The following is a 72,089-nucleotide window of genomic DNA, read 5'->3' as shown; positions in this document are numbered from 1 at the left end:
GGTGACTCCCAATTGCGTTTGGAGAGAATGGTGTTTGGCCGGCGGGGGGGGGGGTGTTGAGTGCGTCTGCCTCTCCGTAACGGAGTTCTCAGAGGCCTGTCATGATGCCCGCTCAGCTGGACATTTTGGCTTTCTCAAAACTCTACACATTTTGGCCCGCCGTCCAATTTTGAGTGGCAGTGCGCAATGCGCGGGACATTGAGACATATATTAAAGGTTGCTCGTGTTTGTGCGGAAGCCATGCGCGTTCAAGTATGGCCTATTGAAACCTCTCTCCCGGTGGCCTCCCGCCCGCCAGGAGTGTCTCCATGGATTTTTTATTACAGATTTGCCAGAGAGTCGTGGCAACACGGTCTTGTGGGTGGTGGTGGACTTATTTTCTAAACAAGCCCATTTCATCCCTTGTACTTTTAGCATCCCCTCCGCTCCTAAGTTAGCGCGTCTGTTCATTCAGCATGTTTATCGTCTATGCTCCGCCCCCGTTAAGGGTGGGTCTCGGAGCCCTTGGGCCCCAATTCCTTTCTAAGTTCTGGAAAGCTTTTCTAGGGTTGTGGGGGCCGCCCTGGCGTTAGCCGCCCCATGCGACGTGCAAAGTGGCGGTGGAGTCAGAGAGAACGAACAGAACCCTGGAGCAATTATTTCACGTTGTTACACCAATTACCATAAGACAATTAGTGCGAGCTGATCCCATTTGCAGAATACGCCTGTAACAATGCGGTTCACAGCAGCGCAAAAAAGACCCCCTTCAGAAATTGTGTCTGGTGGCTCCTTCCCTCCGTTGCCGCCCAACTACCTCGCGGAAGCATTGGATACCGGAGTTTCAGCAATGGATTTCATCTCTGGCCGAGGGGTGGAAAATGGTCCAGACTGGGCATGGCGACTGAGACTCCCAAAAGCTTCAAGCAGATAGAAAGCACCTTTCAGATTTCCCTCCTAACGTGTGAGAGCCTGGGTGTATTTGTCTACCAAGAATCTCAAGAGACGTGTATAAATTTTCAAAATTGGGCAAAAGATTTGTGGGACCTTTTGAGATTACCAAAGTAATTAATGATGTCACTGCCCGATTGGACTTGCCTAATTCTCTGTGTTAACATCCATCCTGTCTTCCTTTAGGCAGTTTACTCAAGGAGGCTCCCGTTTCCGATGCCTAATACGACCACGCCCGGAGGAGACCCCCACCGACAATTATTGATGGCCGCAAGCATTCTGAAATTGATGCCATCCCTGGACTCATTTAATCATGGCAAACGCTTACAATGTTTGGTCTACGTGGGTGGGGTATTCCTCTGGGTATAATCAATGGGTCTATTCCGAAAATGTGGCGCCCCCGCCCTCATTTCTGCTTTCCATGGCGCCTTTCCACACAAACCCGGAGGGGGGGAGTCTACTTGCAAGGAGGCAGAGTGTAAAGGATTCAGTGGTGTTGATGATGGCCGGACACCCTGGCCGAGATTTTTCATCTTGCAGCGGCCTTGAGGACCAGATTCCACAGCCGAGATGACTTGGGCCAGGCTTTCCTGACTCACAGGTTAGCTCCACCCAAAAAAAATCTCCTCTGTCTTCCATTCTTTCCCATCCTATGTTTCCTCCCGATAGATATGCAATCACTGAGACCTTTGCCACCGTCATTTTAGATTAGATTTTAAATTGTATTGGTTTTGCATTGTAGTGTATTTAACATGAAAAGACTGGAAAGACCACCGTTAAGCCTGCAAAGGAAGCGGGTGGCACCGGACGCATAGAGGTTATAACCAATAATGAATAATAAAAATAGAAGCCATTCCAGTGCCACCACTTTAAAAGGGAGAAACTTTCTACAGATTTATGGAGGAGAAGTCGATTTATGGCTACCAATCTTGATCCTCTTTGATTTGAGATTGCAAATGCCTTAACAGTCCAAGTGCTCGGGAGCAACAGCCGCAGAAGGCCATTGCTTTCACCTCCTGCATGTGAGCTCCCAAAGGCACCTGGTGGGCCACTGCGAGTAGCAGAGAGCTGGACTAGATGGACTCTGGTCTGATCCAGCTGGCTTGTTCTTATGTTCTTATGTTCTTAAAATCTGCAAAAGAACAGAGAACTTCCTCTAACCCATGTAATTTCCCTAACTGAAAATGCTTCTTGTTATTAGAAATGCTTGGAATACACTTAAAAACTCTGTTCTCATATGCACTGCTAGATTTCTGTGTCATGAGATCTTTGTTCTTGAAACAAAAGCAATCTTGGGCTGTATCTCAAGGAGAAGTTTAGAACAGTAGTGAGGGAAACAGTACTGAAATATCAATCTTTACTGAATAAGTACAATTCAGAAAAGGGAAGGTGAAAAATGTAGGCAGACTGAGAAAACAATACAATATCCTAAATTTGGGGGATTAATGGACTTCAAATAACTAGGTGGCACATAAAATAACCCAATCTGGGCAGGCTAGGCAGGTGAGCAGGGTGGGCGAGCAGCATACAGGGTGAGCTGGGTAAGCAAATAGGGCAAGCAAGCAGAGTTGGTGGCCAAATGCACCACCCTCCATGTGACCCAGGTGAGTGGTGCCTGGGTCTCAAGCCCTTTCATGCCCCACCTAGGTACACCATTGTCTGGAGATCAGTTGTAATTCTGGGAGATCTCCATGCCCTGCCTGGAGGATGGCATCCGAAATCTAAAGTCAGAATCCACCCTTGATATTGCTGAGAATATAGTATCTGGGGGTGGGGGGGTTGTGTTAGGAGGACAGGAGTTGCAGCCTCTCTCAAACAATTTGAATAATGGGATGGGACTCTGGAAGAAGGAAGAGGGTGAGGTTTAAAAAAAAACAGAGCAGAAAGTTGTGTATGTCACCTGGTCCAGAAATTCTAAGGCAGTTGAAGAAGTTTCAGAGTAGTGAGATGAAGGGGCCCAAATTGAATGAGGGGAAATTTGGCCTTGATTTTAGTGGAGGAGGAGCAACTTTGTGAATAAGATTAAACTTAATTGTTCCCTTGTTGGAAGACTATTTTTATCCAATTTTTCCCTTGGAATTTGTTACTGGAGCCAAATTTTATTGCTAGCTTTTTTCCTTACCCTTTATGTCTTTGGGCCCCGTTTCCAGAATTATGTCCATGACTGGGGAGTATTGAAGTGCTTTCTGATTGGAGGGATATCAGAATTCTTGCTCTGATTGAGGAAATGTCAGACTCCTGGCTGTTCTTGATGAGTTTTGACTTTGGGAAAGGAACTCAGGTGAAGGAGGATGAAATATACCCAGGGGACGTGAAAGTCTAAATATGGTCATGACTGACAGGGTGGCAGAGGAAACATAAATGATCTAGGCAGAATATCCAAGTTACCTGATTAGTGTCTGGCTTCTCTTTTGATTAGGTTTCCCAGAGCAGTCTGGTACTGTAAGGCAAATTCCTCGATGGTGCTAGAAGGTTGATTATATTTTACAAACCTTGCAGTTAATCATAGCCTGAACTCTGAACTCTGATGAACTCAGCAAACCAAAGACTACAGCCATCATTAAGGAAGTGTCCAGGCTTCCAGGGAAACCTGGATGTTTCCTTGTGAGCCAATCTTTCAATTGCCTGAAACCAAATCTTAATTTCTCAGTTTTAATATTAAACATGGAGTCCTTATCACAATCAGAAGAGTCTTGGAGGGGCTAAAAAGCATGGTTCACAGTTTAAGGTTGGTTTAGGGATTACGGTAGGAGGAATGGAAACAAGTACTTTCCCCCTGATGGTTCATAAAGTGAGATGGAAAAACCAGTTTCAGCCTGGGATCTCAGCACCATTGTTGTGTCCCATATCTTTTCCCAAAACTACTTTTGAAGGATAAACAATATATCAGGAGGCCTAATTACAAAGGCCCAACATTGTGCACAATTTGGCTTTGCCCATCGTTCTCACAAAACAAAAAACCCATCTAAGCAGCTTCCATGCTGAGAGCGGCATCTCATGCTCAAAGCGAATGTAATTGTGGCAGAATATTTAAACAACACCATTAATCTGATTTTACAAAATGAATAATTGGTCAGACATTTGGAATTCCAAAAATGTAAACTTTCCACATCTTACATGGTGTTGGATGTGAGGTGGAAGCACCACACAGGATACTTTGTCTTGCAGTTTTGCCAGTTGCCCACAGATGGTGAGTATACTCCTGCCAGCACTCTGCAGCTCCCTGCATTTCCTCAGTGCAGCTTTTTTTTTGGGGGGGGGGGGGGAATGGGAAAAATAATTTCACAGTGGCATCACCTCAAGTTGAAGATCTAGAACAGGGGTAGGGAACCTGCGGCTCTCCAGATGTTCAGGAACTACAATTCCCATCAGCCCCTACCAGCATGGCCAATTGGCCATGCTGACAGAGGCTGATGGGAATTGTAGTTCCTGAACATCTGGAGAGCCGCAGGTTCCCTACCCCTGATCTAGAAGTAACATCACCATATTCAGTGTCCCTCTAGGCATTCCCCCAATCTTTATGGTTCCTATCACAGAGTTTTGGAGAATTCTCAAAGCACTGCACAACATGATGACATCATTTCTGGAAAGGACATTGCTGCATTGTATAATGTCCCCTTCCTCATGTTCTATTCCCTCAAAGCTCCTGGGATTACCAGGCTCAGGCCTAGCAAGCCAGCTGGAAAGGAGATGAACAATTACTACCACTCCTCTTCAGATTTTCAGGGGAAACAAGATTCTACACAATGCAGACATCTCTCCTTTTTCTCTTATCCTCTCCTCTAAAGATTAATGCAAACATGCATGTAGATTTTCTTTTTGTATGTAAGGGCGAATTCTGAGACTACCACACATTGCACCTGGTGGGCCACCGCGAGTAGCAGAGTGCTTGACTAGATAGACTCTGGTCTGATCCAGCAGGCTAGTTCTTATGTTCTTACATTGTATGCATGTGATTCCCATCATAGGCAGCAAGAGAGATGAGGCTGAGTTTTATAGAGTACTCTATGTATTTGCAATGTTGTACATTATATGTCATAGATTTGTTCTTACTGAAATGGTCCCATGTGCTCCATGTTCCTTTCCATCCTTTTCGCTGCAATAGCTCTTGCTAGCATATTCACAATTCTGCTAGAATTTTAACAGAATAAAGGAAGCAAATTGTATTTGCCTGAACATCTGACTTTGAACAGAGCATTTTTCTTTTGTTTTCTTTTTTCTCACATGTATGCACATAGCTCCATTTTGATCCACAGGAAAAGCTGGTCCCCTGAGATCCTGTAAAACTAGGTAGCCAGTCTATTGAGGAGATTCGGCTGTTGACAGGAATGGAAGGCTCCTCTATAACTCTGTATTCTTTAAAACTCTTTTAATATCTTGGTGCACTTAACTGAGATAGTTTCTGTGAGACTCAGGTTTTTTGTGGGGGAGAAGAGGATTCATATTAATTTCATGGGAGTTTGGCCTCCTCAGTAAGATTTCCTCATATTCTCTAGACAGAATCTTGGCAGATTGTCAGGAGACAGAAAAAGAAACTTTCAGTCAAAGCCATGAGTGCTAGTAAGGTTATCGCTGGGATATATTCTTAATAAAAGGATAGGCTCCTGGCCTAACCCTCACTTCTTACTTATCAGCAAATAACTGCTGGACACATGGGAAGGAAAATTGACCTTAGTCTTCACAGGTGGCGAATGCAAAGCCTTCATACCCCCTCTGGGGGTGGGTGGTATAGAAGTCGAATAAACAAACAAACAAACAAACAAACAAACAAACAAACAAACAAACAAACAAACAAACAAACCATACATACATACATACATACATACATACATACATACATACATACATACATACTCATATTTTTTTTAAAAAATGATCTGGAATAACTGAAGTTGTACATTCCAACATAGTATTTGAACATAGTAATATTTGAACAAATATGAAAAGCTGATCCTTTACAACTGTGAAATATATATGAAGATGAGCCAATATCTGAGGTGAAAGGGCATCTACTTAACACATTAGGACTGCTGAGAAAGAAGCTTGAGGTCAGTGAGGTATATGAGGCTTACTCATTTATTTATTTATCCATTTACTTAATGCACTTATATGCTGCCTCTCTGTTAAAATATCCACAGTGGTTTATAATCTAATATATGAAAAGACTAAACAACGAACAGTAGAATCTGTCTCAGGCCATTGGTTGTCTTCTCAGGAGTTGATGGTGTGAACTCCCTGGTCAGGGTAGATCCTTTGCTTCAGGGCATGCTCTTTCATAAATGCTGGGAAATATGTGGGAAGGGCTGTTTCAGCTGTTTTGACTCAGGTCCTTAGTGGTTTCTTCCAGGGCTGATGTTATGAGCTATTAATTAGAGTGTCAGAATAGGTCCGGGGCTCAAGCCTAGATGCTGGTATGAAGTTCACTCTTTTATCTCATAGGATTGTTGTAAAAATAAAATAGAGAGCAAAACAATTTATTATAATTCACACCATTCCTCTGAGTAGCTCAGAGAAACATAGAAATATACACATAATCCACTAGCCTCCAGCACACACTATCCAATACACTTTGGAGAAAGAGTGGGATATGAATGTAATAAGGAGGTAGAAGGTCTGCAGACACTTTCTAGCATCATGATTTCTGGCAACATTACAGCAGTTGTGCAGCAGAAATGTCAGTATTAAAAAAAATGAGTTGATATTATCGGGAAGTTGAATTCTGTGCCCAAAACCTTGCATTTGCAAAACCTTGCATTTTTGCTGTCTCCCAGAGAATAACAGCATACACATAATTCTGAGTGTCAATTACAATTGTACCAGTTACCTCATTTTGGGTAGTCTTCATGATTTGATTCTTTTCCGCAGTACTTTTAATTGCAAAGTTCTCTAACTTTGCCCTCATGACATTTTGATTTGTTTCCATTTTACAGCTGAGAAACTGTAACTGCGAAACAGAAACTTGAACCCAAGCTCCATATATGATACAATGGGGAAGGGAAGAGGAGGAAATCACACACTCTACCAGGGCCCAGAAGTCCATACTATCAAATTGCTTATCTATGGTATTTCAGAAATAAAATATACACTTATGCATTGGGAATGGAACTGGCAGGTAGGGTTTACAAGGCTGTACTGGATCTAGAAAAATGCTACTTGGCCCCTGCCTGAGTTACATAGTAAACCTATTGTAGACATAAAATTTATAAACATTCTATTATATTTTACTATGTTAAGAAATGAGTAATTTGTGGACTTTCCCTAAGATTACATGTTCTTAGTTTGTTCTAGAACAAGGCTTAGAGATAATGCTTTACCAGTTGCTTTTAGTTGCTCTTTATACACAAGTTGTTTTAAGCCATTCTTCATTCTTATCTGTGGACCCTGTAAATGTATCCATGATACAGCTGAGACCATCTCCCTTTGTTAGAATCCTCACTCCCTGACTACATTGCTGTGACTCACTCCACTGTCCAGCAAACATGCAAGAAATTGGGTTTAGGTGTGTCTTTACCAAAGTGACTCACCAAGTTACAATCACATAAAAGGTTTGTCATTACAGGTAATTCAGAACTGGACCATATCAAAAGATCCACAGAATGGGGGCAGGGGCAGACAGAGGTTTCTACAAACATAAAGGAAGTCCTAAGTTTGCATAAATATCTGAAATTAGAAGGAAGGGAGGGAGGGAGGGATTGAAACTCTTTAAAATAATAATTTAAAAAATTGTAAATTTAATAAAATTGTACCTTTAATAAAAGAATGCCCTTAGAGCTCTCTCTGGCCATTTTGCAGGTTGCTTGGCAACTACAACAATATTGCAATGCATTGGAAGTCATGGCTTCTCTAAAGCAGAGTCACTTTAGTGTCTGTGTGTGGGGTGGGGACACGGGTCAACTGGATGGTCAAAAAAATTGTGAAAAAAAATCTCAATTTCCTCCACTGTCATGTCCACTTATTGAGAATGATTTCTTTCTTTCTTTAATGGAAAAAAATATGAGAAGGATTTGCTGGGTTCAGGCCTGGGAGTGACTCATAAGCCACACAACTGGGCTGGGTGAAGTGGCCAGCATGTGATTTTTGCCACCTGGCCAGATGTTTCCTAGGGAGAGGATGCCAGGGGAAGAAACAGAAACCTGAAGACCTTGGGGGTAGGTTGGCTGATGGTTGGGAAGCAGAAAAACCTATGGGAGTTTCCAGGGAAGGGAAAGAAGAAATAGTGGAGAAAAGGATACAGGGAAAATGAGATGCCTCTTGCAAGCCCTAGTGGGCCTCCCACTTTTCATTATAATTGTTACATTCAAATAACTGACCTGCAAATTCCAAGTCATTAAATGGGCTTCCCATCTCCCCACGTACAGCATTTCCAAAAATCCAAAATGCTTCTCACGCACTACCAATAGTTTGCTTTTAGCAAAATGTAGTAAGGAAGAGGGGAGGCATGCCATAAGCAATCTGTGTATTTACTTGATCCATGGAAGCCATAAGGGTAAACGTCTCCCAAGAGCACTTCTAGGAAAGACAAAACAGGCAGTTTGCCCAGAGTTGCCTTTGGGATTGTGACAAAGCTAATAGAAGCGAGATTTTTGCAAAGAAAAGGAAAACGAATGCATAAAATACACTGTATAAATTAATAGTCAAGCTATATAACTGCATATGCGCCTCTATCATCTCTGCTACATGTACAGGAAACTGCTGAACCTGCAATACAGCTGCTTAATCAGTACCTGGCTGGTGAACAAGTGCTTGATGGTGCCAGGGAATTAAAACTGCTTGCCAGCCGAAGAAACAAGACCCTTGAAATCAAGCTCATGTTTTAGAACTCATGTTGTGATTTGACAGGAACAATGATTCATGTAGCATCACAATCGCTCTTTTAACAGGAGATCTTCTAAATAACAACAACATGTGCTGAAGGGCTACTTTCCTCTGACCTTACCCCTGTAGTAATGCTCTGGTTATAATTTTATATTATTTTAAGTGTAACAGTAGCTAGGCTGTATTTTGAACTAGTTGCAGTTTCGGGTTGTCTTCAACAGCACCACACACATCACTTTGCAGTAGTCCACCCACAGAGTTATAGAAATATGGATCAGCACAGCCATGTTTGCTGGATTCATAGGCACACTGACCACTTAATGTACTCCACTCCATCAGAAAGACAGGCAACGAACACTACCACTGCATCTCCCCACCTGCCTTTTCCTTCCAGCACTCCTCCTATCACCATACTTCCTCCCCAAGAACCACCTGAATCATTAAAGGGCCAAACCCCATTACAAATAATCCTGCCCCACCCAGCTTACTGGAATTCTCATTTCCTCCCTCCACCTCTTTCCCCAAGAACAACCCCTTTTGCTAAAAATGTACAGGAGGGCTGAGTTTAAAGCCAACTGGCCAAAAATAGCTGCCTGACAGAGGAGGATGCATCAGCAGTTTTTACTCTTTCCAACAAGGAGGTGGCTGAGACAGGGCTGCCAAGAGCCATGATGGGCCCTGGACAAAGACATCTGCCCCCGCCCCCCCACACACACTTATGACTCTGATCAAAACCAAGCATAATAACAAAACAAATTGCTTGGCTTGCTGTTACCATGCATCTATAATAATAAAAGGAGCTGCATGTCCATTTGTGACAGGCATACCTCATCAAAAAAATAAAACTAGAAATCTCAAAATTGACCACCACCTTTAGGATGATCATGGGAGTTCCGGGGCCAAAAACAAAAGGAATCAGAGTACCCTGGCCCAGGTCATCTCCACACACACCCATGCTGTTTGCTAAGACAGACAGACAGACAGACAGACAGACAGACAGACAGACGCCTTTATTGACATATAAAACATTCCAGGCAGCCATGATCAAATCAAAATAAGAGTGAGCCATAACCACTAATCACAAATTGGAAAAGCAAATGACGATTTATCTCCCAGTCCTATTTTGGAACAGCTTTATGACATCTTGCAAAATTTTTGCTACTTTCTCATTTATTTCAAGATTGGCATTATTCAAGAGAGAGAGCAACTTAGAATCAGAAAGTTCTGTCCTATTTGCTGAAATAGGGCTTAGATACTGTGCTCAAATTTCCAAGTAAAAGGGATAATAGAATAGAGAATGCTGAATAGTTTCAATCTTACAGGGGCAATGCCTATCTGGATATGCTATATTTTGATATCTTCCATAGGGAACATGGCCCAATATTTCAGATGGCCTAATATTGAATCTGGCCAAAGAGAAAGCTCTCTGTTGGTTTAGATTTTGGAGATGGTAAAAATATGTAGTGGTATGGCCTGCATTGAATGGAATCCCCAGTCTCAGAAGGAAGCAAGCCTTATTGGTTGAGCTATTAAGATTTTGTGCATCGATCTCCAAAAGTCTATATTTTATTTTGCGAAAGGACTTGTTTGCTGAAAGGTTAAAAAGAGAGTCCACGGATATTCTGAGGGATCTGATTTTTTTCTCAATCGCCAAAAGTCAGTTTGAAACATTGGATTCTAACAGCAGTTGATAAACAAGGCTAGTGGGATTGGAATTAGTGTATTCTCAGCCAATACCTAATGGTAGTAAGCCATGCCTTTGATTCCAACAGACCCTGCCCAGTTTCCTGACATTGAGCTGCATTGAGTTACGGTACATATCTCAGCATCCCCAACATCTTCTGCAGGAATTTAGATTGAATAAATTCTAGGGAATGCTTGGAAGTGCCCAATCCATAACAGAATTCCATACAACAATTGTGCATCTATTTTAGCAGTAAAAACTTTTAATGCAGCAGGCACATATTGGTTTCTGGTATGAAAAAAGAAACGTGCAATGACCAAGGCACTAGTTTTGGCCATGTTTATTACTGTCTAATGATGAGTTTTATTTATCAATGTGAAAAGGGTGGCGAGCAAAGGTGCCCACCAGTCTGGATCTACTTTTAAGATTTCTGATATTAATACATTGGGGCCTGGAGCTTTCCCCATTTTAAGTTGGCCAATTAGTTTTATTATTTCAGTGAATGTTACAAAGGACCACTCTGGTAGATCATCTATAGGGAGATTGGAATTATTCATTCCATGCATCGCCTCCTCATAAAATAGATTTGAAAAATGTTGTAACCATGTGTGAGGTTGGAACCATGTAGAAGGGGCATTAGCATGAAAAGTACCAGTTACTACAGGCCAGAATTGCTGTCAATTATTTGATGAAGTAGCATAGAAGAGTTTTTCCAGTTTTTTAAATTTATAAACTCATTATTTTTCCTTTAATGTGTTGTAACTGGTTTTTAGGATCAAAACATTCAACTGAAAGATCTGCAGCCTTAGATCTGTGATAGTGACTAAAATGCAAATACGACTTTTAAGGTCCTTACATTTTTTGTCAAACCAGCTGTTAGCATATCCTCTCTTTATGTTCCCCACTGCATGCTCCTGGCTCAGGTGTGTCAGTAATGTGTGTTATTCATTTTTCATAGGTTTTTTATAACTTCTAAAGGGTCCTTTGAACTAATTAAGGAGGATCTATATTTTAAACTAGCTGAAGATTCAATAAGTTGTTTGGTCTTTTGTGCTGAGGCAGTAGTCCCCAGGATATGCAGTGGCTGATTCAGAAAACTGATTCATGATTCTGGGTTGGTAAAGAGTTGGATTTTGAGTAGATTGCCAATTTTAGAGGAAGGTGATTGCTAATGATTTGACTCCCCTCCCCATTCAGAAGTCAGTGAGCAAATCCCAGAAAGAGAGATCAAGGCATAATAAATCACGCTACAACCTCTGGATGATATAATGGTGAATTCATCTGAGTTCTCAAAATTTATTAGACCATTTAGCCAAAATTTATTACATTGAAAGCAAAAATTGGTGAAAATGATACCAGCAAGGTTCAAGATGATATCCTTTGATCATCTCAAAGATGGTGAAAAAAGTATTAGTAACCACTCCTGTCGAGTCCTGATCTCCTAATAAGAGATATTATTACCCACACTCAATTTAACAAAATGTGGCATATAGACAGACACCTTTGCATCTGAGCAGCCTGTTCCGTTGGGTTTTGGGCTCAGGACCCTGTATAATCTAGTATCTCTATTCCTGGCTGGTCTCTTATCAACTGGTAAGCACCAACCCTCACCTCTGAGAAACAAATCTATTATATATCATCTAACTGATATGTCTCAAGTAAGGTACTTGAACTTGCCCTATATGTGACAAAATAGCTCTCCCCTCCCCCTTGAGCTTTGAAGGGAACATTTTAACTATTTTTTTTATCTCAGGGCAGGAGACTTCCACTGCTTCCCAGCCACATTTAAAAATGGTAACACAGGTAGTGAGAGACAATGTGATGGGTTAAGGCCCTCCCTCCCTTCTCCAAGCAGGTTTCAGAGATTTGGAGGACATCAGGAAGAGGACTCCAGGAGGTAACAGGAAAAGCTTCCTTGACCCAGACTGATGAGGTCAAGGGGCTGGGGACTGGGGTCTTGGAACTGATAAAACTCTTGGGAGCAGAGATAAAGGAGCTCTTCTGGCTAAGACCAGAGAAGGGGACAGTGCTCTGGCCTGGAGTTTGGGAGGAGGAGCCATTTTGACCATGTGTTTGCCCAAGAAGCTGAAGGATATCTTCCAGGTAATGGAGAATCTATAGACAGCTAAAATATCCTCAGCTTAAGAGCCTACCCTATTTAACAAGTGATAAGGTATTTATAGAGAAAGGGACAAATGAACTGTGTTTATCCCTCATTTCTTTTGAATTCCTTGCTCAATCTGGTGCTATGCTAAAAGTATGCTTCTAAAAATTTTCTTTTTCATTAATACTGTAAAGAAAGTGTATTTTTCTAACTTATTGTTATATCGAGTTGACATAACTGTAGCCATCTTTGAAGGCTTTTAGTATCTAAAATTCTCTGTCGCAGTTGTAATGATGTGCCTCATCTACCTGAGGTCATCAGGACCTCTGAGCAAACTTAATTGGGAAAAACGTTCTTCTGGTGTTAGAAAATCATTCCACCTGCAAAGCCATTGAGATAACGACTAGTGTTTTAGCCTAATTGGGGGAGCAATCCCATTGGTTGGATTGTATCACATGGGTTAGAGCTTAGCTATAATGTTATCGAGAAAGGCTATCTCGCTTGCTATTTTTTTTTTGGCTAGCTAAGCTGATATTCTATATCACTGTTTTGCTTTGAACTTTGCATTCCTGAACTCTAGCTTGTCTTTGAATGTACAGCTTGCTACATGAAACAAACGCAAAAGCAAAGATGAATTTTCCAAACTTTACATTATTGGGACTGGCTATGATTCTGTTTTTGATTGCAATTTGTCAACTGTTATTCTGCTCCATCTGCAGTTGCAGATACCAATACGCATGAATTGCTTTGTTTTCTTTTTAAATAAAGCTAAACAATATTTTAAGTCTTTTCGTGTGAGGTGTTTCGTTCAGGACTAGAGCCCATGCACTATTGGCCGCTGGGTGAGCATTCAGGGGATCTTTGTCAAATTCCTTTTTACATTGGATGCTGGTAGCAGTTCTCTGTACCACACAGACCTCCACCATTTTGGACATACTATTTTACCGAGGTGGTGCAAGGAATGGGGAAGGCTTGCAGTTGGCAAAACAGCCATTCCTCTAGGGGTGCAGCAAGCCATAAACCATTCCTGTGGTACCTAGGAGAGAGGAAGCAAGAGTCCCAGAGGCAAGGCCTCAGAGTTAGAAAGGAAGCTGGTTGCTGACTCTCTCCAGAGGGAAATTCCTACAAAGGTCAGGTGTTGGCAGCAGTTACCCTAGCCTAGAGAGAGAGAGAAGCCCCTCCAGGAGGAGTTGGCAATTCCTGAGAGAGAGCTGGATGGAATAGGGCCTATAGGCCTGTTCCACCACATAGAATAGAATTAACATATTTTGAGATTTGTATAGGAGACACCCATCCCTTGGAGCTTCTGCTTACAAGGACATTTTTAGCGGTAATGCTCTGTTTCTGGAATATACTTCCCATACAGATACTGAAGATAACTGTGTTGTTAGCTTATCACCACTAGGTAAGATCGTCCCCTTTAAAATGTTTTAAAAGACTGGGATGTGCCCTGTTGTTTGCTCTTTTAATTGGGTCTTCTTTTGCTGTGTATCATAGTTTTATTGTAATTTCATTGCAATAGTTTTTAAATTAATCAAGGACAGATGAAGATTGAAGAGACTCCTATAGCCTTAATAGTTTATTTTGACATATGCAGGTGTAGTGATATAACAAAAATAATTCCTTCCCCATGTATGACAAGCTCCATCTTTTGACTCACCCTGTTCTTAACATTTTCAAAAGTAGTAGGAACCCCTGCCTCCTTTGGATCAAGCTATCCTTCCATAGCAAAACGTTTTAGCACCTGATTCCTCAGGTGACAGGGTTCATACCTCAGACTACACTAATCATAATAATATGACATTTAGTGATATAAATTATGACAACATCAAGTAAGTCATTTCTTGGCAGCAATTACTCATAAATTCACATGAGCAGAGGGCTGGAATGTAACCAGACAGCTCTTCTAGTTGTGCCCAAAGACATCAATAAAATAAGCACAGTGTAACATCCATTTGAACCAACTCTTCCATAGGCACTGAGTCCTTTATGGCCTGGACCATTCTGCGTACAATTTTCCATAGTTCCTGAAACACCACACTTGAGTCTAGCTACCGTGTTTCCCCGAATATAAGACAGTGTCTTATATTAATTTTTGCTCCCAAAGATGCGCTATGTCTTATTTTCAGGGGATGTCTTATTTTTCTGTGTCCTGGTCGACGGGCATACTTCCAAACAAAAAATTTGCTATGTCTTACTTTCGGGGGATGCCTTATATTTTGCACTTCAGCAAAACCTCTACTACGTCTTATTTTTTGGGGATGTCTTATATTCGGGGAAACAGGGTATGTGGCGGCAATCTGTTCTTTGGAAGAGAACAAGTAATTCCTCCCTAAAATGTAGTCTGTCTTTATAGCATAAAGTACAATTCTACAATGGGAGCAAGGGGCAACCAGAAACCATTTCTCCTGTACGATACATCTCACAAACCCAACCTGGGTTATCTGAGAATAATAGGAGTCTGAAGATCACTTGGGCTGTGTGCCATCAAGTCGCAGTCAACTCCTAGCAACTCCTGATGGGGTTTTCAAGGTAAATGATTATGAAAAGGTGGTTAGCCATTGCCTTCCTCTGCAGAGTCTTTCTTGGAGGTCACCCTTCCAGTCCTATAGAGGTGTAGCTAGGCCATATTCCACCCAGTGCGCACTCTGCATTCCCCCCCTCCCCCCCACACACACTTATCTTAGTTCAGCCTGAAAGTGCAGGCTGGAAAAAGTGACCTGTTCACTTGATGCTGAAAACAGCCTGGTGGGAACTACACTTCCCAAGAGACCTTGGTCTCGCAAGGTCTCCTGGAAAGTGTAGATCCCACCAGGCTGTTTTCAGCCTCAAGTGAACAGGCTGCTTTTCCAGCCTTCATTTGTCCAGAGCTATTGAACTAAAGGTAGAAGATGTGTGTGGGGGCTGAAATTCCTTTTAAACCTTCCTGAAGCCCCACTCCCGGCGTGCGCCCGGTGCAATACGCACCCACCCCCACCCCTGGTAGCTTTGCCTCCTGTGAGGCAGGATTCCCCATTCATTACCCCACCATAGCATGCTTTCCTTTTAGATACTAGATTGTAGTGGCTCTAGAAAGTGATTGTGATGGACTGCGCAATAAAATAGAGAAAAAGTGCAAGTTAGTCAGTGGAACATGGTGCTATCACAACAGAGTGGAGGAAAAACTTCCTAGGAATGGGAAAGTGCCCTGACTGGATAAGCTGACCTATGCTGTGATTGGTGGAGCAACCAGCTAACTCAGAGAGGGAAGAGGTATCTCTCTGAGAGGAAAGGTTTTAGATGCTTTTGGATTTGGATTCCTGCAGTTTAACACCAAGTCCTTTAACCATGCATGTTAAACATCTACTCTGAGGGGATTTCAGTCAGGGAGTGGATCTGACATGAAATAGACTGAGTGTCAGCAGGTGCTGAAAGCAGAAAATACTTAGACAGGAAAACTGGGAAGTTTATTTAGTGGTCAAAGCTGAGGGTGGAATAGTAGTGAGACTATCCACAGGTGATCATAAATAAAAGGGAAGGGAATATGTCTTTTCTGGATGTAGAAGAAGAATTCCTAAGCCAATTAGAACAGGAATTATACACACAAGTGTATTCTTAGTCTGATATGTAAGTGTTCTGCTATAGTTAGACCTCAGGAGGGAGATTTATGTGACGTTCGTAACTAACAGTGTCAAGGCTATATGTATACTGTGTGAAAGGGTACCAGTCTGTTAGAACTTAAAGTTATCGTGAATCCATTAGTAACATCTACTATACTATCTTAAAGTAAAGAACCTCTAATAGCATCAAAGCAACTAAAGAAATTTATAAAGCATAAGAACTGTTTCTGTGCCAAAACTGATGTTTGTATATAGTTAATATCTGCCTGATATCCATCCACTGAAATGTCCCCTGATTCCTTCTGGTTTTGTTCAATATATTTTAGTTTTGTTTGTTGAACTTATTTCAGTTCTCTGGTGTCTTGAGAAGGGTGGATTTTCCATATGGGAAAAAGGCTCCCTTCACCTTTCTGGAGTTCCTAAGTCTGAGCAGACAAGCATAAAAAACCTGATATGCTACCATCAAGACAGCTCAGTCATAGAAAAGGCAGAAAACCCTGCCCAGGATAGCTGGGGGCTGCCTGAGCCTACCACAAATAGTTTGAAGGGTGAAGGGTCCATGACAGTGTCTGCCTCTAGCATGTCCTTGCCCTTAAGGTAAATTATCAGGATATCATGTTTTTGAAGCTATATGAGAATCCTTTTTAGACACACTAGAGTTTTCTCAAGAGTCTCCATCTAAGACTCTTTTATAGTCCAACTGAACTAACACTTGAGTACTAAACCCATATGAATTTAGCCATAACAAGCACAATTGCCACATTTTTTACCCAAACATAGGCTCATTCCGCACATGCAGAATAATGCACTTTCAAACTGCTTTCAGTGCTCTTTGAAGCTGTGCGGAATAGCAAAATCCACTTGCAAACAGTTGTGAAAGTGATTTGAAAACACATTATTTTGTGTGTGCGGAAGGGGCCATAGTTTTGCTGAGTGTTCCAGAAGCATAGACAATAGATTGTTCGTGCTGAAACACACATGCTCCTAAGTCATGTTTGGATGCATCCACCTGTATTTCTGTCTGTTTTCTTTTATCAAAATACCAGAGTACAGGAGCAATTGTTTCCGTGTAAGTACAGAAGCCTATTTCAGGATGCATGAGGATTTTTACTGAACATATTCCCATTGTCCTGCTCCCTGCAGCAGGCTGCCTTTGCAGGGATACTAGATCCTAGGACTGGCAGAGCTTGGAGAATAGGTGCTGGATCTGGAGACACAGTTGATCCAGCAGTTTTCCAGGCATCAGAGCAATTGAGCAGCATGACTTCGAGCCTTCATTCTAGATTTTCTAGCATCTATGGGTAAAACTGAACAGGAAGGCACCACACCCTCTCTGTGTGCTTCAACAAAATACAAAAAGCTTTGATTTCTTTGAAGATTGTTGTGCTAACTTTGTCTATTTAGGATTTATAACAAAATGTAAACACTCTTCTTTTACATTCAAAAAATGTAAACACTCTTCTATACTGTTTCTTCACAGAAGTCAAAATGCCTCAAATTGGTCCATAGAAAATAGCTTTTGTGAAATCCCTCTATTTTCCAATACTTGACAGCAAACAACAGGGACCCAATTGTAATTTCTCCATGTTCACAGCAAGGAAAATTGTCACAGTACACAAATCACCCTGCTCCCTCTTTTAAACCTCTTACCTTCAGATTATGCTGTTAACTCTTCCATTCTAACTCCTCATATTTTCCCTTCAACAAACCCAGTCTTGCTTTATCATCTATTTGTTTCCTTCAACTTTTTATTGTCTTCTCTCACAATGCCTGCATTCCCACAAAGACAAAAATAGAGACAATACAGGAGCTGTGACTTAATATAAGTAAGGTTGCCAACAGGCCTGGAGAAAAAATGTCCTGTACTTTAAAAAAAGTTTCATGTGTGGAAATCGACAGGTGAAACTTCTTAGTGGCATGGAACCAAATTACATCATCTGGTAAATAACACACTCTTAAACTTCTTTTAAAAAGGCATGGGACATTTTCCCCAAGCCTTTGGCAACTCCTGGAGGAAGGGAAGTTCTCCTGAAATCACAGCTAATCTCCAGGGATCAGTTCCCCTAGAGGAAATGACAGCTTCAGAGAACAGACTCTGTGACATCACATCCTTGCTGAGATCCCTCTCATTTCCAATTCTTCTCTTCCCAGGCACTACCCTCAAATATTCAGGAATTTCCAAAGCTGGCAACCCTCCCTGGAAAACAGGGACTATCTTTGGTCAAAATCAGGATAGTTGGAATGCATAATTGCTTCTCTCTGGTTGAAATTAAAACCTGCAGAAGGCATATGCAAAAATCAAAATATATTGCCTATTTATTGTAATCCTCCCTCCCCCGATGAGTTATCTTGTTCTTGATGCATGCAGCCCTCCATTTCTACTTGGCCTGGCCCCTGAAAGCTAATTGTCTTAACCCAGTCTAAGCTGTTTTTCACAAGTGCTATTTGAGTCTGAGTGTCATGCAATAGAAAAGTGGTATTTAGTTTTGAACCTTAAGGTTGAAGTGAAAGCATGTGACAGCGAGGGGCAGCAGACACAGAAGGCTTTGTATACATCAAGAATCCTGAGGCAAAATAGAGTAACAGAGAATACAGACAACACTCAGTTGGTGAACAAGGGCATTTTTTTTCCGGAGTGCTGAAACTTGTTTCAGAAAATTCAGAGATTTATAGCCTTTCATTTGAGAGACCTACATTAAACCTTACCTATCTTTATGTGTATGACATTTAAACAGAAAGATATTGTTTTTCTGTTTGGTAGGTGAAGGTGGATGTATTTATAAGTGTTTAGTCAGAAGGGGCAATCAGAAAACCTATATTAAAAATGTTTTTCAGCTAGTAAAAAATTGCAGAGATTTCAAAGTAACTTCCAGAAACTAGGACCCAGGTTGCCAGGCCTGCCACTATGTCAGGAGACAACCTACTAACATCCTTTGTTGCCCACTGTGAGCGGTAGCAGGAGAGGTTTTTTTTAGAAGGGTGGCATCTTGCATAGCATGACTTCACTTCCAGGGAAAACGTGGACAAGCTGTCACATTGCTGTAGAAATCACCGGAAGCTTTGGTGCCCCCCAGTGCCCCCCAGGCTCCTACCTGTTGCCACTAACCCACTAGTCATTCCTTGCAGCCATATTTTGTTAGGCCGTTTCCGCACGGGCAATGAATGGCGGCCTGGAGACGGTAAAAACGCCGTCTCCAGGCCGCCATTCGCACAGGGGGCGCAGCTGCATTGCAGCCGCGCTGCCCTCGCGCCGCCCGCCCGTCGTGGAGCCAGCGTTTCCCCAGAGCGCTTGGAAGCGCTCTTTTTGGGGAAACGCCGCCTCGAAGCCGCTGCCGAGCGGCCCAGCGGCCTCCACCCGGCGCACCTTGTCCCTGGGCCGCCGGTCGCCCGAGGCGGGGACCGCCCCGCTGCTTTCGAGGCAGGTGCGCCCAGGGCCAGAGGCGTGTCCCCGGGCCTCGGCGACGCCGGAGCGCCAGGAGCCGGGTTGGCTGGGTGCTGGCGCTCCGCGGCGCCGGCTGCCCTGCTGTTTCCAGGAACGTCCGTGCGGACGGTCCCAGCGTCGTCGGGTCGGCGTCGTAAACTCCGACCCGGCTGCTTCCGCCTTCTTGCGGAAACGGCCTTAACTTTATATCTAAGGTGTAGATACTATAAAGTGACAACTTTATTTGGCTAAGTGACAGATGTTAAAATTTGAACTCACTAGGTAGCTCCAGGTAAGTCACTCTCTCTGAGTCTATGGATACCGCTACCATGTGTTTGTTCAAGGAAGGATGGTATGGAAATTATCAAAACCCACTGCCTGAATATGTAGCTAAAGTAATTTTTAAACAGGGAGTGCACATGTATGATACCTTATTACCAAGTCAAACCATAGGTCAATCTAACCATGCATTTTCTTCTCTACCCGGAAGTTGTTCTCTAGGGTTTCCTGTAGATAAACATCTTTCACACCTTTAGCTGATATTACTCTAACTGAAAACATCAGAAACTGAATGTGGGACTTTCTGCATGCATCCTATTATTGAGACATGATTCCTTTTAATTGTTGTTCGACTATTCTAAACATCTCTTGTAAACTTCCACTTGTTAGTCAGGCAATCCTATAATACATGCCATTGACAAACAGAAGAAATAGGTGCACTGTTCTTAATAGGAACTTGCTGGGAGATTTAGGGCTATAGTTTTTTACCCTAAATTGTAATTGAAAGAAAAGGGGTGACAGTCTGATTGCACTACATTTTGACAGCGTTGAGGTTTTAATTTCATCCACAGGTGATCAGGACACTGGAAAAACTTCTATGTGCTGTTTTAAAAGATCATTTCAAAATAGAAGACTGCACAGTTGACATTTTCCCTGGTGATAGTTTTTCAGCACCTTAAGAAAATTCAGGTTGTGGTTTTGCTGCCTTATCTGATCATCTCAAATTCTACTGAATACTTTTTTTAAAAAAAAAACGCCTGTCTGAATTCATAAGCGTGATCCGTGATAACATCTGATCCTTTTGCCTGAGCAAGGATGGGCTTGACCTTTTATGGAAACATTGTTTATTATTACAAGGTTAGCTAAATATGAAAATAACTTTTCTGGATCCAGTGTGTCTACTCCCATCAATTTTAATTGTATTTCTCTCCACAAACACCTGCATAGACAGTCATTTTTTTTAAAAAAGGATTTTGTTACATATGATTCAATAAAATGCATTTCACTACCTTGTGCAAGTTAAAATTCTATTACAGAGCCATCTGAAAACTCATACTGAATATCTTACGATTTCAATAATTTCTACGACAATCAGGAATACAACTGAATCTTTTCACAGGATATAAGAAGAACCCCTCTTCAGCAACTGCAATAGAATTCTCCTCCTTCTGTGAATCGGCAGGAACTTATTGAAGGGGGTGGTTATTATCATTCTCATTCATACACATTGATGCAATTTCTGGTGTAAGCCAGATGCAGCAACTTTCCACCAGGACGATGCTCTAGCACTTACCTAAAAACAATGGTTTCCATAGAGTTTTGGGCTGAGTTCTAGAGCATCACCCCAGCATGATGTAGTCGTTTCCAGGTCATGCTGAAAGTTGCAGCATCACATGTGGATGTTGATTGTGCCTCCCCCCTGGTCTGGCCAACCTGTTTTTGCCTGCTGACCAGCTGGGCAATGAAGGGCAATGAGAAGAATTCCCTGGAGGTCTCCTGCCGTAGGTGAGCAAACAGTAAGCCTAGTGATTTGACACAATAAATTATCCAAAATTAAGTCTTATTCAGACACATGGATTTCAGAATGAGAAAGTTCAGTACATTTAAATTCTCCTATTGAAACAGAAAGAACTTTATAAAATGTTTACCATTTGACAGTTTTGTGCTTTGATTTGTCTTTTGCTTCATGAGTTTGGGGAATGTTCCATGCTATGCTGATTTCACTTATTTCTTGTTGGTGGGAAACAGAGTTAGCATTGGAGAGGCTCAGTCAACTAGTTGGAACCTGATGTGTGGAATGTATGGAATATTTAATGTCTTATTTTATCCTCTGTATGTAAGACCATTCATTGGCGGCAATTATTTGGAACTTTGGACCATGTTGTCACCAATATGCTGCTGACACACAGCTTTACATCTCATTATCTGAACTTGAAAGAGGCCAGGTTTCCAAAGCTGTGCTAAAGAGGCTGAGGGAAAACAAACTGAAGCTTCATCTAGACAAGACTACAGTGATGCTAATTGGGAAGGTTGACTGTTTGGCTGGAGTTGATTTACCAGAATTACCGTGCAATTCGAAGAACATTTCCCTTGGAGAAATCCCATGGACTCAACCTGAGTAGGACTTCTCTGTCAGATGGACTTGTTTTCTCCCCTAAGAGCTTTGGGGTACTGCTGGATCTGGCCTTGTTGATGAATAAACAAGTTAATGCTGTTGCTAGGAGTTCCTTGTTTCAACAGCATTTAACTCAATACACTAATCTTAGCTACCATAATCTCCAGAGTGAACTACTAGAACACCCTCTACTTGGGTCTGCCTTTGAAGATGGCTTGGAAACTCCAGTTGGTATTAAATGCAGCAACAAGGCTTTAGCAAGGCTAAAGCAGCACTGAGATCAGCCACTTGGAACACAGAACTCCAGCACTGCCTGATTGATTTGGATACCTATTTGCTTTTGGGCCCAGTTCAAAAGTGCTGGTTATTTCCTTTAAAACCCTTCACAACCTAGGGCTCTAATATGTATATTAAGCCACAGCTCCCAGAGTACTCTTTGTGACAGTTTTGTTCTACGGATAGTCTGTTCTTTAAGATGGCCTCCCTAAGAATTGTCTACACAGCTATAGTGAGATCACATGCTTTTACTATGGTGGTCCCAATGCTTTAGAATGGCCCGCAAAACTAGATGAGGAGAGCAACTTCATTTTTTATTCAAGACAGCATTGTGTGGAAGCAATTCCTCCCCCCCCCCCCCGATTTAGCTGTACTAGTTTTATTTCTCTGTGTTTTAAATACTGAGTGTTCTTACATTTGTAATGTGTATTTCAATGTGTTTTAATGTTGTCTGTTGGATTATTATAATTTGTGTCCTAACAACCTAACTGCTGCATTTTTCGCCACTTGTATCTGAGGAAACAATGAAACAAAAAGAAGATAGTATGATTTAACCCTTTTATTAAAAATTGTACCAATTATGAAAAAAAGCAAGATGAATTTCAAATATATTTAAAAGCACCAAAGAAAGCTAGTGGCAAATATACTGTACAGATACAAAAAAAAGAGAATCTCCAAATCAGCAAAGAAAGGTAGAGGAGTCCTGAAGCACACAACCAGAATGGAAAAAAAACCGCTACATTCTCACTGGGTCTCAGTCCATGGGAAAGGAGGTATGTGCACTTCAGGACCACGTCTGTCAGAGATTTCATATGACAGCATCAGCTGAAAAAAAGCCTAAAAATATATACAACATAAATGCATTACATTTTCAATCTTTTTAAAATACCTGGAGAGCTTTCTGTATCATCTGTCTGCTTTCCCAGTGCAATTAGCTAGTCCACAGTTAAATTTCTTCTATAAAAAGGTGAAGAATCAAAACAGCAACACACCCATCAGATTATTATGCTTTCTATGGTACTTGGGACAGAACAGAAGATTAGATCTGAATATACCTTTTTAAAATGACAGGATTACAAATAGGGGCATCATCAATCTGTTAAAATAAAAATGTAGCTAAACCTTTAAGTTGCTACAGTATAGTGATAGGGTTTTCCAAAGCACCTAGGGAAAGCAGATATACAGCTTCTGCAGGTTTTTTGACTAGGAACCTAACTTCAAGTATTCCCCCCATACACACACACAAAAAAAACATTTTGACTAAACAGTTGTCTTCAAAATATGTGTACCAGAATATTTATCTAAAGAAGGAAGAAGAAAGTTTTAGGCCTTTCCTATAGTCAGATTCCCATCAAGTGAAACAACGCAAGCCAAATATTATCTAATGGAGTTTTGATCAAAGCAGTAAATAAGGGGTTGGAAGTGGAGAGGGGGGGCTCTTTTCAAATTCCATCAGGTATACAGGGTGACTAGCTACAAAAGAGAGTCTGCCCTACCTATTTCATGCATCTGACAGAACGATAAACAAAGTAATAAGAATTGAAAAACACTCTGTACATTGAAAAATAAAAACAGACACTGATGTAATAGTCATAGTTGCCTCCTAGGTTGTGTTCTTTTATCATTGGCTCCCTGAAATGGTATCATTGTACTTCAGAATAAAAACCCATAGGTAATGAAGAGACCATTAGAGTTTTAAGAACAGTATACAAGCAACAATTTTCACAATAGCACTTTATACAACGTACATGATTGAAATAGTCTTCTCACATATAATCCCCCTCCTGTTGCCCCACAAGTTACAAATGCTCTCAAGACACTGGGGTAGTGGTGGCTTTCACATCCTGAATCCCCTTCCCTTTCCCAAGGTACAAGCACCAACCTACAACAGATTAGTTGCCCTTAAGGACCCAGAAATTAATGGAACAAGTTTCTAGCTTAAATGACAACTCCAACCAATTCAAATGGAACTTAAGCACAACTAACACAGACTCACAGACTTTTCTTTTTAGAAACCAGCTTCCAAAATGAGTTTCAAAGGAACAGCTCTTCTTATACTGAAGCAAGTATATTTGAGGCTACAACTGCTTATGTTTGAGCCAGCCAGCCATAGTCTGCAAGCCATGATGCTGTTGAAGGCACTCAGTAACCGTCTGGCTGAAACACTGGCAACGCTAAGCCCATGAGAAAACAGGAACCATGTTTCATTTAGATACACACAAAAATTACATTCCAGTGCATTTGATTTGTTTCATCTATTTTCTCCTTATATATAAGAACCAAAACAGTGTACCAAAATGATCAGAAACTCTTTCTTTTGATGTTCTAAGAGTTATTGAATAGTTCATATAGAAATTATTTTGAGGTATTTTTTTCTGCTCAACAAGTAAAAAATCACAGACAACCATTTCATTTCTTTATATATGATCACATCAGAACTTTTTTTTCAGTTTGCAAAGTCACACCTAAGAATGCATCCATGTCATCAGAAGAAATTTTCTAAGGCTTCACTGTTCACAGAAGATTCCACACAAATAAGTAACATACAGCCTAATTTTGGAAGTAAGTCATTTGGAAGTAAGTCACTCTGATTTCAGCGGGATTACTTTCAAGTGATCATGGGGCTGCATCTTTGGTTTACCCGAACTTCTTACTCTAGCCAGCCATTTGAAGAATACATGTTTAAACAGATCCAAAAAGGTTCCTAACAAAGCATTAATGTTTCATGATGTTAAAATAACAGGCCACTGGCTGATACCTTCATCAGAACTATTTCCAGCACTGATTTCTATTTACTAGTTCCAGTACCTAGATCACTACCCAAACTGCAACCAAATACCCATTCCCCAAAACATGTAAACTGTGAAAATAAACCAATCAATATGATCAATCAATATGGAACCTTTATTGGCATATAAATTTAAACAAGGTTATTCTTGAAAACTTAGGCACAGCAGATATAAGGCAGTTGAATATTAAAATAACCGCAGTGCTAATATTATATAGTTAAGAACGTTTAAGGATTACAAGGCAAAGAGATTTAGCTGTCTGTTCAAGGACTTCATTATTGAGAAGAAATACAGTCTTTTCTTGCTCAGTAAGTTCACCGATACCCAATAATAAAGGTTTTAGCAACATAGACCTAGCAATACTGTACGGGGTGGGGGGGGGGGAGATGATGTAGTACATGAATAGGAATACTGGTTTGGTTGAGGGTAGGGCAGGAGGCATCTACTTCCTTTTCTGTAGGGGCTAACTCATTTATAGAAAGATTGCATAAAGCTGGGGCAAGAACGCAGCCCTACTTAACTCCTTTATTCGTTGGTATTTTTGAGTGAGTGAGCCTTCATTGGTACACTTCACTTGACAGGTAGTATTACAATGGAGAGCCATTATTATAAAGAGGAGTCTTATTGTCCATACCCAGTCCAGCCAACTTTCTCTAAAGGAGGTCACTGGAAACAGAGTCAAAAGCCTCCTTTCAATTAAGAAAGGCAACATTTTAGCTGGTAGCATTCATCTTTGAATTCCATGCCCTGGTTTTTCCTGTTCTTTTTTACTCTTGTAGCTAGGCGGGTAAAAATGTTAATCTTGATCTCCTGAGTTATGTCCTCAAACAAATTAGGGATCCTGTGGAGGCAGTTAGGTTAAGAAATACTAGATCTAAGGTTCAGAAGATCTTGAGAGTAGAGAAGTTCTTGAGCCACAGTCGCAATTGCTTTTGACCAGCCTGATTTTGAAATATAAAGGGCAGTATCTAAGTTGCTATCTGGAGTAGTTAAAAGTAAAACTAAGATTAAGAGTGAGAAGGAAGTGATCACACAGAGGATTATGTTTGATTTGAAAGTCCCCAACTCAATCAAAGTCCCCAGCAGACACCAAAATGTAATTTGGCACACTACTGCCTCACTGTGAGATGAAAGTATATTCACCAGAGCCCTCAAATTAATGAAGGCCGTTTAAAGGGATTATATTAAAATGGATATAGAAGTTAAAAAGGTTAATACTGGCCTGATTTATTGACCTGTCTTGAGAGGCTGTGGGTAATAAGCAGAACTGGGGTAAAAAATCTGGGTCAGTCCCTGCAGCCTCAAGTAGAACCAATTCATTGCTACCCAATCTGGCATTAAGATTGCCAGTCAGGAATACATCTTCAGTAGAAAATTGCAATTTCAAGCCCTCTGTATATTGAGACAGTTGGGACCACTGCAGTTTTAGGCACAGCAGCAGATATGTATTAATTAAGATTATGTTAAGTTGGTCTCCTCTCAATAAGACCGCCTGAGCGAAATTTTGGAGGGATGGAAGTTCAGTTAAGGCTATCTTCAGATTGTTATCTATCATAATAGCCAGACCAGCTTGACATCCACCCCTAGGGTTCATTCTAAAAGCTGGCAAACAAAAGGAAATAAATCCCTGCATGTAGATATGAGTTAGTGACCAAGTTTCTAGCATTAAGATTATATTAAAATTTTTAAGAAAATTAATAAAATCTGATTTGAGGGCTTTGTTTCTCCATCCTGCAATGTTCCAAGATATAAGGCTTAAGCGGTTTCATGTGTTTCACGGTCTTCCAGAAGAACAAGCCCATCACTCATAGAGCCAATTGGTTGGGTGCTATTTTTGATGATTGAAGGAGCTGAAATTAGATTGGTTTCCATGAGGTCTTCTAGTTCTGGTGTCTTACCAGCTGAAACACCTATAGATATCACTTGTAACACCTTGAGTGTAAACTGAGTTCATAGTCAGCCAGCAGCTCACTGCAAGTTGCTTAGTTTAACATTGGCTCAGTTTTATTGAAGGGTTTAGGTGTAGATGATATCAAAATTGGATCATACTTTGGATGATCTTTCCTGAGATCTTGTAGATCTGCGATCATAGACTGTTCAGATCATGGGGTGTTTTTAGATTTTCTTCTGAAAGAACATGTTGAAGCCTCAACTCGCATGACGACTTCAGCACTAGGCAAAACAGTAGGTTGGGAATTTGTTTTATTCCTAAGGGGCTGCTCCAAAGCTGATGGATATAATTATTTGCTTTCTAGTAAGCTAGTCTTGAGTAGATCCAACCATTTAACGATCTGCTTTTGATCCAGTTTTTATAGACTCAAAAAGGACTCCTTGGGGTTTTTCACAAGAATTTCGCCACCAAGCCAAGAGGCATTATCATCAACCAGCTCAAGGGAGTTTAGTATGGGCTGGGAAGAGTTGTCTTGGCTTGCCTTTATCCTGTTGAAATTCCTTGGTCAAACAGAGATGTAATAGACAAGTTTTGGGAAACCCGTGTGGGTTTGACACTTTTACTGTCCAGGGTTGGGATAGCAGCTGTGCCAAATGTAAGAATTAATCTCTGCTACCAAATCAATATGACTCCTCTTCTTCTTTAATAATGTGCTGAGGTGGCATTTGGCAAGATTTAGAGTATGCCAGGAAGGACGCAAGCCATGGATGTTGAGGATAACAAGGCAAACTTTATTATCAACAAGCACCAGCTGCTGAGATCTAAGACTTCCTCTTGTGCCTTTGGAGTGAAGGTCATAGCTTGAAATTTGCATGTTGGGTTTAACTGCGGACCGTTGAATTGTCTTATTGTTGTTCTTGTTATTTTATTTTATTACAGTCCCAAAAGTCCATTTAATATATAGTCCTCAAATAGAGGACGTATCAGATATTAAACTGATAAGAACAGATTGACTTACATAGAGAATGCTTTCTTAGCCGATAGGCCGAGAAGCAATATGTTTTTGTTATTTCCTAATGCATTCATTTGCATCTTCATCAGAATGTTTTTAATCTGATCCGTAACAAGGCTCAATTTAACATTAATGTTATTTATTTCATTGTAAATATTTTTAACAGTCACTGCAGTAAGATTGCAAAGGGAATATAACTCAAGTTTGCTTGTCTGGCACACAGCACAGATCTCCCCTTTGCTCACATCCGAAGTGGGAAGTTCATAATTGATGTCAGAAGTAACAGGAATACTAAAAATGATATTACTATTAATTTGAGGAGTAGTGGAGTAAGTTCCTTTAACAATTTCTTTAGGAGGAGTGTCAGTGTTGCAGCTTGGGATTTTTTCATGAGTTAATGGGGGGGGGGAAGGTTTGAAACTGGCACTGCATATTTTACTGAGTTGGCACTAGATATGAAATAGTCACTAATTTAACATTGTTTGCAAAGTGGGGAGGAACACACTTCCTCAGAGTCTCTCTGTCGCTTCCCTGGAGTTACTTAGCAAAGATGCTTTACTCAGGTGTATAGAAAAGACTAAGTTGTAACTGCCCAATAAGTTCAAACAATTCTGGTGATGTATTGTCGAAGGCTTTCACTGCCGGAATCACTTGGGTGCTGTGTGGTTTCCGGGCTGTGTGGCCGTGTTCTAGCAGCATTCTCTCCTGACGTTTCGCCTGCATCTGTGGCTGGCATCTTCAGAGGATCCTCTGAAGATGCCAGCATACAGACTAATGCTATCTAGAACATCAGAAATACTAACCAGGAAACCGAAGCTCCCAACCTATCCTAACGATGTCAAGGAAAACAATTTATGATCCTATCACAGTCTATTTCCAGAACAGAGTGAGAGAAACTGCTCAGTGCTGATTAAGAAACCTTCAGTGTTGTTACAATTTGGGAAGCGTTTGTAACTCCCCAGCTGTGATTAAACAGTCCTATGTTCCTTGCAATCACTCTTATCACTCCAAAATAAATATCCACGCCTACTCAAAACAGGAGGCTTCAACAGACTTATTAAAATAAGTAAACAAGTAAATAGGTAAAGGAGCCAATATTTACGGAGCTGTATTATCACCAGCCCGATCCCGTCGCCATCCGAAAATAAACCATAAATGTGTCTCTTTTCAATGCACAAAACCATACCGAGCAGAAATAAGAATTCAAGGTGTGCTTCACAGCAGGGAAGCAGAGGGTAAAAGCACTGAGGTAGACAAAGCCATCGTCTTGTCTTTCAGTGTGTTAAAGGATTTAAAGACAGATATCCAGTGGTATTAATGTTAGCACAGTGTGAAAGGATAGGGGGGTGGGGAGAATAAGGCATTGTTTATAGTCCTCCCTGGAATATATTTATCACATCCAATACAGAAATTAGAAATGATTACCTAATGTGTTTTCAAGGAGCGGGTGATTTATATGAAGCACAAGTCCATTGTATAAAGGTGGCTTCCAGACAAGAATGAGATTTTGCGGTTTTCCTGTTGCTGGTAAAGTTGCAGATAAAAGTTCAGCAGCAAGGGGGCTTGCTTCTGCATGACAGGTTCTCCTGCAGTTTCTCTGGTTCAGTCCCATAGAAGTGGCCACGATCCCTCCCATGGGGCACAAGGTCTTGTCCAGTTGTTTGAAAAAAGCGTACACAAATATTTTTTTTATTTTGATATAGTGTTATAACTATAGGTGTAGCAGGTTCTCTGAATTTCCAACTTTAGTGAAGACAGGCCTACAGACTAACTTTTGAAAATGAAAGCTGAGAATTCAGAGAACCTGTTACACCTTTTGTTACAATCAATATAACAATATTTTGGTGCCATTTAAAAAATAAAAAGTCCCCATGGTGTCAGGGGGAGGAAATGGCTTTCACAGGGACTGAGTCAAGGGAAATGGCTGAAAATATCCAGCCTTTATTGCAGTCATTCCCAAAATTTCAGAACAAAGCAGGTTTGAGAGAGATCAGAGAAAAGCTGGGGAAACCCCTGGTGGTACATAAATCCACCATGATGGTGTGGGGAAGCACTGAAACTGGGGCAAATGGCCACAGTATTACCACAAACTCTTTGGTGAAAAGCCTCTCACAAACAATTGCCTTTGTATATACTGTTATCGTTCACAGCATCCTAACTCTACTGCTTATACATTTCAGAATGTGTGATGATGACCATTATACCCTTTTCCATCAAAAGATCTAAGTGCAGTCAGTTGTGGTGCAGCAGAAGTGAAAGAACTGTGTTTCCGCAGGTGAAAATAGTCCTGAATGTCTATGAGCATTAAAGAATCAATTTTAAGTTCAGCCTTCATAAAAACCATCATTCTGTGCACTATTAAAAATGGTAGTTTGATAAAACAGCATTGACAGTGTATCTACTATCATCAGAACTTGCCTCCCCTCCTCCACCTTAGAGCTCATTTTTCTAGCACCTGCCATCTTGTGTCAGCTTCAGGAACCTCTGTGCTGCCGTTGCCAGTTGCAAAATGTTCCCAGGAGTTTCCTCATCTGATAGCCATTTTCCTGTAAAAAGTTGATGAATGGTTAGTTTTCCCTGGTGATTCCATGCATGTGTCATTTTTGAGTGTGGTGTCTTTGTAGCTACAGCGATGACACCATCGAAAAATTGCAGCTGTTTGGTAGGCAGGTCGATGTCGCATTAAGGAGCAATGGGTAAATCATAATCATAAGTAATGGGTAGACCAGCCCTCCATGCAGAACAGGTCCACCCATTGCTTCTTAATAGGAGGTAGACCTGCCCTCTGAATGGCTGCAATTCTTAGATGCTGTTGTTATAGCTACAAAGACACCTCCCTCACAAAAGAAAACAACAACACATGTGTGGGATTGCCAAAGAAAATAAACTTTATCCATTGACTTTTTACAGGGTAGTGGCCATCAGATGAGCTGCAAGCAGAGGGAACTCCTGGGAACATCCTTAAAATGGTGGCAGAAGAACTGATGCTCCAAAAGCTGGCAGAAAATGGTGGGCACTACAAAAAGGAAATAAGAGCACTAAGAGCACTAAGGTGGATGGGAGGAGGCAGAAAAATGAGATGTGACTTTGTGTGCCTCTCCAAGGGTACAACCTCAAAAAGCTACAAATTCACGAGGACGATTTTTAAAAATTATTTATGCTTTCCTTCAAAGGGGGGGGGGGGACAGAACTAGGAAGGCCCTAGGACCAACACAAGCATTCCACTACAAAGACTGTCCAGGAAGAAGTGGTAGATGAATTTACAATTTTACTTAGATCTTTTGGTGGAAAAGGATAACCCAATCTCATTCCCACAGGGCAGAATGATCAGCTTGTGCTAGAGTCTAGTGATTGCTGCAAGTGCTAAGTACTTATTAATGTGAATTAATACAAGCTCAAAGTTTCATGGGAACAGGATCTCAGTGTATTCAAGGCTTTATCAACTAGCCAAACAGCCCTTTTCAAACTCCCAAAAAGAAAGAAGGCAAGCAGCCAATCTGAGGAAAGTAAGTTTTCAGACATGGCCTTCCATCAGAGCACTGGATTCCCCTCCCCCGTCCCCTAACACCAGATGATATAGACAAAGCTTCCAAGAGGCAGAGAAGCTGGTAGAAAACCCTCACTCAAGGGCGAGCATCCAAAATGCGAGTTCTAGCCTTCAGTAGCATTGATGAAAACTTGCTGCCAACAGGCTACATAAGTTGGCAGAAGAAGACAAACAGCCTTGGTACAATGGGAAAATAAAAAGCAGTGGAAGAGAGGAGGAAAAAAATCTCCTGAAACCAAAAGGAACGGTAGCACTGCATATGTAGCCGCAGAAATTGCACAGCAGAACATTACTAGCACTGAGGCTATCAGCACTTTGTGAAAAGCCGTTTCCAAGGGCTGTCTTTTTCTCCAAAGACCATTCCCCTTCGCTCCCTCCACCTTGGCCTAATTTTTGGCAGCTGGGAGCTACCTTGGGCAGTACAGTTTGTTATGATTGCCGTCTCAGTTTCCAAGAACTGCAGCAAAAGCACTATTATGGGCTTTAACGCATCCAGGGAAAGTTTGTTTCATTAAGGGCTGACAAAGAAAAAGGAAAAGATATAGCAATTGAGGAGGGGGAGAGAAAGCCGTATCAAAATTGTTGTCTCCAAGTCAAGATCCCTGATCAATACGCTGGTGAAAGGAGAAGATACAGGCTGTAATTGTTTTGCTGGTTAATTCATCTTAAGTGTTAAGACTTGACACTTGAAAAATGAATAGAGATATTTTTTTAAAAACCTACGGTTTTAGCTTTAGAGAAATACAGTAGCTGACATCTCATATTTAAAGGGGATGAGAATTGAGATGTTATTCTCTTCCCAAGTAATCTAATTAAATGTTTGTCAGAAATGTCCAGCTACAGTTCAACTTTTGTGTCATTCTCTAAACAACTGGCCTTTGTTAATGGCAAAGTACTTGAAGTATAGAAAAAAACCCAGAAAACTCAGTGGTCCTAAAATGGCTTCCATTCAGGCACAACAGGTGATGAAACACACACCCACATTTCACAGATGAACACAGTGGTGCATGTTCTCATATCAAGAATCACTGTGCAAACTGGCTGCCTCTAATATTACACATTTACCTGGGCAGCAGCAACATGTGAAGTGGCAGTTTAAGGCACCATGCATGTGATCATGTGCAAGAATTTACAAACTGGGGGATCACGACTCCCACCTAAACCCCTTTGCAGAGATTTAACTAAAGGATTGGAAACAGAGTTGAACCTTGAAGAACAACAAGTGTAACATTTCCACTCTGTAACGTTTCCACTCTAACAAAAGATTAATAAGGTATCTACCAACAGCAAAGTTGGAAACAATGATTTACGAGGGATAGATGCTAAAAAGCTGGGACAGCTGGACAGCAGTAAGACATAACGCAATTGTATGTTGCAGCAAAATTGATGGGAGGGGTTGGGTAAGTCCTGCATACTTGAAACAAAAAATAGAATCACAAAGAGTAAAAAAGGAAAATGCCTCCTATTCTCAATCAAATTGAGAAGTGAAAGCTTCTTGTAGACTTCCCAAATCTTCAACCAGATGTGATACTCATACCTTCGGAAGCATGATATAACCATTGGGCACCAGTGATGAATTATCCCCATTGTTAGTTCTCTAGGACACACTAGAATTTAATAACAAATTGTGAAAGAATCAGGAACCTGCTTTTAAATATAATTTATGATTGTAATTGATCATTAGTCACCAAAAATCAATATTGTCTACAATAAAATCCAATATTATTAAACTCAGTATTCACTAATTGCAATATCTTTTTTTCTCTGTAATCATGCCAGCCTCCCGTATTTTTGAGCACTGGGAATTAGGCTGTCAGCCCCTGTAATGGCAATGGAAATTCCCTTGCTCCAAATAGATTTTTTTTAATGGTTCTCAGGCCAACCACATATCACTTCTGCGGGATTCACTGAAGTGACATCACACCTCTCTAGGGCTCATTCCGCACATGCAGAATAATGCACTTTCAAACTGCTTTCAGTGCTCTTTGAAGCTGTGCGGAATAGCAAAATCCACTTGCAAACAGTTGTGAAAGTGGTTTGAAAACGCATTATTTTGCGTGTGCGGAAGGGGCCTAGGAATCCATAGAGTTTTTGGAATAGAGAGGACTGACTTAATTGCGGGGGGAAAAATTCCAGCAGTGACATCAGCTCTTTCTAGGAATTGCCAAACATTCTGTGGTTTTACCAGAGCCTCTGGCCATTGCTAGAGAGATGTGACATCGCTTCTGGGGGAAACCAGAAGTGGCATCACCAACAGCTAATGCCTCATGTCCCCACTCCTCCTGGACACCCACTGCCAAGCAGGTGAAGCCAGCCAGCCATAGTTGGAATATACTGTCTGGATTCTACAAACCAGCTCTGCATTAGGATATGTTTAATATTTTTGATCAGAACACCAAAGAGATTACTCAAATAAAACTGATGGACAGTTGATTATCTACACGGTATAAAATAGCTGCCAAAAAGCCCTGAGGAAAAAAAGAGGAGGAACAGAAAGATTATAATGTATAAACTAGACATACCAAAGTATTCTACCAGCAAAAATGTTGTTACAATCAAAACTCTGGATGAAGGCTGCCAACTAGAAAAGATGGCCTTTTCATATAAAAGTTTTATGCAAATACTACCAACTCATGGAAATTTTTGGGAAAAAATACGTATCCAATATACAGTTATTTCAATTATCACAAATGTTGCAAAAGATAGCTTCATAGGAACACTGGCAGCAAATGTAGATGGCAATAGACAACAGAGTGTTGAAAAATACTGCAAAGTTTAAAGAGAAGAGCCCTTCTTGGACCCCTAACCTAAAATGGAAACATTAGAAGGGGGGGCTCTTAGAAAACTTTTTTTTGCAACTGTTGAATGAAATACTTGTGAAAGCATTGTTTTCAAAGAACATGCAGCCAATTTAGACTGCTGCTGCTAATCTCTTATATTCAAGATGAAAAGTCAATGATGGTAGCAATAGTTTGGAAACTGAATTGGACTAAATAACTAAATAAGCAACTCCCTGGAACTTCAGCTTAGAAAAGAGTGTTGCAGTGTTGCAGAACAGATACTTGGTTGTGGAAGGCCTAGCTAATACATGACATGTGACATGAGTTTGGTTGGGGATCTCTCAACCTGACTCATGATGGCCCTTTGAATTAACCCAACTTTTAATTTAAAAACTCACCTTAAAATCCCCTCCATCACTTCATGTTGCTCAGAGTACTATGAGGGTCTTCTGCCTTCACACCTGCATCATTTTCCCTAGCAGAAATAGCCCTGGGGGCTTTTTGTTCCTTTCTCAGGCTCCCCATGTCCTTGGCTCCACGATCCCAGGCCAGAATGAAGCCCAGGGTCCCCATTGGCCATTTCCACTAGGGAAAATGGCTAGGCAATGAAGGCAAAAACCCTGCTCTCTTCTCACAGTGTTCTGACCAGCTCTGAGCAAAGGAGTGATTTTTAAGATGAAGTCCCTCTGATGTCCATGTGACTTGTATCATATGTCACATATACTTGGACCTTCAGAGTATTGCCCCTAAAACAACAGCATAGTACAATACAGCCTTTGACTCTTCTTTCTTCTCACTTGCCATCCATCTTCTGCATTGAATGAAATAAACTGATCAATGGCTGAAACATACATATGCACATTAGGAAATAAACTACTGTGAAAGACATAAAGAAGCTTGTTTCACTTCATGCAAACGTTCCATTTTCTGAAATTCTTGAAGGTCAAGCAAGTTCAGAATCAAGTTGCAGATATTTCAGACATCGATTCTGATTAGATAAATAAGCATGAGTTATCTGGGTATTTTCAAGGATATATTTAATGGGACTGAATGTAATATAAATCAAATAAATAAAAATAAATAAATATGGGTCCAGGATAGCTAGTTTTGTTTACAGTTTTATGACACGACAGCCCAATCCTATGTATATTTGCTTATAAGCAAGTTCCCCTGGCAAAGGAGTATATTCCCATGGTCAACAGGTTTAAATTGCAACTGGTGTATGACAATAACCATTACAGTATTAACCAAATATCTGACCGTATTGCTGTCCCTGTAATGTAATTAAGTTGTATTTATTTTATCAGCTTTCCCCCTAAAAATGTGAGTTTTTTCTGGTTCTGATAACTCTGAAGTCTACATACTGGGCAGTATCCAAAAATAATGCACAGGAGGAACTTGTGATTACCCAAAATATTTTTAAACCACTTTTTCTTTGCACCGCAGATCAAAATGTCACATCACCAGCTGCTTTTGAGACTCCTCAGGTTCAAAAGTGGTTAGCCATGAGGTAAGGCAGATTGCTGTTCCAGAGCCACAAGCCAAGGTTTCCTTGGGTGAGCAGAACCAGTTACATAGTTCTTTGGATGCAGATCACCCTTTTTAAGCTAGGACTACTTCAACTTCTTTTTGCTTACTACCATATGTTGATGGTGTTCAACATATTTTGTCTATAATTTTTCCAACTGTCAGAAACAAAAGACACAATATATTAAGGTACCTCAGGATGCAGCAATCATATTACTTCATTTTTAACACTGGGCATATTATTGTTTGAAGAAAATTAAGGCATTTATACTTTTAATGTCATAAATATACCAAACCAAGTACCATTTTATCTGCTAAAATTGTATAAAATACATTTTATGTACTAAAAGTAGAAAAATTTAAATTTTATAAGTCTTGCATATAGTTGAACCCCTCCCCCAACATTTCTTGGTGTTAAGAGAAAAGACCAACCCCCCCCCCCTTTCTCCCATGGCTTCAATATTTCTGGAAATATTACATCTCTGTTCAAGCATCTCCAACCCACTTTTACACCAGTGTCCCAAAATGTAGGGATTGAATACTTTCTGCACAACTGCAAACATAGGCTATTGAACTAATGCTGTTTTCCTCGTTTCCCCCTGGGTGAGTCAAGCATGTCTCATTTGGAAACTACCCACATGAACTGCGGGTTCATCGTGATTCATTAGCCCTATAACCAGCAGCTAAAGTTACAAAATGCTGCCCACTCATCCTCAGCTAAAATGGAAGCTTCTTGATATACCAGGTCCCTCATTTGTATCTCAGTTCTGAAAATGGCATTTCTTGGAAGATTTTTTTTGTCAGTGTTGGACCAAAGCTCCCCTCTGCAGAAGACAAGAAGTTAGGAAGAAAGAACACAAGTTCTTGTCAAAGAAGACATTTGTTCAACAAAAGGGTCCTCCATTTCCCAGGAAGCTCACATCAATCCAGCAGCATGTGCATCTCTGCCCTGAAGGTGTTTAGTGCTTCCAGCAGACTGGATGTGAACTGGAAGAGGCTGGCCAAGTCTCACCTCCGACCGGCACGGTGTCTATTTGCCTCCATGTTCAAGGCCATGTTGTGAAGGAAAAGAAGGATCTGCCACCAGATGTGATTCCTGTTCTGCTGGTGCTGTAAAAAGGGAGAATAGTCTCAAAAAGATTACTCACATAAACTTTAAAAGTTGCCGCATAAGATTTTACTTTGTTCCAACAAAAACTAAGTTACATTTTCAAGAACAGACACTTTAATCCCATTAGTACAACACGTTTAAAAGAGGGGGGGGGGGGTTAGAAGAGGTAAACTCTTCAGAAATAATTGTAGCTCCAACATTATAAAAGAAAAGAGCAGACCCTTTATGTATTGTGCACAAAAGGATTAAGCCCCCCCCCTTTTTGCTGGATTTTGCAGAGTTTAGCCAAGTGCTGTTTTTAATCAGATTGGCTTCTGAGCAACTCAAAGCTCCAGCTGCAAGAACAAACAACTTTTCCCCCTTTTTAAAAAAAATAAAGGAGACTGCCCACTCCCCTGCAAAACACTGGAGAGAGGGAGGAGGAAAAAAAGAGAAGTGTAGCTGGTGATCCATCTGTAAGTGATTTGACACCGTGAAGGTCAAAGGGTTAATCTTCAATTTAAACCACACTGCTGAGACAGCAAAACTGATTTTATCCAGTACAAGAAAACACACTCCTATGCGTGCACACACAGCCCCCTCCCTCCACCATGCTTTACTTCCCAGCATCTCCAAGATAATACTGCCCTTTTTTATAGCTCCTTTTGACAGTAAGCCATAAATAATCAGTCTTGGAGCCCTTTCCTACTGACTGGAGCCAATTAAACCTTAAGCAAGAACACACTTGAAAACAAAAACAAAACAAAAAACAATCAGGGTTATTTCAGGTCCCATTATCAGGGAGCAAATTTAGATGCTGAGCTGTGGGGGAGGGAAGCAGGAATCCTGTGTTGCTGCCTCGGGATGGGTGAAACATGGAGTCTTTTGTCAAAGGTCAATTTTTTTCTTTAAAACTTACATACCTATGAATATCACAATTTTACAGAAAGAGAGAGAGAGAGAGAGAGAGAGAGAGCACATTATGGAAAGGTGACTGCTGTTCTATGTAGCTGTGTTTCTATGAAATGTGGTGCCTACATTATGTCCCACAGTGCTATGATGGTCTGCAATGACAAACAACTCTTTAAGATAAAGGGACATTGAGTTTTAGGTATGTCATCCAATCAGGAATGCTGCTTCTTGTATTATCCACCTTAAATATTGGCTATCATTGACCCTGCCCTTAGGCTGCCTGTTCTCAGTGGGTAACCCCTTTTCCAGTGGTGGCGAACCTATGGCACTCCAGATGTTCATGGACTACAACTGCCATCAGCCTGATGGGAATTGTAGTCCTTGAACATCTGGAGTGCCATAGGTTCGCCACCACTGCCCTATCCCTATACCTTAGCAATGGCCTATTACCTCCTTCAAAATACTTCCAGCTGGCAGCCTGAGACATTATGATGTTACACAGGGGTGGGAAAGCCAGAGTGATGTAATGGTTGCATACAGGACTAGGACTTATGCCTGGGTTCAAATACCACATTCAGCCATGTGATCCTGGACTAGTCATTTTCTCTCAGTCTAACTTAACCTACCTAGAGAAAGGGAGAACTCTATACCCTGCCCTAGGTTTTCTACAGAAAGGGTGAGGAAAACAACTAACTAGTACGGTCTGAGAACAGCAGTATCTATAGCACTGACAAGATCTGGGCATGTACCACTTGATTCACTTGCTGTCTCACAAACACCCCAGTTTCTGAAAGAGACTAAGTCCCCAAATATCAGAATTACTTACTTCAAACAGGAATGCTGTGGTTTCTTGGCTGGGCTACTAAGAACTATCACTCCCCCACCCACTGCCCCATATCAAAGATTTCATAACCCTTCATGTCAACCAGACTCAACCCTACATCATATGAAAACAAATAACAAATTTTGCCTGGCTCCACAACCAGTCCCCTCCCCAATCTGTTCCCACAGTTGCCCACCCCTTTCAGCAGCCCTGCCTGTCATTGTTTGCACAGCATCACTTTTCCTTATGGCTGCCAACCTCCAGGTGGGCTAAGCAAAAAATAAACAAATGGAGAAGCACAGTAATGTGGGGACTGGCAACCTTCTGAAGTTACAACTGATCTCTACAGAGATCAGTTCCTCTGGAGAAAAGGCAGCTTCAGAGGGTAGACTCTATAGCAGCGATTCCCAACCAGGGTTCCGTGGTACCCTGGGGTGCCGTGAGCATGTCCCAGGGGTATCGTGGCAATGCTACCGGCCCCTCCACACTTTTGCGGTGTCTCTTGCCAGCACCAGCAAGGATATGGAGCTGGCCCAGGGGGCAGGACCTGCTGCAAGGTCAGCAGCCAGTTCCCACCCCCGCACTCCCCGTGCTTCCCTTCACCCTGGGAGGGGAAGGTGGGGAGTGGAAAGCAGGGGAACTGGGAGGGGAAAGTGGGGGGAGGATGGCAGGGGTACCGTGAGATATGAAGAGTGAGGTCAAGGGTACCGCGAGGTCAAAAATGTTGGAAAACACTGCCCTATAGCATTATAACCCACTGAAGTATCTCCCCTCCCTGGACTCCTCCCCTCCCCAGGCTTCACCTCCAAAATCTCCAGAATTTCCTAACCCAGGATTGGCAGCCCTAGTCTTTCCAGTGTTACACAGGGCGAGTTCACACAATCACTTGGGCTGAATTCCCACTGGGAAATTCAATCTAGATAAAACCAAGTTTGAAAATAAACTGCACCTTTTCATCGAGGTTTCAACCTCCCCACTGCAACAAGTTTCCAGTGAAGACATCTAGGCCTATCTCGGATTCAAGAAATGTAACAATCCCCACTACCATACGATTGGCTTGGTGGATCTCTCCTGATAGGCTGTCGTGATGTGTTGGGGCGGGACCTTCCCCCCCGCAAAAAACGTGCTCACATTATGACGTCAGAGCGTCAGCTTGTCAGCACGTATCCCCCGCCCAAGTTTCTGGTTGGTTATCGTGCTCTTGCGAGAACCGCACCACGAGAGTCCACCGCGCACTGATTGGTTGTAAGGCATTTGCTCCACGGCAGGAAATTTGAACCACGGCAGGAAATTTGAACCAATATTAGACCCCTGATCCTCTCCCTACAAACTGGATTGAAGATGTTTTTTGAAAAAGTAGTACTTTCAAGCAGGTTTGGCAAAGATGTGGGATAAGGGGTAGAATGAGCGCCAGAACCGGGATGAATCCTTGTTCGTCAATCAGGCAGTTCTTCCTGAGTATCACACGATTAATTGACCGTGGGGAATCGGCCTTGGATATGCTGGAGCTACACTGAAGCCAACACAAGTTGCTTTTCAAGGCATGTATGAAGGCTGATAAGAATGTTCCTGCTTATATTGCAACATGTGCATTCTGTGTATTTCAGAAAAAAACTTTCAAAATACAGTCATTTCAGCACATTTAAAAGAGTACTCATTATGTTATGGGGGAAAAATTACCTGGCAGTCTTAGTGTGTCAAAATGGATTCAAAAATTGGCCCTTGAGGTTTTGCAAAGTCCTCTGTTCTGTTATTACAAGCTCATTCAACACTTGAAACACTCCTGGTTATTCTGTGGCAAGTGAGCTGACCCCAGTAATGTGTTTGACTAGATTGCTATCCTGCACTCTCCAGTGACTGCCCAAGGTGGCTAACAATAAATATAACAACAGTACAATTTAAAATGCCAAAATATAAGAGTTACAATAAATTGAAACTAACTCAACTGAAACAACAGTTGTCTTCAATAGTATTTTAAAACCGCATCCAACATGCTCAGCATAAAAACAGGACCCACACGGGCAGTCTCCTGGCTTGGGGAGTGCACTGAGGAGCAGAAAGGGGGAAAGATCGCACTCTCTTCCATCAACTGAGCACCCCATTCCTTTTCCATACTGCTGTCTTCTGACTCACATAGCGATTAGTTCACATGGTTCCTGCAAACTTGGGAATGAACTGGCCCAGGATAGGAAGGAACTACTGGGAAGAAGAAAATGTGGGAAAGATTTTTTTCAGCAAGCCTTTATTGGCATAGACAACAGTACAACAATAGTAAAAAACTGATTAAAAAACATATACAGTACAGGGAATAAATGTTAAGTGGAGGGAAATCTACTGGCATTTAGTAATTTCCAGAAGAAAGTCTGCCACTATCATACAGAGAGAAGGATCAGGATTGTCTAGCAAGTAGTGTAATCTAAATAAATCAGGGAGATCGGGTAAATGTAAAGGAGTAAGATTCACATACTTGGATCTGATTTCCTTGAATCTGAAACAGTGTAGTAATTGGTGGGCCAGAGATACAACTGAGCCATCATTACACGGGCACAATCTTTTAGCCTTTTCTTGCTTGTTAAATCTGCCATGTAACAAGGTAGAGGCCATACCATTAAACCTGGCCAGCTTTATGGCTCTCCTTTGCGCAGGGTTTATTAACAAATACAGATAATGTGCCAAGTGGCCCTGTTCAAATGGGAGAGAAAAATAGAGGGAGACACGTTTTTTTGCTTAGCTCGCGGTGTGATTAGGATAGAGAACTCTCTATCCAATAGTTGACCTTTTAATTTTCTATAAACTTCTAAGTAGGACAAAGGGCAAAGTGAATCCACTGACAGTCCAATAGAAGCCATTTTTCTTCGATTATGGAAAACCAGGGGTTGGAATGGGTGTCAGAGAGCAGACCGTGGACCAGGGAATTACAGTCCGAGAGAAAACGAATTTGCAGCCAGAATCTAAAAGCCCTCAGCCAAGTGGCTGATTCCAAGGAGTTTTGACCTACCTCCAGACAAAGGGCTGCATAGGGCATGCAATTTGGGAGTCCAGTTATCTTATGAAAAAAATTGGATTGAAGGGAATTGAAGGAGTGGTTAATAGCTTGAATCAAGTGGGACTCCATAAAAGCAATCTCAAGGCTGACTTTGGCATTGAAAAATTTGAGGGCAGGAGGGATTAAGGAATGGCCACAGCTGTAAAAGAAACGTAGTAATGCTGACATACTGTTAGATGTATCTAGGAGAGCGCCTTCCTATGGGTTGCCCATGAAAGGTTAAAGGAGAATGAAAGGCCAAGCTTAACCTGTTCAATTTGGGTGCTATTCATTGCCCATGGGAGCTTCTTAAAGCACCTAGAGAAGACCAATACCTTGGTTTTTTTATAATTGTCAGTCTGTTGGATTCACAGTAATCCACACAGCGCTTCATTAAACGTCTGAGGCCAACTCTGGATCGAGAGAGAAGGACAGCGTCATCTGCATAGAGCAGAATTGATACATGGGATGTACCCAATTTTTGGGAATGGCTGTTTACTGCTGAGAGAGCAGAGGGGAGGTCACTTAAGAAAAGATTGAAAAGAGTGGGGGCCACGACGCAGCCCTTTTTGCCCCCTTTGGAAATTGAAATACTGTCTGTCAAAAGGCCTTTGTGGGAACACTTGATCCGGCAGCTGGTATCTGTGTGCAGTTGCCTAATGAAGAACAGGAGTCTGGCATCAATGTTGAGGGCAGCCAGTTTTGCCCAGAGAAGTACTCTCGGCACAGAGTCAAAGGCAGCCTTTAAGTCAATAAAGGCAGCGTAGAGTTTGTTATCTGCATTGACTGAGTATTTACTGGCTAGGTGTAATAGCACCAAGGCGTGGTCCAGAGGAGATTTCCCCTTACGAAAGCCTATTTGTTCAGCCCCCACTGCATCAGAGTGGGAAAGCCACAGCTGAAGTTTCTTCAGTAACAATTTAGCATAAATCTTCCCTATCACTGAGAGGAGGCTGATGGGGCGGAAGTTGGCGGGCTCTGGATTACTTCCTTTTTTATGAATGGGAAACACAGTCGCAGCCAGCCAAGTCTTGGGTAGCATACCTGAGCTGTTTACTGGATAGGGGCCCACCAATCAGTATGAAATTTCAGAATCTCTGGAATGATAGAATCAGGGCCAGGGGCTTTCCTTCCTTTGATGTCCTCTAACAGCTCAACTACTTCTTGAGATGAGACAGGAGGCCAACTTGGCAAATCTAAAGGGATAGGTGAAGGTGATCCATTGCTTAAAATATCATCATTAAAAAGTTTGCTAAAATAGTCATGCCAAATATCAGGGGTAATGCAGGTAGGGGTAGGAGGCTTGCTTCGGTTAAAATTATTCAGGACAGCCCAGAGTAGCTTGGAATTGTTAGAAGTTACTGCAGAGTGGAGATGTTCCCATTGAGCGATGACATGTTCCATTTGGTTCTTCCTAATTAACTGACGAAAGTTGTTCCTACAATTTATTAGTAGGACGAGGAGGTCCTGGTCTCCTGAAGCCCTAAAGTTCCGATATAAGGAGCGAATTTGACTATTGTGCTCCATGCATTCTCTATCAAACCAAGGTGTTCTCTTTCTGTTTTTGCTGGGTTTCCCCACAGTGGATGTCGAAAGACCAGCCACAATTTGTTTAAGAAGATCTTCAAACCTGGTAATAGTCTCCTGGGGGGAATCTGCAGTGAGGACAGAGGATTTAAGGCTGGCTAAGCTAGAGGAAATGAGTAAGTTTTGAGTGGCTAAGGCCAGCTTGGGTGTACAAACTAGTCTGGGGGGTGGTTCATTAGGTGGTGAGGATGTCTGGCCTCTTGATGTGATAAAACAAGTCTAAGGGGAAGATGATTACCCAGCAGAAGATCTCCAATCTGGAAAGATAAAACAGATGATCTCAACTTTGGGGAAATGAGGAGATAGTCAATGACACTGCAGCCATGAGGAGAAACAAAGGTATAATCTTGAGTGTGGGCGTAGCTCTTTAAGCCATTAAGCCAAAGTTTGTTGTGCTTGATGGCCAAGTGTAACGAACTTGCCCCACCCTGAAGGGCTGGCGTACAGCAGGCCAAAGGGAGAAGGCCTTAGCAACAGCCAGAAAAAGAAAAAAAGGCTCCACAAGGAGAGAACCGACCTGATTGGCTGAAAAAGGTCCAGTAACGTTTGGCAAGAGCTAGGGGGAGCCAGTGGGCTTACAGCACTGAGAGGAGAGTGGAGTGCTGTTCGGTCTGAGAGAGAGCAGAGCAGAGTCTGGCAGAGAGGAGTCTGTCAGCTCTGGAAGAAGAGGATTCTGTCTCAGCAGAGTTGGCTGACAGAAGTCAGTCCCCTGTCTAAGCCCGGTGTATGCTTGACAGAGAGAGGGAGGCCCTGACTGGTTGCAGATTGCAGTGCCTTTCAGGAGCTTGGGCAGTTTTAAAACTGCCCAGACCTATCTAGTCTGCCTTGCCCTGTGTATCACCAGAATCACCTCGCAGTCTGGGAGAAGCCAGTCCAGAGCGCAGTGAAGCCATGTGGGACTGAGTGGGGAGAGAGAGGAGGCCAAGTGTGCCCAGAATCTCCTGGGCTTGGACTGTGTGTTGTTGGAGTGTGATCAGTGGGTACTGGAGCAGTGAGGAATAGGTGTCTGTGTGCGTGGGGAATTTGTGGTTCAAAGCTAAATCTTCCCTTAAAGGGAGACACCTGCGTGTGTCGGTGTGCATATGAGATCTGAAGTAACATCTTAAGACAAACTTATTCTACTGAAACCAACAAGCGTTAGAAACCTCTCCAGTTTACCTGAGAAGCCTCTGTTAAACCGCAAATAAAAGTTTTTCAGTTTTTGTTCATTATAAAACCCTCTCCAGTCTTCTATTATTTGTCTGTCCCAGTGTCTGTGTGTTCCCCATATAAGGGTGAAGATTGTCTAGAGGGAAAATCAGTATTGAGTGGGCTATATAAGGAAAAATATTATTGGTGGCAGCGCAGAAAGCAGAACTTATATATAAGTGGCTTTCGTTACACCAAGCGAATGAGTTTCCTACCAGCAGCATTGGAGTGAGTATCCTTGGAGTCACGAAGGGCAGGAAGTAAGAGTGAGTGGTAGGGTTCATCATCAAAACCTTCCTGCTCAAGAAGGGAAGCTAAATTTGCACCTACTCTTGCATTAAAGTCTCCCATTAGAACAATCTCAGAGGAGGGATGACTACATTCAAGCTCCTCAATATAAATAGATAGGTTATCCTAAATTTCACACAAGGTAGCTTTCTGAAGACCAGGAGGAACATAAACATTAACAATGACTAGAGAGAGATCCTCCCAAAGAATTTGAACAGCCTGAGCTGTCTGAGCAAAGGAGGGAAGGGCCTGTGCCTGGATTGACTGTGAAACTAGAATGCAAAGGCCACCGGAATAGCGACCAGACCTAGACAATTTGGTTGCTGGAAGGCAGAGGGACTTGTAGCGCATAAAGCAAATATGGTAATTGGCCCATGTTTCCTGAAGGAGAATCACATCAGCCTCTCTAAGGTAGTCACAGAAGAGAGGGTTTCTGAGTTTGTTCCCCCATCCTGAAATATTCCATGATAGGATGGAAAGGCCAGCTGGAGGTTGGCGTAATTCGGTGTGCTCCTAAGTCCACGATTCCAGGAATGTCAGGGAGGATGCAGCCATTTCTGGGGGGTAAGGCTGTTCTTGTGATAGGGGGCGGTGCCAAGGGTCTCGACTTCGGCATAGAGTTCTCGACCAAGATGATATCTGGAGGGCACGAAGTAGAAGGACTTATTGGTGCAAGATGCTCAGGCACAGAGCAGAATGCTGAGGCCTGACCCTCTAGAGCCGAGGACGAAGACTGCATTAGCTGAATGAGTTTGGAGGTAGTAGAGCCTAGATTAGCAATGACGGCTTTTTGTTCTGAACTTGGGAGGTCCTGAAACCCTGTAAGGACCTCCTCTTCCAAGGATTTGGACATATATTAGGGAGAAACATCATGATTTTCCTCACAGGACAAAGGAGCCCCAAGGGATCTAGGTGAAACAATATGTCAAATGGGAGCTATAGAAGAGAGCTGGGAAGATTCTATTTCCTCAAGCTCCTTAGCCCAGGATTTGCCTGGAGGGTAAGGTGAGTTCTTCCTACTAAGCACCCTTGTTGAGCGGAAATCTATGTCCATTTCCAGATGAGTCAACATCACATGTGGGGGAGCACATGTGGAGGAACACTGTGAGGAATGTTGGTGGAGCTAGTAGCGCTGGATGAGTGAATATGATTAGAAGACAGTGGAACTAGATCTTCAGGTGGGGGGAAGCTAGTGTCCATATAACACTGAGTGGAGGGTCCAGAGATAAACTGGAGCAAATTCCTTTGGCCATGCAGGTTCAGGGGTAGAGTTGTTGAGGATGGAGAAGTAGTTCCCAAATTGGCTGTCACTGGCAAATTATCAGAAGCAACATTCGAAGGGGATGTGGGAAAGATTTGTAACTGTCAGTGCCCTCCACTGATGGACCACTGAATTCAATCCATATATCATGTCAAATGTTAATGATGAATGTACGTATTACTTGCCAACTGTATGCGTGTTTCCCTCTCTTCAGAACTCACCATGTCATAGAACAGAGAAACCCAGTGGTTTCCAGGAGCGGGCAAAGTGTGACACACACACGCACGCACACACCCCGCCTGCCTGCACTGGGAAAACAGAGCAGAACGTTATATAAGATTGGCTTCCTTCGGCTTTTTGCTCCTCCCCGCCCATGCTGGAACAGTTCCACTGGCATTTCCAGGGAATCAACAGGACACCCCCACACACTTAAAAAAAAAAAACAATTTAAGCACCTTTGATCTATCCCAGGACAGGTTCATGAAGAGAGCAAGCTACAGGTTTCTCCTCCTCTATCTATAAATCTTGTATTTTGCTACCTCAAGAGCTAATTTGACAGAAAGCACAAAGTATAAATACTTTTAAAAAATTAAATGTATTTCTAGGATGGCCTTGCTGCTTTTTGTTCAAATTTCGCTCTGCTTGCCTTTTGCAAACACCAATGTCCTTGTAATTACCAAGGAACTAGATCTATAATTCCAGCCAGAATTTACTGCTAGAAAGGTATTGAATGCATTTTTTAGGCTAAAGGAAAGAGAAATAAAAAAGGAGCAATAATGGTGGAGAAAACAACCACAGGTGGCAAGAGGTTGTTCTTATAACCATAAAGTTTCTAAACATTTCTTGGAGATTGGAAATTGGCAAGTTTGGTGAACACTGACTGTCATGCCCCCACAAAGGCTTTTGTTATTTCCCCATTAAGCTTTAGTTTTCCAATAGCATGGTTTTAGTTCATTGTTAAGTCTTCTAAGGGAGGGTATTTTAGTTACCCCCTGTTCCTTTAAGATATTTCCCAATAGGCAGTTTCCTGTCTTTACCCAGCAATCCCCTGTTTTAGTTCTAGCCAGTCAGTCAGAGTGAGGCGCTCTGGGTAGTTGACCGGAATATTCGTGACGTCCATATTATTATATGGTGGTCCATAGAGCACAAGTTAAGTTTAACAGCAATTAGAACATGACAAAGACTGAAATAACTGAAAGGAAGCAAGACACAGTGGACTTTCTTGAAAGCAACCAAGAGAAGACACAATCGACAGCTTCAAACTGCTCAAGACAAGCAAGTACTCTGACTTAGATAGATCCAAGTTAACAAGGAATTAGGGTCTTGTTTCTCTCAAGTAATAAACCTATTGCAAAAACTATTGAACCTGGCTTTTATATCCCCCACTCTGTCCTAGCCAAGTACAGGGCACCTCAAACAGATTCACTTGGGGGGCAGAACACTGACAAATACTCAGATGAAATATTCTGTAACACAAACCCTTACTTATGCAAAACATTCAGTATGAAGATTGTTATGGAAGACAACCTACAGACTTAGATAATTTCTTATTTCCTCTGTACATTACAGACGCATGCAACATGTTTTCAGGAAAGTTTAAGGTTTAAATATGATTAATGCTAGTGTGCTGCTGGCAGGCAGGGAGTGGTCAGGTCACAGTCCAAAGGGTCAAGGCACACGGCAGGCACAAGCTAGCCAGGTACACAGTCCAGTGGGTCAAAGAAGCAGCAGGCATAGTCAGGTCACAGTCCAGGTGGTTGTGGTACAGGAGAACCGATAAGCAAGCTGGGGATCAACGATGAACCAGGCACACAGCGGCGACAGGTAACACACTTGTTGCACCCAGACAGAAGCAAGCTCACAGCTAGGCTTATATAGAGAGCCCTATTCAAGGGGCTAGGATTCTGCAAGGAGTTAATCCTCATCAGCTGCAGAGACTTCTAATCTCCCATATCTTGCTGCCAGATGAGCACTCCTCCTTTGCCTCTGCAATAGCTGCCTCTGCTTCAGCCTCCTATGCGTAGCTGATTCATTACTAAGTTCCCTTGGAGAATCTGCAGGCTCCTCCACCTGCACGTCATCAGGCAGGGAAGGGTAGGGCTGGGAGTTGGCTCTGCTGCCAGGTCTTCCTCCAACTCTGGCAGCACAATGTCCTCAGGTTCTGCCTCAGAATCCTCTGTGTCCTGGTAAGTACCCAGGGACTGGCTCATGACACCTAGCCACAAGTAGTATGTTATAACATTCATGATAATACATTATTGAAGTCTCAATGTTTTAAAAAGTTTGATGTGACATTCAAAGATATGTTAGCCTTATTGTGACTGTATCAAAATATTTATTTCCAAGTAACACACTTGTTTTAGGAGTTTTCTGGACGGACAAAATATCCCGGAGGAAAACCGGGATCATACATATCAGGATGTTTCTATCTCAATTTCTCCCTCTGCACGGCAGCCCGTCAGCACGTTCAGGCCAGAAAGAAGAACTCCAGGTGATTACGCATGGACACCGGTTAACTTCAGTTTTCCTCGTCAACATTGCCACGCATGGTCCCATTTTTCCGACATTCTGAATGGCTGCAGGCGGTGAGGCGGGAAAAATAAACCGGTCCATCTCCCACACTGTTTGCATGGGAGTGGCATTGGCGCATTTTTCCCCAAAAGAACCGCCAATTTATCGTTTTTTTAAAGCCGCAGGATAAGGGAAATCTTGCAGGTCAGGCCCAAGTTAGACCCAGAAGCCATGCGGAAGTCATGGCCGAACCGGCATGTTTCACCTCCTTATCCCAGGATATATGGTCCATGTGGAAAACGCCTTAGCACAATTTGTGGGTTCTATTTTAACTTGTATTTTTTCTACCTCAATGATGACAAACACTAAGATCCACATGCTAAGGCTGTATAGAATGTAGCAAGTTAAAGCTTTCCCTCTGTGTAATATTATGTGTATTCACAAGTTTGCTTGTAAAAAATTAAGGCATACATACTAGTAAATTTCTTAAATATAACCTATAGTTGCAGTTATTAGATTGGCAACTCCCTACACACTTACCCAGAGGCTCCATCAGTGCTGTCACTTCTGGCACAACCCAGAAACAGTGTCATCATGTAGGAATGACAATCTAGCATTCACCCTTAACTAGATGATTTAACCACAGCATTTTGAGAGAATGCTAGAGCATTACTCAGTGTGATTCCATCACTTCTGATTTGTATTGGAAGTAACAGCATGGTTCCAGTGTGACACCAATGTCCCCTCCCCCCAATTTTCCTCATCATTTTCCACTTGCTATCCAGTTGAGTAGTGGATTTTGCATGTTTCACACTGAATCAGAAGACCTAGCCTTCCTATATATAGGAAAAGTTTATATGCCAAGCTATAAATGGTTTTTCCCATTTCCCATCCCCTGCAACCTACTCTTGCCTTGTCTTCAACATTTCCAGAAATTCTCACATCTCTAATTCCAGCAGCATAAAAAGAATTCCAGTAGGATGGGGCAGGGAATTAAGGAACTACAAAAACTAAAAAGAAAGACATTAACTGTAATAATATAAACAAAATATGCAACACAGCAACAAGAAGCTGAGTCACTTGCCTCCCAGGTGGCTGGGGACATAACTTGCAGGCACAAAACAGATCAGACATTAGGTAAAACAAGGAAATAACTCATGTTTCCTGAGGCAATAGAGGTCAGGAATACATTACAGTCGAAAAAGGAAATTAGGTTTGTAAACAGCGGCTAGGGGAAGGGAGGGCGAATTTTGCAAGAAAGAAATGGCACAAATGACCTTTAAACAAATGGCACAAATGACAACAAGCAAAATTGAGGTAATGCCTCTTGGAGGTAAAAAGAGGTAATGCCTCTTGGAGCAGTCATTTTGTGACAGCCATCTTGCTGTTGCACCTACCATGCTGTGTCAGAATTCCAAATGTGCCCACAGATTCTCCCATTAACTCCTGATCCCCAAGTGTTCCATTTAATTTGGCCTCTAAATAAAGGAGCAGGTAAACAGGCTGCTGTTTATCTACTTCAGGGGCCTCCTTTGTATACCACCCCAAGTGCTTTGATGGGATAGAGCCGTGGTGGCGAACCTTTGGCACTCCAGATGTTATGGACTACAATTCCCATCAGCCCCTGCCAGCATGGCCAATTGGCCATGCTGACAGGGGCTGATAGGAATTGTAGTCCATAACATCTGGAGTGCCAAAGGTTTGCCACCACTGGGATAGAGAGTCATCCTGTTTTACTACTCTAGATTCAGGTTCCCTATTTGAAGACATTATATCAGCTTGATGCCATTGGCTAACCATTTCTGCTCTGCTTGTGGCTCTTCCATTTTCATTCTTGGAACCAGCAAGAAAGGCAAAAGTTATTTATTTTGTTACTGTGAAGCCATGCCTGTTGTAGAAAAACAAGAGATATTACAAAGAAAAGCAGACAACTATAGCTCTTTATTTGATGCTTGATTGGAAAATAGACAATTATTTTAATCGTCAAGCACGTCAGAACAACATGGCAAAGTTGAGGAAGACATAACCAAGGGGAGAAGGTAAGACACAAAGAGATCATAACCATGGAAGCAACAAGAAGGTCCAATACAAAGACTTTAAGGAGAAGAGGGAAACCCTGAAACACTTGCAGGAACATTTTATTTAGGGGGAAGAAAAAGTTCTTCCTGTTGAAGAGAAAGGTTGGCAGGCGAGTCATTCCTTGGAGTGCTGATAATTCCTAATAAACACCAATTACTTGCTTCTCTCTAGCTGGCCTAATTCTACAGTAAGTGATAGCAGAAAAACATTCTGGCAGGGGGGTGGGGGTGGGGGTAGTCAGGTGATTTTCAAGCTAGAAATGACAACTGCAGGCCAGCTTTTTCCCAGGACCATATTGCATGGCCCTTCTTATTGCACAACCCAGATGGTTTGTTCCTTGTTTCTTTTGCAACAAAAAGGAAGTAGGGATGCATCAGTCTATTGTCCCAGACTATAGTCTCTCTTCCCTCAACTTACAGTTGTTTTGGAACCAGCAGGCCATAGGACAGCGACTTTCAAAAGTCCTCCAAGACAAGATAAACAAACACAGAAGCTTCCCTGACTGGAAAACAGGCATGTTCAAAGTTGTCCTTAGATTAAAGGCAAGAGGAGGAGGAGGAAGGAAGAATCAGTGTCCACTGTACACTTTAGGATGCCAAAGCAAAAAGCTTTTGGCAAAGATGATAGCATTCCATCCAACAGACATAAATGAGAAAGTCAGCATTGGGAAACAACACGAAGTATAACCATTACTTGCCTCCATCAAAACATATAGTAGGAGGGTACTGTGGGAATGGGCCAAAGGCCTAACAATTGTATTTGATATCAAGGAATATGGAGTTTGTATGAACCGAAGATTTATAAAATCAAAGGTTTGCTCTGAACCACCGTATAGAGACCAGCAGGTCACACTGCACGTAGCAGCTTGTCAGTGGTCATGCAGGCAAGCCAAAGATTAAATCTTTAAGATCTGGTCACTATGAGACAAAGATATGCCAGAAGGCATATCCAAGACTTTGTTTTTCAGAACTAGCTATATGGGATGCCTAAGGGAAATAAAGAGATCAAATGTCAGAATAGAGAAGGTATTTGATTAGTTAATTGAAAATGTGTTTTTCTATATTTTAAGTGAACATAGAAATGATAATGAGAGATTCATATATACTTATATTTTAATATAAGTCGTTGTATTAGAATCAAATGGTATAATTGTTAAAATCATGTTTTAACTTTTAAAGTGAAATCATTTTCAAACCTGGGGAAAGGGAACTTTATGATTTTAAGGTATGTATGTAAACCTATATACCCTGGAGAGATTTCTCTCTCTTGGAAAAACTGGTTATCCTTGAAAACCCGAAAGACAGAATTTCAATTTTATGGTCCCTTTGCATGTGGGCAGAGGGAGACGAGGAGAGGACATGCAGCTTTAATGTGACAATGTTTTAGTCAGAAAAGCAATTTGATTCAGAGGTTGTCTTAATGTGACAAGGAGGCAGAATCATCCAATTGGATTTTAAGGTTCATGCATAAAGCATATGAAAGGGGTATGATCTTATGGGATACGTTTACAGGTACGATTATGTGACGTATGTATTCTTTGTATCTTTATCAGGGTAAGGTGTGACTCTTTTAGAGAGTTACCCTGTGTGTGAACTATCAAATTCAGCACAGTAAAATTTCTCTTTTGTATGGTGAGTGTGCCTCTCTTGGAGGGGACACCCTGGTCAGACACCTATGCTGTCCAGTAAAGCTTTCTTTCTGTTCAAACATTGATTTCTGTGGGTTTATTTCCTTACTATTCCTTATAACACACAGCTGCTGAGGACCAGACACCGGGTCTGGCCTCACAGTACTATGAAGGGAGTCAACATGTTCTGGTGATAATCGCTGCTTCCTTAGAACTACTTGCCTTTCATCTGGAGAGCCTGCGCTTCTTTTTAAAATTAGATCTTCTTCACGTTACTTCATTCTTTCAAGCAGTTTTGAACTTGCCTTCAAATCCTTCCATGAACCAGCAACTTGGTCTGCAGAAATTACTGGGTGATCACATTTAGTTAGTGTCATGCTATGAAAAGCCTTCTACTCTGGTTTCTACACTTCAGCTTTCTGCTAAAGAAAAAGAAGCCAGGCAGGACAGGTTATTTGAGATCCATAGGCAACCCTACTCACACAATCCATGTAATCCTTTCATTAGGACCAACCCAATGACACTCAGAAGCTTGCAAGCTTGCATATTGTTATGCCCTCTTGGGTTGTTCCTAATACACAGATTGTGTTTTTGGCTTTTACTTTTGGACCAACACAGCTGTACACCATCCTACATAAACCTATTTTAAAGCTAAAAAGTCCTCATCTCAATTAATTTTTCCCTGAAGGTGAAGAATGAGAGACCTAGGAACTGTTCTACTTACAAAATCATGGTAGGATATTGCTATACTGGCCACCTAGCCTTACTTTCTATGATGGCAAAAATTCCTAGGCCTAAAACAAACCTCCACCAGTTCACAAATTCCTTCTCAAGAATCACAGAATTACTTCCTTGAGGTTCTTCCCAGTCAAATCAATAATTACTCATCTTAGAACAATCAAAAATCAAATAAAGGACAAGATTTTGAATGCCAGAGCTACAGTATATTTATATTTTTATATTTTAGAACATTTAAGCTTTCTGTTGGCACAGCAGCAAGAAAGACTAAAAATGCAATCAAAATGCACAGTTAGTCTAAAGCAACTCTGTACAGGATTGTACCATAAGGGTTATTTGGCATAAATGGTGAGCTGGAGTTGTCTATAACTGTTTACTTACAGTGTAGGCCAACCCACTTGAAAGCAAAGTCAAATGGGATGAACAGAAGTCAGTAACCATCTATTAGAAAATATGTATCCTACTGTTATCACAAATGCACTAATCCAGGCTGCCGATGGAACAAAGAAGTGGATAGAGGCAAGACCTCCGTCTGGCAATAGAATAGTCAAGAACAGGACAGGAAGAGCCTGGAGCAGATACAAGAGAGCAAAGGGTTATAGGAACAGAATGCAGAGATATGATTCAGGAAGTAAGACAAAGTATGAACATAATTTGAGAACCAAACAAGGTAACCCATTGTCTAATCAAGAATGAGGATGACATGGAAATATATACTACAGCTGATAAGTACAATGGAGAATCAGTGTTGGAAACAGAGAGAGAGAGCTTTATATGCTAAAAACTTGATATCAAGAGATGCAGCCCTCTGCTGGTGCCTTTGCTAAAAACAGATTCATACTTTATAAAGCATATACCATAATCTATGTGGAATCAATATTTTCATTTGGAATGAACATAGTGTAAAGATGTGCATTTTCTAACACAGAGATTGCCTACCGCTTCTTGAAGAGCATAATGGAGATCATTGGTGCCATTCAATACATGCCTTCAAAGCTTTTTGAGATTTGTAACCCCTCTTCACATATGCATACTCTTCATACTACAAAATGCACACTTTAATGAGTTTTTGCAACTTGCTGCTAAATTTACTACTTGCATTGAAAGCATATTGCCAAAGAAATATCACACAGCTTACTTTTGATTGTAACAAAGTCATTTCACAGCACATGTAAAAACAGATTTCTGGCCCTAAGAAGACAATATTCAGGGACCTCTCAAACCTCCCTTCCCTCACCAGCTAACAAAGACATTTAAACAAAAGGTTTCCCTGGCCTCTATTTTTGTTGCACAAAACTTAAGATAGAAGCAGAACTTTCAAATCTGTTGGCAGAAGCTGCCCTAATAATCTTGAAGATGCAGCCATGCTCCCACTCAGTTGAAAGCACACACAAAAACCAGCCGTCAGGTGTAGCACTAGAGTCCCAGGGCAATTCAGTCTCTTGTCAGCAGTCCTGATGATTCAGAGACTAAATATAGAGAGCGATTTAAACAGCGCTGGCCACAGAGCAAATACTACCCAGCTTCTCCACCTCTCATGCATAGCCAGTCTCCTCCCCACCCGCTCCTCTCTCTCACATACACTCTCACACACACTTAACCCCCCCCCCCCCAATTCTTCTCACTTTCAAAACAAGAGTCCTGTTGTTGGCTTCAGTGGTTCTTCATTGTGCTGCCACAGAGACAGGGGTTTGTTTTGTCATTGCTCAGGGCTGCATTGCATCACACAGACTAATCAGGGGTAGCCTTTGAAAAAGGTCACGTGCCAGACAGTTTGCAAAAGAAACCAGTGGGAGAGTGCCAAAGAAATAGGAGCGCGGGGGGGGGGGGGGCGGCCCACCCGATTCCCTTTAGTGGTACTGGGAAGGGTACTGGGAAGGGTAGCAAAGCACTGTGGCATATCTGCCTCTCTAGGGTAGTTTCTGCAGAAGCAGGAAGGAATTTAACAGTTTGTGTTTCTCCCTTCTTGCCTCCCCACCGTAAACTTTTATTGGTCGATCTATACAACTCTCAATTACAGCTCATTTTCAGCATAAATGTCCCTGAAGCCCCAAAGCATTATCTCAGCAAGATCTAGAGGCCAGAGCAGGGGAACTGGAGTCAGGTCTCCTGGATTTTATTGACAGTTATGTAGTTCTCATACTGAGAGAATAGACAGTCTCTATTTCTTATAGACTCCCCAACTATAAAACAAAATGGCAGGCAGAGCAAAGTTAGGGGACCACTATAAATTACTTTGTTGTTGTTTCTTTCTAAAAGATGGCAATATTCAAGTTGTCAAGGCTTGGCGGTTAAAAAGCAATGAATACTTTCTAGAATCTCACCCTGTCACAGATTCTTCTGGAGGAACAACATATTGCATTTAGTTCAGTGATTCTGTTACCTTAAGGGTTCCCCCCTCCCCCCTTGTTCTGGGGCTGTGGATATGATAGCAAATCAGTGCCTGATTTCCCCTCTAACCTGTAATCACTGAATTGTAACGAGAACAAGAGAAAGATATGTTGGAAGCTGGATTACTAAGCTAAGCAAACTGTGTAATTCTGTCCATATATAAAACTTTTCTAATCAATTGTGTTTTCAAAACCACATATATGTCTGAAAATTCCTAGAGCACAGCACATGTGTGAATCAAGAACAATTACAATCACACTGCTGAGAGGAACCTCGGGGTCTGCTTGTCTAAAACATCTAACTCATCCACACTGGACTGATACTTGAACAGTTACTCTCTTTTTAGTGCTTTTAGTGAAGAAAGGCCACACCTTCCCTGAGCAACTGGTCCCATCAGCCAGCTTTTCTGAAAATTACAAGTGCTTTTGTAATATCCATCTTAACTCTGTTTAGTGTTACAGATGCACAGACCCTGTCTGAGGTATTAGACTGTACAAGCCACAGTGTTTCTGGCCAGACACTCTCTCAAACAGCACACAGAGAAGAGCTACTGGACTGCTCGCCGTTATCTTTGCCAACAACCAGTGGAGAAAATTGGCTGAGAGCAAAGTAGGAAAGAAAAGAAGGTATTAGCATAGGCACAGCAATAAATAAAAACGTCAGTAGTCTCTAACAGTCCACACAAACATGACGTCCTACTGTTTCCCTACCAGAAGAGAATGCCTTAATTTAAGTGCCAATATCTGTCCAAATGCTGAGCAGTAGAGATCTGCATGTTAAGTTATTTTCCACCTGTGCTGAGGGTTTCTTTCGCTCCTTCTCTGGCTTTTCTTTTTCAAAAAATGGCCAACCAGCACTTTCTCCTATGCAACATATTATTTCAGCTGAAAAAGGAAGAGCTCCTCCTCTCTTGGCTACACAAGTAGTAGTAAAGAGGGATGCTTTTGTTTACTAACTCTCCCACATGCTCTGCTGACACAAGATTCTCCTGTCTCCTCAGTCTAGTACTACTTTTTCTCCCTGTCATTCCTCAGGAGGCTTTTGGTGCCACAGCAACAACACACACTTTCTTGCCTGAGGAAAAAGGAGGGGATGGACAAATCTCTCTCTCTCTCTCTCTCTCTCTCTTTCTCTCTCTCTCTCTCTCTCTCTCTGGTCACAGCTTTTATTTTTTTTCCTTGGGGCATTCTTGGACACATTTCCCAGACAAAGACATCTGATAGCTACACTCCCCAGATGGAAAGGGTCAAGTTACAACCAGTTCTACAGCTTCTCTTCAGGACTGGAGGGGGGATTGTTAACCTTTACTATGCTGAGTAGAATTTGTAAACCAGGAATGGGGACAGATACTGAAAGAACACTATACTTATGAACTGGGGGAAATGTCCCAAGTGTGTGGGGGGAGAGGAGAAAGATAAAGAATCTCAAACCCACCCATCAGATGGTCTTTATAGACTCACACAAAACCGCAAACAAGAATGCCACCAGACAGTCTGATGAATAGCTTTAAGTGCTCCACTTAATCTTTCTATCACACTGCCTTTGGCAAGCCTGCTCTTTGATGACAAAATATATCAAAGGCTGTACTCCGTTATCTAAAACCTCCAAACTTTGCTCAACTACAGCCACACTCCAGAAATGTAAGAAATAGAAGGAGGAGGGGTGAAGTACAATATAAGACAAGTCTCTCAGATAGGCAAAGGATTACGAGCTGCTGAATGCCTGGCACCACAGGGGATCAAGGACATAAAAGACTCTATTAGCTATGAGTTTCCACACATTGTGGCAGCTACCACAAAAAATTTCCTCATGGCTGAAGGTGGCTTACAACTCAGCCAAAAATATTACAATTTTTAAACCCCCAGATGACATCTCCCACAAGATACCTGCAGTCAAGTCTTTTTTGTCATGGTGCTCACCAGTACTGAGTACCCAGGCATCTTTTGGTCCTAAGTGGAGAATGGGTGGAAATTGGTACACCTTTATATGTGCTACCACCACCTTTTTCTAAAAAAAATGAAAATCAAACAAAACCAACAACCTGCAATTAAAAGCGTGGGCAAATAAAGTGGCCTTACAGCATCTCAAATTTTTTAAACACAATGCCCTCTTCACCTCCCCAGGCCCCTGCTATACAAAGGAGGAACTACAATGGAGAAGGCACAGGCTCTGGCTGATGCCCAGTTGGCTACCATAAGTGGGAGAATAGCCTCTGCCTACACAGCTGCATAATGTCTAGCTCGAATCTTTCTGAGCCAAATGCTTCCATTTCAGTTCAACTCAAAATATATGCACAGTGAGGCAATGCAACTTCTGCACCTTTCTGTCCATTAAATAACTTGAATGAATTTCTTATCTTACATAAATACATTTATGTCATGAAATGTAGGTTTCCTTTTCAGAGAGTTTGGCATGCCTAGTTATAGAACTCCCTGGTCCTTGACCAAAGCTTTGGCCTTGCCACACATCATCTTGAGAAGAGAAGCAGAACCTAAAACATGATAAGCCCCAGGATGTAATTATTCTTGGCTGGAATAGAAACCTGTGCAAGGCTAGACGGGATCAGTTTGGGGACATTAAAAACAAACTTGCTTTAATAACCTTGGGCTTTGAACACATGGATCCACCTTGTACTGAACTAGACCATGGCCACCAAGTTCAGTACTGTCCACTCACAGTGGCAGAGTGCCTCCCGAGGTCTCAGACAGAGCTTTTTCATATGACCTGGACTACTGGGTCCTTTAACTGTAGATGCTAGGAGTTAAACTTCAGAACTTGTACATGCAAAGCAGATGCTCAACCACTGAACCATAGTCCCTCCCACACCCTCTCTCCCCCAAAGAATCCAGGGAAATTTAGTTTTTATACAGTGCTAAGATATCATCTACCACATTTTCTGACAGAAACCATCTATTACCTAGTTTGCTAAACCAAAGTTTATGAGAATATTCCACACAGATTCACCATGGTAATAATGAGGATAACTTCCAGAGAAGTTGGGTATGACAGCCATAATTGAAAGGATATTGCAAGGATAACTTCACCATCTTTCAGGCTATAGAGGTAAAGAGGAGTCAGAAAGTTCAGGATCTTAAGTTTGGCCCAGGAACATTTTGGGAAGATTTGTGTAGGGTCAAGGAACATTTTGGGAAGATGGAAGTTCTGTCCCCTACCTAATGTGCTTTAATGTATACTGGCCCAATACAAAGTAAAAAGGAATAGATGAGTAACAGGAACAAACGGAGGTATTCTGGGCACAGTTAACATTCTGTTGGATCTTACCATCATTTTGTTGTTGTTATGAATACTCTGCCTTTCAACATTTTTCTCCCAAAACAACTTGCAGAAAATGTACATAACACATACATAACATATAGAAATTAACTGAGGCCTCCAGTTGTTTTGAGATCTTCCCTTCTTTTTTGTCAAGGTGCTTGGAGGCGGAAGATGTCTGAGGGGGAACAATTCAGTGGCTACATCTCCTTAGAGATGCTCAAGTTGGTAGGACAGAAAAGTATCCTATGTATATGAATCAAGGAATTAAATGATGGGTATAATTTTTTTTACTGGTCATTTTGCTCTTTTCATAATGTTTATGGGTTTTTTGTAAATCGAACCAAGGAAGCAGGATAGGAGCAAAACAAATAAGATGGCAGAGGGTGACATAAATACACTTCTCTGTGTTTTATTTTGTTGTTGTTTGATCCTTGTAGACAGCACAATCCAGATGGGGTGTGTATGCAGAGGCAGCCAGGTGAAGATGACACCACGCTGCCTCCAAAGGGGCTTCAGGCAGTATAGAAGGGAAAGAAAACAAAAATCCCTCCCACCACTCGAATTGCCCCACTGCTGAAACAGGCTTAAGCCACACAAGAGTGCAGCGGAAGCCTGGAGGTCCAGAGACTGGTGTTCCCAGGCTGGAACAAGGACTCCACCATCAGGAACACCCCTCCCCACCAGTATCCAGGGTAGCTACACAGTGGCCCGGACTTCAAGGTTTCGTTGCCACAGAGCTGAGGGGTGGCCAGTCACTGATACTTCTGCCCTCTCTGGAGGCAGGGAGGGAACAGCCCTGTGTTGGTTCCACAGCCCAATAAAGCCCCCCCATCTGGGTTGGGTTGTAAATTTCTTGTTTACAGTGTGAGCCAGTAGAGCAGAGAGTATCATTGTTTATATCTGAACTAGCAACATACTAATTGGTTTGATGGGGGTGGCCATGTGGTCCAGGACATCTTTGTGCATGATTTCACTCAATGAAATTGCCCAGTCTGTAGCAAGGGGCACTCCTTAGAAACCGTGTGAACAAATGCTGCATTTCCCCCTTTCCCCTCATGAATGACTACTGCTATTTGCATAAGCTGAAGAAAGTAAAAGTTTGTACTGATGGCTGGGACACCTGGAATAACTCACACCTTATTTGTAAGAGTGGGATATGTACCCCTTCTTCAGTTGTTTTGCTGATGTTTATAGGACAACACTTAGCAACAGCCTCTTAGAAAAAGCCTGCTTCTTTCTGCAAAACCCATTCTGAATTCTGGAGTTTGTTTGTGGTCATGTGACAGACCACAAGAATGGGCTTTATATCGTGACATAATACTGTTACCCACTAAGGATGCGCATTCAGCAAACCTGCACCATAACCTCCTCCCAAAAGAAACCTCATCAGTATTTTTCATGGCTTTTTATCCCCCCGCAAAATGGTGGCAATTTAAGGGTGCTGAAAAGCAGATCCCAAATAATGCCAAATATTATTCTGCTTCTGCCCTGCCACCATTTAAAAAAAACTGGGGGGGGGGATCCCCTCTGCTTCTTCCTTCTCCCTCCACTGACCTGCTAGCTGGCTGGATCTCCGAAGCAGCAGGCAGCATAGAGACGAATGCTGGACTGGGCTTGGCCAAACCCAGCATTCAGCTCTATGCCACTGCTTCAAAAGTCCACATGGACTCAGAGGTGGCATGCGCTGCAGAGCTGAATACTGTTAGGGCCCCTCCGCACAGCAGAGACAGCTAGGGTTCGACTCATGTCTTCGGAAATTGTTACCTGAGCTCGACTCCTCTGTTACTCTGCACAGCAGCTGGCTCAAGTCTCCGAATCCGAGTTCAGAGGGTGGGATTACCTCCTCACGTCTTCTGCTCCTCATTCCCGATTGGCTGCTGTTCTATGGCGGGAAACGTGAGTGCGCATCCCTTTTTTTTTCATTTACCAATGTAGGAGCTACGTAGGAGGATTTTTTTAAAGGCGCACTTCTCGCTGCCGCCAGGAGTCTCCCGTTCTGCCATGGCCGAAATACTGCACTGTGATTGGCTGGCTGGCAGAGTCGAGGCGAGGGAGATTCCGCACTCCGCCAGCTTCGGCTTGAGTGCAACCCGAGTTCGCCAGAAAGTTGTACCTCCCAGTTGAGCTCGAAAATTTGACAGTGAGAGGGGGGAGGAGCAGAGACAGACATGAGTCGAATGCTACAGCTATATGGAGTACCCGGGTCGGACCTAAGTCGAACTAAGGTCGAATCCTACAGTGCGGAGGGGCCCTTAGTTCCAGCCAAGCCCAGAGCTCAGCTCTGCTGCCTCCAACTGCATGTAGGTCTCAAAGGTAGCAGTACAGAGCAGAAACCGAGACCCACGTGGACTTTAGAGGTGGTGGCTGAATTGACCAGAAAAATTTTGAATGTCTGAAAATTTCAGCATCTATGAAACCCAAACTTGAAAAAAAATGGTGCCCACCCCTATTACCCATTCTGTGGCTCTGACATAGGAAGGAGTAATATATATATATTAAAGAAGACTAAAAATTAACATAAGGCATAGACTAAACATGGCTCAAAAAATCTTCCTAGTTTGATCCAACTGTTCATTATTACCAATAAAACACAGACACTGACCATAGACTGTAAAGAAGTCGTTGAACTGGCAGGCAACACAAGTGTTCCCAAGGCATAACAGACTGTGACTTACCACCCTCGTCTCCTCATCCCCCATTACTTCCCCCATTAATCCAAAGGGAGCCTACCCTCTGTAGGTGAAGCCTGTGGAACTGGTCTGCAATACACTGTAACTTCCGAGCAATCTGAACTTCAGTACGCAGTTCTTGTGGGTTTTCCTGAGGTTCTTCCTGGAGGTGTGGATTCACTGAGAAACCAATTGGGTTGGCATGTAAACGGTATCCAGCATTCCCTGCCAAATATCAGAGAAGGATCAGGGTTCTGCAACATCTCAACATGAAATGCATAGTATGTCTGCCATATTTGCTATACTATAAGAAAGATAATTAAGGGCATTTGTCATAAAGTATCACACTCCAGATAGCCAGGTTGACTCAGATTCACATTTACTCCTGAAAAGGACAATTTTCATATGAATTAAGCAGATGACTCCCAGTCACTTTAAACTCATTATTATTTTTCCCCAGGAGACTTGGTTATTACTCTGTAAACCCAACCGTAATTACAGGGCCTCTGTTTCTGCCCCTGGCTGCAATCTCATCATCCAGCAAGCATCGGCACACATACACACAAACCCACACACACTGCTGCTGGGGCTCATGTCCCCACTAACGTCGTTTTTAAGCCAATGCCTGGGTCTTTGCCCAGCTTTCAGGATTGGACTACCATGGCATTTTTGAAAGAAGAAAGTCCTAGCTTTAAAGTGGCAGCACGGCCTTGTTGAAATCATGGGAATGCTGACATGTCTAGCTGAGCTCCAAGAAACATGGTAATAAGATAGCCATAGCATAAGACATCAACTATCATGCCTGCATTATTTCTATCTGAAGGCAATAGTAATTGCCTTGGGGTTTTGAGTTATTCATTTCATGATCAGGATTCATTTTGAAAATTGACATTTGTTTACTGCTCTGATTATTTTATTGCATACAGTATTGTCAGATTATTAAATAAATTTTAGTTGATGATCACATGACCATTTAATTGCACAGACTAACAAACCTGCACGTGTATAGAATAATACACTGCAAGAAAAAAAGTTCTTTTTTTGTTTTCAGATGCTGCATGGGTCATAGAATTATGCTGCTTTCCCTCTGGTGAAAAAAAAAAGAATTCCCTTTTGAAGACCAATGGTTTTGTAAATACTTGTTCTGATCTTTCTAAAACCTGCAGCATAATATAATTGAAAGATTTTTTAGCCCATTAATTATATAAAAGTACGGTCCTGTGTGTACATACCTAGGGACAGGGCCTATTAAACCCGCTATGACTTACTTCTGAGTAAGCATGCACAGGAATGCACTGTGTTGCAGCCCCAGTTGATATGTAGACAGCTGAGGAAGGTGGAAAAGAGTGACTACAGAAATGAACAACTAAAAATAAGCTAGTAAATGGGATGGGGCAACAATAAAATATATAGTCACTTCTATAGATCAAAATGAGTCACTCATGCAACTGAATGAGATAAATTTCTGGCCAAAAAAAGTATATTGAGTCCTGTTTTCATTTCTGAGCATGTGTGTACAGACAGTTTCCCTACTGTATGTGTGTATGTTATATCTGTGTCCTCTGGGAACTAGCAGACACAATCTGTGCCTTGCTCTGGTAGCATTATTGATTAAAATTTCAAAGTAGGGGTTTTTTTTGAGAAAATAATTAAAATGAAATTCATTCATGTTAATTAGATAGGCCAGAAAATTTATCTCTTCCCCTCCCCCCCATCACTGAATGAGTGACTACATAAATCTTGTGTACTGCATGTGTACCACCCTGAGCCCTGCTTAGGTGGGATATTATTATTAACAATAATAACAACAACAATAAATCCAAGTTCCATGAGGGGTAGAAGCCTTCTTGTTTAAGATGGCAGGGAAAAGTATGAGTTTTCTGAGTTTTGAAAATCTTTATTTTTAATCCAATGTCATGTTTTCTGATGCAATACTGACTATTTAGATGTCCATATCCTCCCACAGTATGACCTGGACTACACAGAATATGTGGGAAATAGACATCAAGAAAACTATCTCTCTTCTGAAGAGTAAGCTGATATTCAAAAATGCCAAAGATACTAAGGGGCAATTTCTTCAGGGCAAAGAGATCATTCTTACCATAAAAAAGTCTCTGTGGCTGTTCAGTCACTCCACAAGGTAACATGACATCCTGTCTGGAAGAGGATGGACTGAGTGTTTGTGTAGCCTTGTCCTGCTGCTTGGCATGCCTGCTTCCTGGACCACAGCAGTGTGTGAGTGGGAAGAGTTGGAACCTCCCTAGCAGACAGCTGTAAGACTGGCTCTGTGTGAAAATGCCAGGAAAGGTAATCTCACTGGGCTGACTGGCAAGTCCGCAGTCGTCAGAGTGGAACACATCATCATCCAGCCCATCCAGGCTAGAGAAGTCATCCTCCAGGTAGCCCGGTGGGTCCATTTCACCTGCAATTGGGAAAAAGACATATCTGAATAAAAGCTCAAAATATACAGCTTGTGATATATGACTAGGACTGTAATTTTGTTGAGCAAGGTTAGAATTTTGAGAACAAGAAATGCTCTGGGGAGCAGAATGAAACGCAGGAATAGGCTCTTTAATTTGGGAGAGAAGCAAATGAGCATCATGAATCCCAATGGTGGGTGCCATCCATCGGAGATAACTGCTACATGGTTTTGTTCACTCCTTTTAGACGAAGCAAACTGTGAAGCAGGCCCCAGAAAAACCCAAGTTAGCCACAATGTAGTCTTCAACTATGAACGTCAATTAGTTGAACTCTACTTCTCCTTATCAAAGAACTCTGAACAAGGTTGGTAAACAGAATGCTATCTAAGGTTCAAACTGATGAATCATAAGAAGCAGATTAAGAAAAAGTGGAAGAATATTTTTATTGGCATCCGAACACCATGTTAGTATGGCAAAAATTTGCATGCTTCTTTCACAAAGATTGTCTTTATCCAACAAGATTCTGAGCTCTCTATGAAGCTTGGAGGATAATCATAGACATACGAGCAGGCAGAATATTTAAGAATTTGGTTAGAATTATCTAAATATAACTGTACCACACTTACCAGGACTAGTTTAGAAGCTTTAAGTTGTATGAGGTGCTAAGATCTAGCAGCTAACATATTGCTATTGCTCAAGAACTCAAAACCTGAATTTGAGTGCCAAAGGGAGGAAAATTTCAAAATGTGGTCCTTCATTAAACTGAACAGTGGCCAAAGATGTCACAAAAGACACCCTCACTTTCTCATGGCAGCCCGTTTCTGGGACTGAAGAAATTTCTGGAGGCTGAAGTTCAATATGGTTCCCCATTCCTAAGTACTGCTTTTTCCTCCCAGAACAAAATGCCACAAAGCCCATTACCTTTTTCCTCATCAACAACTGTCTCAATTCTCTCCTTTCACTATTTCTGTTTCAATTTCTATTTCCATTTATTACCCACCCTTTACCATAGTCACAGGGTGGGTTACATTAAAACATGTAACATTAAAATCATGACAGTAAAAGCACTATAAAACCCCATTCCAAAAAGCTGTCTGGATCAAGTATCTGTTTATACATCCTCATCTACTCCATTACTGATCTCCAGTACTCATTCAATGAGGCCACTACCTGACCAGACAAAAACAGGATGGACACCCAGCTGTGTTTCTGTTTACTGTCAGGTGTGGTGGTGGTCTCCTTGAATTAGCGCTGGGGATAATGCACTAGATCTATAACAGCCCAGATCAAGAATAGGTATTTCAACATGGGTCTTATAACTACCTCCTTAAGGGATTGACTTTAATCCTTCCTACAATCACTTGTTAATGATTTCCCAAATCCCCATGGAACTTCCACTGTAAGGAAGCCTCTTTCCTTGTCCATTTTCAGCGTCCAGTTACTGTGGGAGAGACCTTCATCTGATTGCCTTTTCTAATCTTTAACAGTAGGTTTACAAAGTTTTATATTAGTTGTTAACTGTTGTCTTTAACATCTATGTTATTTAATAGTATGTTTCATTAGAATTTGATTTATTGTTTTATCATTTTATTGTAACTTGCTTTGAGGCTTGTTTTTTATTAGAAAAGCTACTCATAAGTAAACAAGTCATCCTCCCAAAGATGATTTTAACACACATGAAGTACAGAAGTACTGCAAAAGGTTCAAACTATACAATTTAGCTAAAGGATGGGGGCAAGAAGAAAAAGAGGTCACAGCATCTACCAAGATGTCAGTAGACTGAACTAGGGATGCAAAAGCAACCCAGCATTGTCCTAAATAAAAAATATGGGACTCTCTCTGTGAAATCCTGAATCTGCATCTTTCCTGTTGCTACACAAAGCCTGCAATTCAAAAATAAGAAGTACTGGAGAATCTCATCAAAAGCTGAGACTGTGAATAAACATGGTTAATGGAAACATTTCAGCTGCTTTTAAAAGGCTCATAAAATGTTTACGAATATAAAATACAAATGCCCACTAGCATGTTAGTCTCTGTGTTACCAGCATAATCTCAAGATGTGCTAGGATTGCCTGGAAAACAAGCAGAAGACTGGAGGGGGGCGCTTTTGGGGTGCCAGCAATGCGATGTCAGTTTCAGGGAAAACACAGAAATGACATCATACCTCTCTAAGAATTGCTAGAAACTCTATGGTAAAATGCTTTGTATAATTTCCAGTGATTTCTAGAGAAGTCTGAAATTCCTAATCATTTTTTAAAAAATAATTTCCTCATGCTAGGTGCAGTGGCAAAAAATAGAAAGTGGGGAATCCTAGCATATGCAAATTGATATCCCCAGATCCCTAACAAGTAAGTGAAATTCAATCTTTGGGTCATTTGTTTTGTTCTGATTTATGTAATATAATAGTAATCTATCAAGAGTCTTAACTAAATCTGGGTGATGAAGGATACCAGCACTCTAAAATAAAGACCTGAACCTTTAGGATACCCTTCTGTGAACTCAAACAATTATTTCAGCTGTAGCTTGCTACAAGCTTATTTGTACCCATGAAACATGAGTGTACATCAAAGGTGTATCTTATTTATTTATAACTTGGATTTCTAATTGAGGCTCCGGGTAGATTGTGCAAAGTGAGAGCCACAATGGAGAAAGCACGTATATAGGCAGCTGTCAATCTCTTTGGTTTGCTCAGATGACTGAAGCTCCTAAGCAAAGTAGAAGAGGTGGCCCCACAAGCGTGTGGGTCCTAGGCCATAAAGGGTTTTGTAAGTGACATCCCATACCTTCAATTAAGTCCAGTAATTGGTTGGTGGTATGACTGTGACATGCATGCACATCACTTGCTATAATCAGGCTGCTGTATTTTGTACCAACTGAAAGTTGCCAGTTGATTTCAAGGAAAGACCCACGTTAAATATATTACAATGGTCTAGCGTTGAGGTAACCATGGAATAAATTCATGTGGCCAGTTCAGAAGCCATCTTCTAGGCTAAGTAAAGCTGGCAGAATGCCTTTTTCGCAACTGAATTAATTTGCTTCTCCAGAAATAGTGCTGGATCCAATACAATCCCAAAGCCCTTGACTGAGTCAGCAATTAACACCAATGATGGCCAGTATAATGTCCCTTAAGCCTTTCCAACCAGCAATACCCTCTATCTTGTCATGGTTTAGTTTCAAGTTGTTCTCCCTTAACCATTTAACCATAGCAGAAAGGCACTTGTTCATGATCTCTACAGCAACATTAGGAGATTTGGAAAAATAAATATAAAGCTGGGTGTAATCAGCATATTGAGGAAAACTACCTCCAAAGTCATAAATGATTTATTCAAAGGACTTTATATAGAGACCAAACAGCATAGGGGAATACGACTTTCCCTTGTGGAACCCAGGACAAATCCCACACAATACCTGGTTTTCAGCAGTCTTCTGTGTCTTTCCTTAAGGAATGAATTAAACCAACCCAAAGAACAACTCTTGGTATAGATTTTCACTGCCAGACATCTCTGTAAGATAGCATCGTCCACTGTATCAAAGGCTGCTCACAAATCCAGTATGAGCAACACAGAGGCATGGCTCTTTTCTATATTCACACACCAGTCGTCAATCAAATCTACCAGTGCTACCTCCATCCCACAGCCTGGCCTGAAACCCAACTGAAAACGGTTCACAATATCATTCATCCAACCACCATAAAAGGAACCTCAAACCTAGTATAATCATGACAAACATTGTACTTGCTTGGATTCAACAAATTAGAGCAGTGCTTCTCAAATTGTAGATGAGGACCCACAAACGGTCATGAGGACACAAAAGATAAGGAGCAACAAAATGAGCTGTGCTCAGCTAGGTTTGCCTTACTGTAATTTTTGAACCGCTTATGTAATTCAGCTTCTTACTAATGCTATCCATTTTTTAAACACTAATAAAACATAAAACATAAACTCATTCAATGTTAATTGATGTTAATTGATACATACCACTTGCTGCCCTGAAATACAAAGAGATGGAACAAATGTTTTGTTGGCTCGAGACTAGAGGACCATTCTGGGCCTTTGCTTCCAGTCATGTTGAGAATACACACAGTCATGCATTTGTAAGTTCATAGTTTCACTCAACCCACAAGTGAAAGGGACAATGGAAGAATCTGGAACACAGGCAGAGGTTGGAAAAGGTTCAGAGACAACAGGGCAAAATGTAGGCAGAGGGGATGCCCTTTCGTCTTGATACACAAATGGATTACAGATTCTGGTACCAATGTTAAAGGCATGTGGGAGAAGGGAGCCCTAGACTCAGCATCCCTTATCTTTGACTCTCCATCACTACTTCCCTCATCGGCAGCTGAGATGGTGGTACAGTAAATTGAAAGATGAATGGGACAGAGCTACTGATGTCTTGAATGCTGGAGGAGGGATAAGAGAGAGCATAGCTGATTCTTGACCTAGTCCAACATGATCAGGTACTCAGGCTTATGACTTTAGGATGATTTGTCACATGAACACACAAAATGGTCTTATATCCAATCAGACCACGTAGTTCAGTACTGCCCACTGTGATCAACAATGGCCATCAAGCAGGGTTTTCTGAGTGCAAGTGTAGAGACTGAGCCCATATGCGAAGCATATGCTCTACCACAGACCAGGATTCAAAAGGCTTGGTTGTGGAATCCCACCTCCAAAGACTTTTTTGGTCTTACCAACAGAAAATTTTGGGAGAGCAAAAATGCCTATGAAATATTTGCTCTTTTGATTGAATGAAATACTTTTCAAAACAAGCTCTTATTTGCTTGAAACATATAATATGAACATACATAAGACCCTTTGTGGCACCTGCCAAGTGTTTTTAGGAAATGGGTGAGGCCAGGTAGGGCTTTTGCACAGCAAGAATTCTGACGGGTTGTGATTTGTTTTAAATGCTGCTTTGGCAGCTGCTACCACCACAGCACAAGGATCCAGGAAGCCACAGGTTCAGATCTCTAATATGTCATGAACTATGAGGCCTTAAGCAACCTGCTTGTTGCCAGCTGCAGTCTTTTGACCCCTATCCCCAGTGTGGTGTAGTGGTTAGACAGTGAACAGTTTTGCTCAGATCTTGCAAACCTAAGGCATTGGCTTCCTTTACTGAGTCAACCCATCTCATGTTGGGTTTTGAGAGACCTGGGCTCAAATTCCCACTCTGCTATAGAAGCTTACAGGGTGACTTCAGCCTCAATTACACACTTTTTTGGCTTAAACTACCTCACAGAGTTGTTGCTGCAGAGATAAAATGAAGGTGGGAAAACCATTGTTGTAATCCACTTTGAGTCCCATTGAGGAGAAATGTAGGATCTAAATATCTAAATTAATAGACAAAAATCTGCACTATGGGGTAATACTATAGTCTACCTTACAAGGACTCAAGTAGCAATTGGAATATACATTATAATGCATGCATGACAGCACTATATACATAGTATTATCAGAATATAGGGCCAAGAGGGTCTACAAGGTCTTATCACGGATAGTAAATCTCAGCCTGGTCAGCACTTGGCTCTGAGGATGGCTTATAGCTCCATGTAAGCAGCAATAAACTTCCTGAAATATCTCTAACAATGTATGAAATATATCCTCTTGAAAAAGAGAAATAAATTCAACAAACCACCTTTTAAAAAAATCACAAAAGTGAAAATATAAACAAGACCAGTCCTTCAGTGTGGAAACACCTGTTCAAAGGCACACAATGCATACATTCTTCTATCCACCTCCTATATTCTCTCACAAAAACAAGAATCCGACACACACTACAGCCTCTTGCTACTCCCGGGAATGGATCAATGAGGAAGGACAGAGGGAGGGGTACAGCACACGTGCTTGCCAGCTAACCAAAACAAAGTAAGCAGGATTAAGTGGAGGACTCTACAATTCCATTAACTCTTTCCTACCTCCCCATGTTTGTGCCACAAAGCTCCAGTGGAAGACTGAAACACATTGTTTCAGTCCAGGATGTGCCAAAACAAATCTTTAGAAATCACAAGGCAGGCACTCCAAAGTTAACTGGATCGTCTGACAAATTCAACAGGTCACTGAGCTGCAGGTCCAACAACAAATCTTTTAAATGCCTCATTCAAAGCACGGGCCAGCCCTTCAAAACCAAATGACTTCTTTAAAAACAGTAGTGTTAGGCAAATCAGCAGGTTAAAAATTGCTGCCTTTGGCATGTGAAGAAGATCCATTATTTCTGTAGGTAGTGAATGATGCTTTAAAATATACTCTTTGGGGCATTCTGAAAAACTAGTGAAGGAAACAGGACATCTATTAAAGTATGTAGAACACTAATTTCTGGGGTGGGACCATCATTTCCTTCAATTTCTTTAGAGTACAGTGCCCACTTATTCTGAGAGGGTTTATACCAGTGACATGACATCCCACCCCCGCACCCCTAGCAACAGCAGCACCGACTTGTCTGTCAGGGGTACAAGAAGTGGTGGGATCCAAAATTTTTAATAACAGGTTCCGATGGTGGTGGGATTCAAACAGTGGCGGCGGCGCACACACGCACCTCCAGTCCCTATTGGGCAGGGAGGTTGCTTTAGTAACCCCTTCTCGGCACTCAGAAAAAATTAGTAACCACTTCTAGAGAAGTGGTGAGAACTGGTTGGATCCCACCTCTGGGTACAAGAGTACTGCCACACAAAAGGGCAACCTTGGTGTTAGCTGTATTGTAAAGTCCATTTCTTCTTTTCAAAAGATTAATAGAATTGGATGCCTGAGAAAGTTCTTCAGTGGACGTCCAGGAGCTAGAGTGGATGTCCAAGGGGCTAGGCTGATGTGACTAAAGGTCAGACTCAACAGATGACCGAAGGGACTAGCCCAGCTGCAACTCGAGATTCGAATGCCAGGCGCAGCCCCAAGGGCGCAAATGGACGGTAGCTCAGAAACTGGGGGACGGGGCCAGAGCAAAGGTCATTGGCTCCAATTTAATCCCGGAGATCCTAGACCTGCAGCACCGGGATGGGGGGCGGCGTACGGGAGAATGCAGAAGCCGTCCACAAGATCCTCTCTATCATTGCATTTAACCGTACTGTCCAACCGAGCTTACAGTCTCCAGGATGGTTCACACGGCATCCTTAACTAATATCAGCTCCGGCTGGAGCTCAAGTTAAGAGACGTCCCACAAGCGACGATCCCCGGACCTGAATCCCCTCTCACAGCCCAGAGACGCGAAGGGCAGGACCCCTCCCCCTCCCCCTCCCCGAGCCCCCACTGACCTCCAGTCACTGCTGCGACTCTGCACCGTGGCTGGTGCTGTGCAGCCCTGGCGCGACGTCTGCCGTAGCCCAGAGACGGAGCCGGGCCCCGGGACATGCGAGGCGGAAGATCAGCAACCTCTCGAAAGCAGAACAGTCATCTGCACCCGCGCAGGGGGGGAGAGTGGCCAGCGGAAAGAGCGGGAGCCGGAAAGTCCCCGGGCTGCAACCTCAGGCGCCGCCGCCAGCACCGCACGGCATTGTTTCCAAAATACACTTGCTTCCTGGCATTACCCGAAACAGCTGATGGAAGCCACGCCTTCCTCGCGACGAACTCCACCCCGGCCAGCCAATAAGGAGCCGAAGGCGCTCCACGCTCCCGCCGCGGAGCTGGGGACTGTCACCGACGTGGCGCCCGCGCCCTCCATTCATGGCTAGGTAGCCGCGGGCTGTCCGCTTCGGCCCCGGTTTGAAATGCACGTGACTGACTGCAACTGCGGGACTAGAGAGTCAGAAGCGGTTTCTCTCTTTCCTTGCTGCTCTCAGAAAGCAGCTAGCTGGCAGGTAACTTGCTTTCTGTATGGCTGTGCTTACCATCTTTCCCCATGCACGTTTTAATGAATGGATCAGTACCAGAATTTTTGGTACTCACAGGTATACTTCCGGTGAATAGGGAGGTTCCATTTCTATCTCCTGGTTAAATGCTTGGCATTCTGAACCAGCAGCAAGGAGGTTCCATTTAGATGTCAGGGCTAATAATCTTCATAGACCTATCTCTAAGTAAGCATATTTTAAAACAGGCTAAAGGGCACAATTCTCAGAAGAGGTCCTGTGGGGATTCTGCTGCTGATTTCCCTTCATTGTAAAACTACCAATTTATTCCTATTTTCACTTCCTGTTGGTTTTTTTTTTTTTGAGTCAGTTACATATCCACAAAGACTTTCTAGCACCACTGAAAGACCTGGCACAGCTATAACAGCAGTCATTCCTGACAACTCTTGCCTAGCATCCTACATCAACATCCTTGCCTGCTCCTCCATCAATGTTAATTGGAAACTTCTTTTGGTCAGCAATTCATCTTTGCTTATGAAACTCTCTAAAGTTCCATATACAATGACAGTGCTGTAGTTATACTTCTTTTTCAGAACCAAATCCCGCTGAATTCAATTAGAGTTACTCCCAAGTAAGTAGATATAGGATTGCATCCTAAATTTC

At 42.0% G+C, this 72,089-nt stretch overlaps 1 protein-coding gene and 1 pseudogene across 2 annotated transcripts; both read right to left on the bottom strand.

Moving 5' to 3' along the window:
• Window positions 1-27,829: 27,829 nt before the first annotated feature.
• Window positions 27,830-27,958, bottom strand: LOC125427591 (annotated as a pseudogene).
• Window positions 27,959-33,105: 5,147 nt separating this feature from the next.
• BMF (Bcl2 modifying factor) lies at window positions 33,106-71,282 on the bottom strand. 2 transcript variants are annotated; one of them, XM_048485058.1, is made up of 5 exons: window positions 69,290-69,393; window positions 67,630-67,796; window positions 63,334-63,654; window positions 61,294-61,457; window positions 33,106-36,877 (listed from the first exon to the last, which is right to left on the bottom strand). In XM_048485058.1, the coding sequence occupies exons 3-5, from the start codon at window positions 63,647-63,649 to the stop codon at window positions 36,776-36,778; spliced, it is 582 nt and encodes a 193-aa protein (XP_048341015.1). In that variant the 5' UTR covers window positions 63,650-63,654; window positions 67,630-67,796; window positions 69,290-69,393; the 3' UTR covers window positions 33,106-36,775. The 2 variants fall into 2 exon arrangements, with proteins under 2 accessions (XP_048341015.1, XP_048341014.1); XM_048485057.1 differs by lacking the exons at window positions 67,630-67,796; window positions 69,290-69,393 and adding an exon at window positions 70,896-71,282.
• Between the last annotated feature and the right edge of the window lie 807 nt (window positions 71,283-72,089).

The sequence above is a fragment of the Sphaerodactylus townsendi genome, linkage group LG02 (genome assembly GCF_021028975.2).
Source record: "Sphaerodactylus townsendi isolate TG3544 linkage group LG02, MPM_Stown_v2.3, whole genome shotgun sequence".
NCBI lineage: Eukaryota > Metazoa > Chordata > Lepidosauria > Squamata > Sphaerodactylidae > Sphaerodactylus > Sphaerodactylus townsendi.
The sequence above is the reverse complement of the archived record's forward strand: the minus strand, read 5'-3'. Positions and strand labels throughout refer to the sequence as shown.

Coding starts and splice junctions, on each gene's coding strand:
- BMF (XM_048485057.1), bottom strand. CDS start 70,992: ATGTCCCGGGGCCCGGCTCCGTCTCTGGGCTACGGCAGACGTCGCGCC. Junction 63,655..70,895: donor AGTCGCAGCAGTGACTGGAG/GTCAGTGGGGGC, acceptor TCCCAATTGCAG/GTGAAATGGACCCACCGGGC. Junction 36,878..61,293: donor ACAGGCTTCACCTACAGAGG/GTAGGCTCCCTT, acceptor CCCTTTTTACAG/CACCAGCAGAACAGGAATCA.